This window comes from Lineus longissimus, chromosome 12 (assembly GCF_910592395.1).
Source record: "Lineus longissimus chromosome 12, tnLinLong1.2, whole genome shotgun sequence".
NCBI classification, from domain to species: Eukaryota; Metazoa; Nemertea; class Pilidiophora; order Heteronemertea; family Lineidae; genus Lineus; species Lineus longissimus.
The window spans coordinates 2,610,635-2,682,321 of record NC_088319.1 but is presented as its reverse complement, the minus strand read 5'-3'; the positions used below and the strand labels follow the sequence as shown (position 1 = coordinate 2,682,321).

At 42.9% G+C, this 71,687-nt stretch overlaps 5 protein-coding genes across 7 annotated transcripts; 2 read left to right on the top strand and 3 right to left on the bottom strand.

Annotated features, from left to right (window-relative positions):
* The first annotated feature begins 24,653 nt into the window (after positions 1–24,653).
* On the top strand, positions 24,654–26,314 carry LOC135496835 (uncharacterized). Its single transcript, XM_064786377.1, has 4 exons — positions 24,654–24,731; positions 24,975–25,104; positions 25,623–25,697; positions 26,033–26,314. The coding sequence occupies exons 1-4, from the start codon at positions 24,695–24,697 to the stop codon at positions 26,253–26,255; spliced, it is 465 nt and encodes a 154-aa protein (XP_064642447.1). The 5' UTR covers positions 24,654–24,694; the 3' UTR covers positions 26,256–26,314.
* Positions 26,315–26,346: 32 nt separating this feature from the next.
* LOC135496834 (uncharacterized) lies at positions 26,347–32,259 on the bottom strand. Its single transcript, XM_064786376.1, has 3 exons — positions 32,090–32,259; positions 27,821–29,756; positions 26,347–27,313 (listed from the first exon to the last, which is right to left on the bottom strand). Exons 2-3 carry the CDS (start codon positions 29,702–29,704, stop codon positions 27,113–27,115), a joined length of 2,085 nt encoding a protein of 694 aa, XP_064642446.1. The 5' UTR covers positions 29,705–29,756; positions 32,090–32,259; the 3' UTR covers positions 26,347–27,112.
* Positions 32,260–35,448: 3,189 nt separating this feature from the next.
* On the bottom strand, positions 35,449–40,236 carry LOC135496939 (uncharacterized). The gene is made up of 9 exons (XM_064786538.1): positions 40,045–40,236; positions 39,100–39,263; positions 38,736–38,913; positions 38,239–38,393; positions 37,790–37,974; positions 37,407–37,578; positions 36,702–37,121; positions 36,375–36,536; positions 35,449–36,037 (listed from the first exon to the last, which is right to left on the bottom strand). The coding sequence occupies exons 2-9, from the start codon at positions 39,251–39,253 to the stop codon at positions 35,916–35,918; spliced, it is 1,548 nt and encodes a 515-aa protein (XP_064642608.1). The 5' UTR covers positions 39,254–39,263; positions 40,045–40,236; the 3' UTR covers positions 35,449–35,915.
* A 1,334-nt stretch (positions 40,237–41,570) lies between these two features.
* Positions 41,571–48,610, bottom strand: LOC135497280 (ciliogenesis and planar polarity effector 2-like). 3 transcript variants are annotated; one of them, XR_010448790.1, is made up of 7 exons: positions 48,371–48,425; positions 48,064–48,187; positions 47,297–47,449; positions 46,711–46,835; positions 46,328–46,464; positions 43,676–44,815; positions 41,571–43,607 (listed from the first exon to the last, which is right to left on the bottom strand). XR_010448790.1 is itself a non-coding variant. In XM_064787053.1 (6 exons), exons 2-6 carry the CDS (start codon positions 48,173–48,175, stop codon positions 44,569–44,571), a joined length of 774 nt encoding a protein of 257 aa, XP_064643123.1. In that variant the 5' UTR covers positions 48,176–48,187; positions 48,536–48,610; the 3' UTR covers positions 41,571–44,568. The 3 variants fall into 3 exon arrangements, 2 of the variants coding, with proteins under 2 accessions (XP_064643123.1, XP_064643122.1); XM_064787053.1 differs by lacking the exon at positions 48,371–48,425 and adding an exon at positions 48,536–48,610 and having other exon boundaries at positions 41,571–44,815; XM_064787052.1 differs by having other exon boundaries at positions 41,571–44,815.
* A 721-nt stretch (positions 48,611–49,331) lies between these two features.
* Positions 49,332–59,594, top strand: LOC135496864 (lysosomal amino acid transporter 1-like). Its single transcript, XM_064786423.1, has 11 exons — positions 49,332–49,432; positions 51,132–51,343; positions 52,581–52,713; positions 53,024–53,129; positions 53,585–53,817; positions 54,334–54,423; positions 55,392–55,562; positions 55,954–56,033; positions 56,468–56,615; positions 57,650–57,718; positions 58,609–59,594. The coding sequence occupies exons 2-11, from the start codon at positions 51,132–51,134 to the stop codon at positions 58,939–58,941; spliced, it is 1,575 nt and encodes a 524-aa protein (XP_064642493.1). The 5' UTR covers positions 49,332–49,432; the 3' UTR covers positions 58,942–59,594.
* The last annotated feature ends 12,093 nt before the right edge of the window (positions 59,595–71,687 follow it).

Here is a 71,687-nt window from a genome sequence, read left to right as displayed (position 1 = left end):
CAAACAATGGCCTCCTGGTTATGTCAAAATGCAGCATTTTGCATGGCACGTGCGTACATGAATATCTCGAATGCATTTGTGTTCAAATTAAATACGCTAAGACTGCAGTCAGCGCTGACCCCAAACATTCGTCGGTAAAATGCCAGACACATCTGCTGAAACCGAGGACGTTTTATACAGGATGGCCCAAAAATTATTTTCCTTCACACAATGGATACACAATAGAATTCTATTGTCCAAAGGAAAATAATTCAGGGCCAGCCTGTAGAGCGTACACGTGATTCATAACAACATATATCAAAGGTAAAAACACACATTTACCATGCGAAAAGAATTATTTGGCATATCCGGCTTTGTTTGGTCAATAGCTTGCCAAAAGTAAATCAATTTCAAACAAGATGACATTGTAAATGTCTGATGGTTCCCGATGTGCTGAATGTTGAAATAAAGTTCTGTTGACACTAGTTTTAATTCGAATTGAATTTAAACCTTAATTCGTATTAAGTGTTCACACTGAAAATGGTGTGGCACGATGCGGAACCGGTTAATCTCATGTTCAGCATCTCTGTAAGCCAGAGACTAAGGATTTCGTTTTATTTTGATCTGGTAGCATGGAGTATCGAAAATATGCTACGCTCTCGTCATTCTGTGACGTCATCATACACATTTCTTGTAAAGCACCTCCAAAACATGTTCAAATATCACAAGAAATACACTCAAAAATAGCAACAGTTTTATGTTTCAAGGTGATCAGATCTTGACCTCAAACCTTCAAAGTCACTGCATAATCTAAACTGCCACCTATCATAGGCATAGGTTAAGGCTCCACAACTCAACCCCTTCGACAGACCGAGATAGGAGAGGATGCCTGCTTCATAACTTTCGACCTTGCCCTTGACGTTTGACCTTCAAAGCATCACAGAAGTTATAGATTGGCATGTTGTTCCCGTGTCATAGACTAAACAGTTGAAATATCAGTGGTTTCATTGGCAGGTGATTTGACCTTGACCTTGACCTCTGACCTTCAAGGTCATTGCATAACCTGAATGGGCAACTTCAATAACCTGGGCATAGGTGAAGGTTCCATGACTCTACTCCTCCCACAGACCGAGATAGTTCAAATTATCAAAATTGATATATGAAAATCTCATGATATCTTAATGATCCAAATGCCTGACACTGTACATTTTCATGTCATTTAACTCTTTGGTAACTACACATTACCTAGACTTGGTTGCACATTGCTAACTTACTCAGATGTCAAGATATCTCAAAATATCAAATTCGATATATCAATATCACCATGACCCTGATAACTGAGATTGAATTTGATGCACTCATTGAAATCAGGCACATCAATAACCTAGGGTAGACCTTGTTTCCAAACTTCTAACTTGAATAGGGACAGAGATATTCGCATCTGAAAAGTGTGACAGACAAAATCTCACATCTCAAAATGTCAATTTCACCATGATCCCCGTGTCGTAAGTTGACAATGATGGGCTCATTAGATTGCTAGTGTCCACAAACCTAGGGGTAGGAACTGTTTCTAGACCTCTAACCCTCATTTTAACTGAGCTGTGACAGTCATAAGACTGGACAGACACACACACACACAGACACACAGACACACAGACACACACACACACAGACAGACACCATGACCAAACACAATATGGTTCCTGTTCTGAAAGAACCAGGAACCATAAATACTCTAGTCTCGGCTTTTTATGGTGGGTTTGCAATATGCAGGCCATTCCCCTTCACAAACTACGTAGAGCATGGTTACTCACCGCTTTTGTGATAAAATGGCCAATCAGATGGCGGAGCAATGCCGAAGTGTGCTGTGGTCGATTTCGCGGTTATGCTAAACACTCGGGCAGTTTGTTGAATCGCTCCTATGAAATAGATCTGACCTATGAGCAGTTCCGAAGTTCCAGTGTCAATGGTATTTCCAAAATTGGGTCCGGGGTGGTTTTTTGAATTGTTTGTTATGGAAACGAGTGACTTTTAATAAATCAGTTGGTAATTGGTTTATTTTAATCACACAAAATTTAGGGATGGTTCAACATTTTCAACATTAACACACGAGTACAAAGATTACACTAGGAAAATGTTGAGTTAGAAATCCACATTTTTCAGAGTACCCGTTTCTTCAGGAGGGAGGGGGTCAGAGAAAAGATTAATCTCTGTACACTTGTGAAAATGTTGAACCATCCGTTACCGTTTTCCATACTTGCAACACCGTGTATTGTGAGGCTATGTCTGATTGAACTTCCCCAGGCATTATGCCTACGCCTAGGCCCTATGTTGTATAATCGGGGACGTTATAAACTGGGCCAAGTGTCCGTACTGTACGTGCTGCCATTCGTGCGAAATCGCAATGGATGAACCCATCCCAATAAGAAGACGAAGCTACTCCGTTTCGGAAAAGATCAGGTACCTGGGACAACTTGAAACTGCCGTAATGAATGGAATTGTGGCTAACATGACAGAATTTGCTAATCACTATCACATATCCATCCACACCTTTAGTAAGTGGGACTTAGCAAGTTTAGAACGAATGGAGCAAGAACATCAGGGTGAAAGCAGAAGAGTGAAGCCAAAGAATACGGGTGCCTGGCCAGAAGTCGAGGAGCAGCTGCACGAATGGTTCCGGCAGCAACATGAGCTACGCTTCCCCGTCGCCGTACAGGACCTGAAGGAAAAAGGTTTAGACATTTTCCAAGCTTGGTGGAGAAACCTCGCTGATGCACGGCGAGATGAAATTATTGGCACTAGACCCACACTCCACGATTTCCGTGCGTCAGATGGATGGGTGGACGGTTTCATGGACAGGAAACATGTTTCATTACGCAAAGTTAATAAAAACTCAACTACCCTGCCTCAAGACGCCGCAAATCGAGTGGAGGAATTTAGGAACGATGTCACCGGGAATATAGAACATTTCGAGATCGCCATGATGTTCATATTCAATATGGATGAAACCTTCATGCTATTAGACTTTCGTCCTATGCACACTTGTAATGAAACGGGGTCATCTTCAGTAGACGTCCGGACGTCAAGATCCAATGTGAAACTTGGCTGTACTGTTACTCTCTGTGTCACAGCCGACGGCAACATGACGACAGCCCACATCACGTTTCCCCGTCGTGGATTTGTTCGTCAGCTAGCCCTCCTGGAAGGACGCCAAGATCTACCACCTAACGTCATCGTGGCCCTTCTCTGCGACTGGATGGGTGAGGGAGGAGACCTTAGGACACTGGATGGAAAATGTCTTCGAGCCCTACCTGGAGAGGCATGGAGTAGAACAGTTCCTTCTGATGGTTGACCGTTACCGAGTACATCAAACGGAAGACTTCGGTATGAGAGTCACAGAATTAGGAGGACTTTTAAATTTCATACCTGCAGGATGTACCTACATCTCTGGTGCAACCTCTAGACGTATCGGTAATGAAATCCTTTAAATCTCACGCCAGAAAAGAGTGGACATTGTGGAAAAAGCGCAATACGAATGCGGAAGGACAGTGTGACCGAATCCAGCTGAATGACGTTGTCAACATTGTGAGCAATGCCTGTGGTGCCGTGAGTCCCCAGGTTATCGAAAATGGATTCGAGGCAGCTTTACGCCAAGGCCAGGTCGAGGCTGGACCACTTCCACAACTTGACAAAGAACATGCAGATGGAATTGAGTTCATGGCCATGCTAGATGATGAAGTGGATCAGGCCTAGTGCTCTGCAGGATGCGAGAGAACACGGACTGTGTCTTTGTACTGTCTGTGTCAATATTAGTTGTCCACCATAAATCACCTTCGTGGCACTTATTTACCCAACAAATCTCTAAAAACTTCCCCAAAATAATCTCTGATTTTTAAACCTGCATTCAGTGGTATTTCAACAGAACTACCATGTTTTGCTGCAATGAAATGCAGAAAAATACTACTGAATGCAGGTTTCCCAAATCTGAATTTGATTTTGTGGAAGTTTTTAGATAAGTATTTGATGGGTAAATAAGCGCCATGAAGCCGATTTATGGTGGGCAACTAATTTTGACCCAGACAGAAGCCTGAATATCTAAGCAGATCCATGACGTCGACTAATACGTCATGACGTCAGTCACATTGGCAAGAGGAAAAACCATTGTTGTTTTCGGCCGTTATACAACATTTCGTCGCTGCATGTGCTTACTGTGTACATTACCGAGTGACGTACTGCACATCTTAGCAATCTATGGGTAATACGGTTCACGTTGGTGCATAAAAGTAGCGGTTTGGCTTTTGTCCTTAGCGACGTTTGACGTGTTTAGAAAAAGATGGCCTGTGTTGAAACGTGTAAACAGGTTCCCCAATCATCCCCCTGGATCTATCTATCTATCTATCTCATTTCTTGTTTACCTCGATGTGAAAAGTTCAATTCTGAATTGAGACTGTAGTCATTTCTTATGTTTAGAGAAAAATGCACCAAACGTTGCAATTTTAAAGAAAATTTAGACCCCCAGGCAGTTTATGGTTCATACTCAGAATGTAAAATTCGCGCATTTCTTTTGCGACACCCTGCATTATAGCATTAATTTTATTTATCGTAATAGCAGTGTGAAGTAAAACTTTCAATATTACAAACTGTATCAATTTCGGTCATACATTGAACATTAAAAGATTGGCTGTAATGAACCATAACTTTCCCTGTGGCTCAATCAATTTCACAAGGACCGCGTCCCATGCTAGCAGTCACACGATCCAAATGTGAATGACAGACGTTCAGCCATTCATATGGTGGAGGCGGTCTCACATCACATTACTGGCTGTGTAGGCGGTAGGCCGTGGAGATAATGAACCCACCATAAAAAGCCGAGACTGGAGTATATTAATCTCACAAATTTTGAATACTGAAAAAAAGGTAATTTAGATTTGAAAACCAGCGCAGGTTTCGACGAAATTTTAGCAACAAGGTAAATGGTATTGGTATCTCAATATAGACCCTAAGCCTCGGATCCTATTCCGAAGCACAATTAGCCTCTTTAATTCCTGATCAGCGCCTCTATAGAGTCGGAGCTGCTGTGTTGGCTCTGTTGTCGGGGAAAACAGTCGACATGATGACGGAAAGAAATATTTTTCCCCACATCATCAGACTGGCTCCGCTACAACACTGATCAGGAAAAAGGCCGAAAATAGCATGCTTAGTCACCTCCTAGTTCTGCTGCAACAGACACAATCGATGCAATAGATCCTCATGACACGATAACTGTGGCTTTAACAAGACAACGTTTAATGAATAACAACACAACCAGCGTCAATAATTGCATTTGATTAAATTGAATTATCAAAGAAAACCTTTATATTTTGACGTCGAGTGCTTTGAAAATCGATATCGCAGATTAGAATCAGACCCCATGCGCATTTTGATATACAAAATGTAGTTACGTAGCTATTACGTAGCTTGCGTATCCAGATCATTGAAACTAAAGCAGACTAGTGCTTTTTGTCACTACGACCGGTGATCATGACTGCATGTGACAAAACTCACACATTAACCATGTTTACGGTGGTCATCGCAGGTAACTGCATGCGACAGGAATCAATTATAGAGGCTCTCACGGGCCAAAATCGAGATAAGTTATGTATGAGATCGTTAAGATCTTATTCAGTTTTGTGAACAAGTATATATTATCTCTATCGTTTTATCAGTCGTTTAATCGGGTATAGCATAAACGTCTAAACATCTGCTTCCTACTTTTAAAATCCTGTTTGCATTCCAGCAGGGGTTATGTTTTATGAGATGCCCAATTAAGACTTTAAAGCGGGTTGGCATTAAAAGACCATTGGCATTATTAAGGGCAATATTATTCAGCTGTCGGCTGCCCAGTCACTTCTTTTTAATCTATATATTAAGTAGTTTCCATCAACAAATTGCACAAAAAGAGGAAATTTCAAAATCTGACTGAATTATCACCCTTTTTCGATTTTGACTCCGATTTGACCCGAGTTAGCTCTCCGTGCGTCGACCATTTCCACGTGGAACGATGCACTAGTAAGGCGTTTCCTGGAGCCATGGATCTACCCTGTGACCTCTTGGTGCTGATCTCGAATTTCTGTCGTCACGCTGATGGCGCTTGGTTACCCCGCAAGTGCGAAGATAAATGGAAATGACGTTGCGTCTTGATAGCGGGGTTCATATGTGAACTCGAATATCAGCGTGCACTCACGTGGCGGGAAAAGTCTTTCGCGCCAAGACGTGTACGTACCAGAAATAACGAATGACGCATTTTTCTACTATCTAAGAGCTGAAATAAAAATTGGAAAAGCATCAAACTCGTTGAGAAAAATAGTTTACTCATTATGAACCAGAGGAAAAAAAAACAAACTGCAATAAAAAGCCGCCAATTCCTTTAAGCATTTAACATTTGAAATTCCGCCATATGAGCAGAAATATCAGTCTCTCACTGTCACACGTTATTCAAGGTCATTTAGCATAATACAGTATCTCAAAGGGACAACTCGGGCGTGGATTGTAGCTTGCCATGAGGATAGTAAAAGCGCCATTGGGTTGAGGATAGGCTCATGGTCAAATCCAACATCTGCTCCTGGATAGGTCCTGGTCTTAGCCATGTTGATGCTGCTCATGAACCTTTTCGTAACCATAAGGTAGTCGATCTTGTTGTGTGTATTACCACTAGGTGAATGCCAGGTTGTCTTTCGACTGAGTTTTTGAGGCTGGAAGGTGTTGGCTATATGGCGAGTTCGTGGAATCTAGCAAATTCAGTTAGCCGGAGGCCCCTCTCGATGTTACTCCTGAGGAAAATCTCCCGACGTTGCCTTTCAATAAGTCTGAGGCGTCAGTGCCGATTATTGCGTTACAGCCCCCGACTACCAGAATAATGTCCTGCTTTGAGAGAGACTGCATAGTAGCCATGAAATCGTCGTAAAAGCCATTCATCCTGTCCTCGGATCCATAGCTTGTTGGAGCGTAGATCTGGACAACTGACAGGTTGAATGGTTTTGCGCTGATCCTCACAGTCATCATACGGTTGGAGACTGGTCAGTACTCTTTTTAAAATTAAATAGTAAAAGTAACTAATTGTAGCTATGTTTTACTACTCTGGTACATGAAGTTGCTATTGCACTGACTGTGAAATTAGTTGTTTTAACTATCAAAATGGTAATTCTTAACCATTTTAATGGTAGTTTTACCTCCCTTTTTTTTGGAACAACTGAATACTGGTTAGTTTTTAGTGATTTCACAGTTGGTGCAATAGGGGCTACCAATTAGTTGCTTTCAGAACTGCTGGAGCGGTGTCCTTATGAACCAAACCTGTCGATCCATGCCCACGCTAGGAATGTTGACCACTCAAGAAGAGTCTGGAGTCCGGTATGGATTTCGTTGTTTCCTTGCCATGTTGATTCACGGGCTGGGTAACTCCTTGTGGAGCCCATCTCCACTACAGGAGTCGATAGATGGCCAAGGGCTGGACAATGAGCTCATCAGCTCTGAAGATGGAGATTGGTTTTAGTTCCATCTGGGTGTCTGGCCACCCTCCACACCAAAGTCAAAGACTGTGGTTGGGGTACCGGTTTAGTCGCCGATTGTCGGACTCTGAGCAGGTTGCACTGGTCTGCAGGTTTGCCAGTGGCAAACTGGTCTCCACTGGCCGGACCTGACAGAATCGCAAGCCATACAATTTAAAAAAGTCCAATGAGTAGAGTTGAGCTAAACGATGCAATTCCATGGGACCCTCAATCGGGAATGGAGTGATGACATGAGATAGCAGACGCTAGCTGACCTGACCATATATACATGAATGAACGCGGACGTCGGAAGGTTTAGATCGAATCTAAATCACACTTCAACTTACTGGCAAATGTCTTCTATCTCACCAATTATTCATGCTCATCAAGTGATCCCAGGACGCTTGTAAGCCTCGCGATTAAATGATGACCAGAACCACAGGATTAATGATAACATTACAGCAAATCATGCATCTAGCCAACATTGAGAAGTAGTCTAAAATAGACATAAAAAATACAAACACAACGATCAAAAGATTTGCATGAACTCCGACTCGGTGACGATAATCAACCTGAGATCGTTGAAACGTGGTCAAAAGCTCCGACTCGGTGACTGCACTCGACCAGCGATCGTTGAAACACGAACGTGAGCATGAACTCCAACTCGGTGACGACGGCGACCAGACATCTTTGAAATGAGGACGTAAACTCCGATTCGATGAAGATGATCGACCAGATATCTTTGCAACGCGATGGTGAACTCAATTGATCGATGACAAAATTGAACTGGGTCACACAATCCAGTGTAGAAGTGGAAAATGTCCCCCTGGAAAAGGTCTCCGGCCGTATTGTATTCTGATGGATTGTATTATATGGTCCATAGAGGCCATGACCGTCAATAAAAGAAGATGCAAGCTGAAACCTCCGAATAACGCTTTCTTTCACTTTCAATTTCAAACTATTGCGTTGTATTGCAATAACAGTTTAGTGTTCGAACTGACTCTTTCCAGACTCTCATTTGAAAGATGATCTTTCAAATACGGCGACCGTCATTCAAATGAGAGTCATCGACTTGCTCATAGTGTTTTCATATCGTTCTGACCAATGGCACGAGTTGAACTCCGGAATGTGACCACATCACATTTATTAAAAGATAGTGGTGTTGCTCAGAACAAGATTACTTAGTATCCTTGGGATTTGCCTGACCAGAGTCTTTCAACCAGTCTGAGAGTCTTTCAAATTTTTTATTTAAAGACTCTTGCCTAACCAATGCTCCTAAACCTGGTCAACTATAATATGACACCGGCTGCCCAAGGCTGTGTTTCATTACTATAATATATAGTAGATATAAGAATTTTGACAAAGATTCTAGTGTGCAAATTCCGAAAAGATAACGTAGTGAATTATTAGACATAGTAGCAGTCAGAAATATTGCATCCATAGCTGTGCCGTATCCGTCTCATCTTAGTTTCTTAATCAGCTACTGTGAGATTTGTTCGTGCAGCTCAGCTTTATAAACAATATAAGTCCACCCGAGTACTTTGTTACAGAGTAAATACCTTTGCGGTCATTTGCTTACCAGTAGCGAATTTGGGCCAGGCAAATAATCTTTCATTCGCACCGACTATTAACCAATGGTTGGAGACAAAAGGGTCACGTAAGGTCATCAATAACGTATTCTTAGCTTCCACCTCGGATTCATCCAGGCATGGCCCCAATTGCAACCTAAACAGAAATTGAGCGTGATTCTTAGGATTCAGCCTAAAGCTCTCCTTAGGACGCTTACTTAAAAATATGGTAACGAACTTCGCCCGATGAACCTCAACGACGACATTATATGATCCTAACAAAGACAGAATTGCAGAGTCTCCCAATTTTCTGAAAAAATCATCACGTAAGATAATCGACGTGGATTTATTATACTCGTACGGTTTTTCTAAGATGGTGATGGAGTGTGTTCTAGCTGATGATTTATAGAGATAACCATTCAAATCACATCGGATATCCTCTAACATGATGTTATCCACATCAGATAATAAAGCACTTTCGGCTTCAGGCACAAGAGAGTAATTTATCTCTTTTAGGCTTTTAACATACCGAAGTTTAAGAACAAACCCTATGTTTACTATTTTATACCAATTTAACCAAGACATAAACAGGTCTTTTCCCCTGTTTTTGTGCTGCTGAAATTTGCATCGAAAGGTCAACTCCAAGAAAACATTCTCACCACATGAAACCATTTTGAAATATTTGAACGTCGAATTCTTTGGACCGAGGCTTTTCTCAAGTTCACCATACGGTAGAATCAACTCTCGGCAATTGCTACTTTCAATCAAATCGAATTGAAATGCTCGCAACTTTTCAGCGACAGATTTCCGTCCACGACGAGTGCTAACACCTATGACATCATTGTCATATTCGCCAGCAATGTATGTGAGCTCGTTAAAATGAAAATGATACGTCAGTTTAAAATCTCCGCTGATATCATCTTGGCTGTAGACGTAGACGTTACGATAAGGACTCAAGGAGTAATGAAAACGAGCCATTGTGACTATGACACTTAGCCCTGTGTGGTAAAATACTGATGCCGCCCACGGTGGGAACTGGCCATAGATCCTTACATCACGGTACGACCGATAGGTGCCCCTCTGCTAGTTCGGCGTGGCGGTTAAAAGTTAAGATATGACAGCTTTAAATGAAGTGGATGAAATTGTTGAAATTAGGTTTTAATACATTACATTGTGGGAGAGATGGAAGGCTGTCTCTCTCTGTTGATTAGACAATCTTCATAAGTAATGCGCTCATCCTGTTTATAAAAACCCATTATTTACGTATAGGTGGATACATCCTTTTTGGTATACCCTGTATATATTATAGACAGGTTGGCAACAATGAGCGCCACTCTGAAAATCATCCTGACGGCCAGGGCAATTAAGCGGAATCTACGAAAACTGCGGAAAACTGGGAAATATGGTAAAATTGAGCGGAAACACCCAAAAACAATGCACATGAAAAGATCGCTATAGAATATGTATATGATAATTATTTGTAAAAATTGCTACGTTTGGCCTTCTCCCCACCACAGCCGATGTGGAAATGGTCCGAGAAGAATAATGCAGATCATTTTGTCATGCATGTTGGTTGTTTTTTTTCCGAAGTCGATAAATATATGGGTTTCAGCAAATTGATACTAATAGAACTTTTCAAATGTTTATTGCAGATTCCGCTAAATCTGAGCCTTGGCCCGTTCCGAGTCCCACTCCGAGTCCCTCTCCGACCTCATCTCGATATTGAATTACGTACGGTTATCTAATATTCAGTAAATCGACGAACGTTTTCATTATGCCATTCCATCTGGATTTTTACAGTAATGTTTATAATATCAAATTGGATCAGTGTATAAGATAACTACAATGAAGTGGTTATCCAAATTGCAGTGCACGACTTAAATACGACTTCATTATAGACAGGTACGCCTAAAGCAGAGGTCGGTCTGAATTTGAAAGTAGTATTGTGCAGTTTCACGTAATTTATCATATATTTGTGAAAAATGTTTACCAGTTCAGTTGAATCGAAGTAATCATCAGACGACCATAATTTACCCTCAAAGTTGAAGTGTAGGTGTACACCTTATTCCTCAGTTGACTATACGCCATGCATTCGCACGAGAATTAGGTTTTTGTTTCAACAGCTGCATAAAGTTGCATATTCCAGTCTCGGGCGACCAGTTAACGTCGTTGAAGAAAATTTGAGTTTTAACAATTATGGGCGCAATGCGCGGATGATGGAGATCGTTCCATAGAACGAGTAATTCATACTAGCTGTAAATAAACCCAACACACTAAATATACTAAATATGGCTTCTTCAGCCCTGGTAGGCAACCAGTCTAGGACTAACGAAATTCCGATATCACACAGTCCAGTGCGAGCTTGTCAGTAGGGCAAGCAGCGCCGTCCTAGTGTCTGACCGGTTGCGCACGCAACAACAGCAAATTATGTCTTTATTGCAAAATAGGTTGCGAATATAAAAACCAAAATATTGGCTACCTGCTTTTTCCAAAGCCGATGCCCTGTTTTCCCGTCTCTGCAAGTCCAGTCCTTGGTAGCAGCATCCATGTGAAGATGGCAGGTTTCCGTTTGATCATGGCGGTCATGGCCGTTCTGGGGGGTGGTGAAAAAGGCAACGCACATCTGAATATTCGAGCATGCCATACCACATCGAAGAATTGACTGAACTCGTAAGATTGCGAAAGTTAAATTGCTATCAGTTCCGTTAATGTCCATTGCCATGAATTGAAATGAGGAAAACACTAAACTTGCTAGAGCTCTGTCAATGTTGGTCAGGACCAGCAATAACTCCCATATAGTCATGAATTGCATTTACACGCAATATAATTCTTGATTGGATTACCTGCTTTCTCGAGATATTGATGGTGTCATTGCAAACTTATACCACAGACAAAATCCTCCGGAGCAAATATTTAAAGAAAATGGCCAAAAATGGCCAAAAAAGGCTATATAAAATCTATACCGGTATAGCACCTGTATAGGGTTTGTAAAGGACAACCTATAAACTATAAGATCCCATGTGAAAAAAAATCTATATAGTATATACAGTGTAGTCTATGTATTTTATAAACATAGAAACTCTATATAACTAAAATAACTTTTTAAATCATACATGAAAAACCTATATAGCACCTATCAAAATCCGTTTAGAATACTGTAAAGGTAATGGGTTTCTCAACAGATTTTCTTCAGAAATTTTTTTGCATGTGATTGTTTCTTTCATTTTTGAATACACGATATAACTAAAACAAATTAACTAGTGTCACCTACATCTACATGTAGGTGTCTATCCTTCACAATATTTCAGTCGACCTAACACATGCAATACAGTCAGTGTCGTCGAAAGGGCAAATGTCGTCATGGGTGCACCTTAGGTGTACCAAGGACCAAGCTGGGTGTACCTTAACAGCACCGCACCCAGGATGCTCCTGGGTGCTGCTTTAAAAGGATCATTATGTGCAAACAGATTGAAATACGCGCCGATTAAAAAACCTGTGTCCGATGTGGGGTACGCGTGCTTTTGCTCTACATCCGTAATTTTGCTGAACACTAACTGTAAACGAGGTGTCAAAATGTCAGTTCGACATCAGTGGCAGGATCTAGGGGTCATTGCGCACACGTGTGCTATGAACGGATGTATGTATGGATGGGGGAATCATCTCATACAGCATACCTAATGACATAGTAAATAGTATTATGTTCTTAAAAATACTTTTTCTTTATTTCTTACCACCATCTGTCATACATGTACATGTATACACTTTTTAAGCGAAAAATAGAGCAAATGTTCGACACGAGATGTTCTGATTTGCTACAAGACAAACATACCATTTTCAACCTTGGACACAGGTTTTTAATCGGCGCGAATTTCACACTGGGTGCACATACGGATCTTTAAGTGAAGTTAAGGTACACCAAGATTGGTCCTGGGTGCACTTAAGGTGCACACAGGACCAACGATTGTTGGGCGCTATTCAAGACATGTGGAATTTGTGGTTATTAGGAGTCATTACGATACGTGCTAATTTCGAAGGGCACACTGTAAACGCAGTCTCTTTAAACACCTCGATCGCAATAAGGCCTGTAGCTGGATGCAATGCCAACAATGACATGGAATTCTTGCCAGAAAGGAAAGGATTTTCGCGGCAGAATGCTTTCGCGATCATGACCTACTCGCCAAATTTGTGAAAACCTCCTAAACGCGAAATTTTCTGTTAAAACAAGCATATTTCGACAATGGATCAATGACGATTTGATTATCGAAGGGACATTCTGAAATACATTGCTATCACAAGTCATAGTTAGCCTCTTTCTGTTTGCGGAACTGAGAGTTTTTGGAAACTCAACCAACAGCCTCCTGGGATATGTTAAAATGCAGAATTTTGCATGGCACGAGCGTACATGTATATCTCAAATGCATTTGTGTACAAATAACGTACTTTAACACTGCTGTCAGCGCTGACCCCAAACATTCGTCGGTCAAATGCCAGACACATCAACTGAAACCAAGGACGTTTAATAGAGCGTACACGTAATTCACAACAACACATCAAAGGTAAAAGCACACATTTACCATGCGGAAATAATAATTAGGCATATCAAGCTTCGTTTGGTCAATAGTTCGCCAAAAGTAAATCTCTTAAGTAAGTGAGGAGGTAAGTGAGGACGTCAGCGTCTACGTCTCTGAGCTCCGCTACAAGAGGCGCTGATCAGGAAATGGTGAATTTCGAAAATAGCATGTTAAGTCACCTCTCTGATCTTGTGTCCATAGTTCTGCTGCGACAGACACAACCGATGCAATAGAGCCTGATATTAGCAAGATAACTGTGGCTTTAACAAGACAACGTTTAATCAATAACAACACAACCAGCGTCAATAACTGTATTTGTTAAAATTGATTCAAAGAAAACAGTGGATAAACTTATTTTGCTTTGAAAATGGATATCGTGGAATAGAATCTGACCCCATACGCATGTTCACATATAAAAATGTAGTTACGTAACTATTTGTGATCCGGATCCTTGAACCTAAATAAGACTTATGCTTTTTGTCACTACGACCTGTGATCATGATTGCATGCAACAAAAATCGCTCGTTTACCATGTTTACGGTGGTCATCGTAGGTCCTTGCATGGGGGACAGGAATCGATTATCGCGGCTCTGATCTCCCCGGCCAAAATCAAGAATTAAGATTTGTATAAGATTTTAAAGATATTATTCAGTTTTGTGAACGGGTGCATGTACATTTCGTTGCAAGATTTCTTAGTTTAGATCTTAACTATATTAGGAATCTGGCAAGAATCCTCTTACGAATGTACAGTCTACCTCGTAATAAAGGACGGTACAATACTACTATATTATCTCTATCGTCTTATCAGTTGTTTAATCGGGAATAGCATAGAAACTTCTTAACCTGTTTCCTACTTTTATCATCCTGTTTGCATTCCTGACTTGCTGGACTAGTATGGGTTATATTTTATGAGATGCCTATAATCAAGTTGTTCACTGACATGATAATTATGATTAAACGTAAAAAGAATTTAGAGCGGGTTGGCATTTATTAAGCAATTAACATTTGAAATTCAGCCTTTGGAGCAGAAATATCAGTCTCAAGGGACAACTTAGATTGTAGCCTGGATTGTAGCTTGTAACCTGGATTATGGCTTGTCATGAGGTGAGTAAAAGCGCTATTGGGGTAAGGACAGGGTCATGGTCAATTCCAACATCTGCTCCTGGATAGGTCCTGGTCTCAGCCATGCTGATGCTGCTCACGAAAACTTTCGTAACCGTAATATACTCGATCATGTTGTGTGTGTTACCAATAGGAGAATGCCAAGTTGCCTTTCGACTGAGTTTTTGAGGAAATTCAATTATCCGGAGGCCCCTCTTGTTTGTTACTCCTGAGCAAAATCTCCCGACGTTGCCTTTCCATTGGTCCTAGGCATCGGTGCCGATTTTTGCGTCACAGCCCCCTACTACCATAATAATGTCCTGCTTTGGGAGAGACTGCATAGTAGCCATGATGTCTTCGTAAAATCCATTCATCCTGTCCTCGGATCCAAAGCTTGTTGGAGCGTAGATCTGGACAACTGACAGGTTGAATGGTTTTGCCCTGATCCTCACAGTCATCATACGGTTGGAGACTGGTCAATACTCTTTTTAAAATTAAATAGTGAAAGTAACTAATTATTGTTATGTTTTACTACTCTGGTACATGTAGTTGCTATTGCACTGACTGTGGAATTATTTGTTTTAACTATCAACATGGTAATTCTTGACCATTTTAATGGTAGTTTTACTACCTATTTTAGTTGGAACCACTAATTAATGGTTAGTTTTTACTAATTTCACAGTTGGTGCACTAGGGACTACCAATAGGTTGCTTTTAGAACTGCTGGTGCCGTGTCCTTATGAATCATGGCTGCCATCCCATATCCACGCTTGGAATGTTTACCACTAAAGAAGAGTCTGTGTCCATCGGCTGTTGTCATCTCACCTGTACCAGTGAGCCTTGCCTCAGCCAGACCAACACTGTTCGACCTATATCGCCTAACTTCATACTCGAGCTGTTCGATCTTGCCCGCATTGGAATGGAGTAATAAAATTAGATAGCAGAGGCTAGCTCACCTGAACACTCATACTTGAACGCGTACGTCAGGGAGAACAAGGCACAAAGAAAAATGCAGCCGAAACTATGACCCTCAAAAATAAGAAACGGCGGGCATGTTATTACTCAATTCCTGATTTTAAGGTTTCGATCGGATCTCAATCACACTTCAACTGACTGGTAAGTGTCTTCTATTATAACTATTAATCATGCTCATCAAATGATCCCAAGAGGCTTGAAAGCCTCGTGTCTGAATGATGACCAGAACCACAGGTTTAATGATAACATAACAGCAAGCCATGCATCTAGCCAGCATTGAGAAGTAGTCTAAAATAGACATATAAAATAGAAACACAACGATCCAAAGATTTTCATGAACTCCGACTCGGAGACGATTTTCAACCTGAGATCGTTGAAACGTGGTCGTAAGCTCCGACTCGGTGACTGCACTCGACCAGCGATCGTTGGAACACGAACGTGAGCATGAACTCCAACTCGGTGACGACGGCGACCAGACATCTTTGAAACGAGGACGTAAGCTCCGATTCGATGAAGATAATCGTCCAGATATCTTGGCAACGCGATGGTGAACTCAATTATTCAATGACAAAATTGAACTGGGTCACAAAATCCAGTACAGCGTAGAAGTGGAAAATGTCCCCCTGGAAAAAGTCTCCGTCCGTTTTGAATTCTGATGGATTGTATTATATGGTGCATAGAGGCCATGACCGTCAATAAAAGAAGATGCAAGCTGAAACCTCCGAATATCGCTTTCTTTCACTTTCAATTTACAACTATTGCGTTGTATTGCAATAACAGTTTAGTGGTCGAACTGACTCTTTCCATACTCTCATTTGAAAGATGATCTCCCAAATACGGCGATCGTCATTCAAATAACAGTCTGTCTTCGACTTGCTCATAGTGTTTTTCATCTCGTCTGGCCGAGGGCACTTAGTTGAACTAAGGTATGTGACCACATCACATTTATTAAAAGATAGTGGTGTTGCTCAGAACAAGATTACTTAGTATCCTTGGGATTTGCCTGACCAGAGTCTTTCAACCAGTCTGAAAGTCTTTCAATTTTTTTATTTAAAGACTCTTGCCTAACCAATGCTCCTTTATGGTGTCAACTAAACCTGGTCAACTATGACACCGGCTGCCCAAGGCTGTGTTTCATTACTATAATATTGGTGATCACACTATTACAATGCAGTGACAAGAGAAGAGCCAAGTAAATATGGCCAGATCTAAAGTAATCCGAAATACACTTATACTGCATGTGTAATTTCCCTCAATATACTTATTGCGACAATCATATCTCCCGGAATATCAATGAATTTATTTATGCAACACGGAAATTCCTTACGGTAGAGGGTGGAATGCTATGATGTCTGTTTCGATTTCGCGTAGATATAAGGATTTAGACAAAGATTCTAGTGTGCAAATTCCGAAAAATTAACGTAGTGAATTATTAGACATAGTAGCAGTCAGAAATATTGCATCCATAGCTGTGCCGTATCCGTCTCATCTTAGTTTCTTAATCAGCTACTGTGAGATTTGTTCGTGCAGCTCAGCTTTATAAACAATATAAGTCCACCCGAGTACTTTGTTACAGAGTAAATACCTTTGCGGTCATTTGCTTACCAGTAGCGAATTGGGGCCAGGCAAATAATCTTCCATTCGCACCGACTATTAACCAATGGTTGGAGACAAAAGGGTCACGTAAGGTCATCAATAACGTATTCTTAGCTTCCACCTCGGATTCATCCAGGCATGGCCCCAATTGCAACCTAAACAGAAATTGAGCGTGATTCTTAGGATTCAGCCTAAAGCTCTCCTTAGGACGCTTACTTAAAAATATGGTAACGAACTTCGCCCGATGAACCTCAACGACGACATTATATGATCCTAACAAAGACAGAATTGCGGAGTCTCCCAATTTTCTGAAAAAATCATCACGTAAGATAATCGACGTGGATTTATTATACTCGTACGGTTTTTCTAAGATGGTGATGGAGTGTGTTCTAGCTGATGATTTATAGAGATAACTATTCAAATCACATCGGATATCCTCTAACATGATGTTATCCATATCAAATGATAAAGCACTTTCGGCTTCAGGCACAAGAGAGTAGTTTATCTCTTTTAGGCTTTTAACAAACCGAAGTTTAAGAACAAACCCTATGTTTACTATTTTATACCAATTTAACCAAGACATAAACAGGTCTTTTTCCCTGTTTTTGTGCTGCTGAAATTTGCATCGAAAGGTCAACTCCAAGAAAACATTCTCACCACATGAAACCATTTTGAAATATTTGAACCTCGAATTCTTTGGACCGACGCTTTTTTTCTCAAGTTCACCATACGGTAGAATCAACTCTCGGCAATTGCTACTTCCAATCAAATCGAATTGAAATGCTCGCAACTTTTCAGTGACAGATTGCCGTCCCTGACGAGTGCGAACACCTATGACATCATTGCCATATTCGCCAGCAATGTATGTGAGCTCGTTAAAATGAAAATGATACGTCAGTTTAAAATCTCCGCTTATATCATCTTGGCTGTAGACGTAGACGTTACGATAAGTACTCAAGGAGTAATGAAAAAGAGCCACTGTGACTATGACACTTAGCCCTGTGTGGTAAAATACCGATGCCGCCCATGCTGGGAACTGGCCATTGATCCTTACATCACGGTACGACCGATAGGTGCCCCTCTGCTAGTTCGGCGTGGCGGTTAAAAGTTAAGATATGACATCTTTAAATGAAGTGGATGAAATTGTTGAAATTAGGTTTTAATACATTACATTGTGTGAGAGATGGAAGGCTGTCTCTCTCTGTTGATTAGAAAATCTTCATAAGTAATGCGCTCATCTTGTTTATACAAACCCATTATTAACGTATAGGCGGAGACAGCCTTTTTGGTATACCCTGTATATATTATAGACAGGTTGGCAACAATGAGCGCCACTCTGAAAATTATCCTGACGGCCAGGGCAATTAAGCGGAATCTACGAAAACTGCGGAAAACTGGGAAAACTGGAAAATTATGGTAAAATTGAGCGGGAACACCCAAAAACAATGCACATGAAAAGATCGCTATAGAATATGTATATGATAATTATTTGTAAAAATTGCTACGTTTGGCCTTCTCCCCCACCACAGCCGATGTGGAAATGGTCCGAGAAGAATAATGCAGATCATTTTGTCATGCATGTTGGTTATTTTTTTTCCTAAGTCGATAAATATATGGGTTTCAGCAAATTGATACTAAAAAGAACTTTTCAAATGGTTATTGCAGATTCCGCTAAATCTGATCCTTGGCCCGTTCCGAGTCCCACTCCGAGTCCCACTCCGACCTCATCTCCGATATTGAATTACGTACAGTTATCTAATATTCAGTTAATCGACGAACGTTTTCATTATGCCATTCCATCTGGATTTTTACAGTAATGTTTATGATATCAAATTGGATCAGTGTATAAGATGGCTACAACGAAGTGGTTATCCAAATTGCAGTGCACGACTTAAAATACGACTTCATTATAGACAGGTACGCCTAAAGCAGAGGTCGGTCTGAATTTGAAAGTAGTATTGTGCAGTTTCACGTAATTTATCATATATTGTGAAAAATGTTTACCAGTTCAGTTGAATCGAAGTAATCATCAGACGACCATAATTTACCCTCAAAGTTGAAGTGTAGGTGTACACCTTATTCCTCAGTTGACTGTACGCCATGCATTCCCACGAGAATTAGGTTTTTGTTTCAACCGCTGCATAAAGTTTCATATTCCAGTCTCGGGCGCTCCGGTTAACGTCGTTGAAGAAAATTTGAGTTCTAACAATTATGGGCGCAATGCGCGGATGATGGAGATCGTTCCATAGAACGAGTAATTCATACTAACTGTAATTAAACCCAACACACTAAATATACTAAATATGGCTTCTTTAGCCCTGGCAGGCAACCAGTCTAGGACTAACGAAATTCCGATATCAAACAATCCAATGCGAGCTTGTCAGTAGGGCAAGCAACGCCGTCCTAGTGTCTAACCGGTTGCGCACGCAACAACAGCAAATTATGTCTTTATTGCAAAATAGGTTGCGAATATAAAAACCGAAATATTGGCTACCTGCTTTTTCCAAAGCCGATGCCCTGTTTTCCCGCCTCTACAAGTCCAGTCCTTGGTAGCAGCATTCTTGTGAAGACTGCAGGTTTCCGTTTGATCATGGCCGTCATGGCCGTTCTTGGGGGTGGTGAAAAAGGCAACGCACTTCTGAATATTCGAGCATGCCATACCACATCGAAGAATTGACTGAACTCGTAAGATTGCGAAAGTTAAATTGCTATCAGTTCCGTTAATGTCCATTGCCATGAATTGAAATGAGGAAAACACTAAACTTGCTAGAGCTCTGTCAATGTTGGTCAGGACCAGCAATAACTCCCATATAGTCATGAATTGCATTTACACGGAATATAATTCTTGATTGGATTACCTGCTTTCTCGAGATATTGATGGTGTCATTGCAAACTTATACCACAGACAAAATCCTCCGGAGCAAATCTTTAAAGAAAATGGCCAAAAATGGCCAAAAAAGGCTATATAAAATCTATACCGGTATAGCACCTGTATAGGGTTTGTAAAGGACAACCTATAAACTATAAGATCCCATGTGAAAAAAAATCTATATAGTATATACAGTATAGAGTATGTATTTTATAAACATAGAAATTCTATATAACTAAAATAACTTTTTAAATCATACATGAAAAACCTATATAGCACCTATTAAAATCCGTTTAGAATACTGTAAAGGTAAAGGGTTTTTCAACAGATTTTCTTCAGAAATTTTTTTGCATGTGATTGTTTCTTTCATTTTTGAATACACGATATAGCTAAAACAAATTAACTAGTGTCACCTACATCTACATGTAGGTGTCTATCCTTCACAATATTTCAGTCGACCTAACACATGCAATACAGTCAGTGTCGTCAAAAGGGTAAATGTCGTCATGGGTGCACCTTAGGTGTACCAAGGACCAAGCTGGGTGTACCTTAACAGCACCGCACCCAGGATGCTCCTGGGTGCTGCTTTAAAAGGATCATTATGTGCAAACAGATTGAAATACGCGCCGATTAAAAAACCGATGTGGGGTACGCGTGCTTTTGCTCTACATCCGTAATTTTGCTGAACACTAACTGTAAACGAGGTGTCAAAATGTCAGTTCGACATCAGTGGCAGGATCTAGGGGTCATTGCGCACACGTGTGCTATGAACGGATGTATGTATGGATGGGGGAATCATCTCATACAGCATGCTTAATGACATAGTAAATAGTATTATGTTCTTAAAAATACTTTTTCTTTATTTCTCACCACCATCTGTCATACATGTATATTTATACACTTTTTAAGCGAAAAATAGAGCAAATGTTCGACACGAGATTTTGTGATTTGCTACAAGACAAACATACCATTTTCAACCTTAGACACAGGTTTTTAATCGACGCGAATTTCACACTGGGTGCACATACGGATATTTAAGTGAAGTTAAGGTACACCAAGATTGGTCCTGGGTGGGCACTATTCAAGACATGTGGAATTTGTGGTTATTAGGAGTCATTACGATACGTGCTAATTTCGAAGGGCACACTGTAAACGCAGTCTCTTTAAACACCTCGATTGCAATAAGGCCTGTAGCTGGATGCAATGCCAACAATGACATGGAATTCTTGCCGAAAAGGAAAGGATTTTCGCGGCAGAATGCTTTCGCGATCATGACCTACTCGCCAAATTTGTGAAAACCTCCTAAACGCGAAATTTTCTGTTAAAACAAGCATATTTCGACAATGGATCAATGACGCTTTGATTGTCGAAGGGACATTCTGAAATACATTGCTATCACAAATCATAGTTAGCCTCTTTCTGTTTGCGGAACTGAGAGTTTTTGGAAACTCAACCAACAGCCTCCTGGGATATGTTAAAATGCAGAATTTTGCATGGCACGAGCGTACATGTATATCTCAAATGCATTTGTGTACAAATAACATACTTTAACACTGCTGTCAGCGCTGACCCCAAACATTCGTCGGTCAAATGCCAGACACATCAACTGAAACCAAGGACGTTTAATAGAGCGTTCACGTAATTCACAACAACACATCAAAGGTAAAATCACACAATTACCATGCGACAAGAATAATTAGGCATATCAAGCTTCGCTTGGTCAATAGTTCGCCAAAAGTAAATCTCTTAAGTAAGTGAGGACGTAAGTGAGGACGTCAGCGCCTACGTCTCTGAGCTCCGCTACAAGAGGCGCTGATCAGGAAATGGTGAATTTCGAAAATAGCATGTTAAGTCACCTCTCTGATCTTGTGTCCATAGTTCTGCTGCGACAGACACAACCGATGCAATAGACCCTGATATCAGCAAGATAACTGTGGCTTTAACAAGACAACGTTTAATCAATAAAACCACAACCAGCGTCAATAACTGTATTTGTGAAAATTGATTCAAAGAAAACAGTGCATCAACTTATTTTGACATCGATTGCTTTGAAAATGGATATCGTGGAATAGAATCCGACCCCATACGCATGTTCACATATAAAAATGTTGTTACGTAGCTATTTCTGATCCTGATCCTTGAAGCTAAAGTAGACTGATGCTTTTTGTCACTACGACCTGTGATCATGATTGCATGCAACAAAAATTGCTCGTTTACCATGATAACGGTGGTCATCGTAGGTCCTTGCATGGGGGACAGGAATCGATTATCGCGGCTCTGATCTCCCCGGCCAAAATCCAGAATTAAGATTTGTATAAGATTTTAAAGATATTATTCAGTTTTGTGAACGGGTGCATGTACATTTCGTTGCAAGATTTCTTAGTTTAGATCTTAACTTTATTAGGAATCTGGCAAGAATCCTCTTACGAATGTACAGTCTAGCTCGTAATAAAGGACGGTACAATACTAGTATATTATCTCTATCATTTTATCAGTTGTTTAATCGGGAATAGTATAGAAACTTCTTAACCTGTTTCCTACTTTTATCATCCTGTTTGCATTCCTGACTTGCTGGACTAGTATGGGTTATATTTTATGAGATGCCTATAATCAAGTTGTTCACTGACATGATAATTATGATTAAACGTAAACACTAGGAATGTTGACCACTCAAGAAGAGTATGTGTCTATCAGCTTTTGTCATCTCACCTGTACCAGTGAGCCTGGCCACAGCCAGACCAACAATATTCCACCTGTACCGCTGAAGTTCATACTCGAGCTGTTCGACCTTGTCCGCAGCATTCAGGGTTCGCACATGCCATTTTCCGATAACGATGTTCTGTCGCCGAAGACAGATTATGGGTGTCAGGGTGCCAGTTGCACATTTATCACCTCCACTCTGGTTTGTGGTAGGCGCGAACGTTCATAACCCGGGACGCATCCGATCCGGTATGAATTTCGTTGTTTTCCTTGCCATGTTAATTCACGGGCTGGGTAACTCCTTACAGAGCCCATCTCCACTCCAGGAGTCGATAGGTGGCCAAGGGCTCGACAATGAGCTCATCAGCTCTTAAGATGGAGATTGGTTTTAGTTCCATCTTGGTGTCTGGCCACCCTCCACACCAAAGTCAAAGACTCTGGTTGGTGTACGGGTTTAGTCGCCGATGGTCCGATCCTGAGCAGGTTGCACTGGTCTACAGGTTTGCCAGTGGCAGGTCATTGGCCGGACCTGACACAATCGCAAGCCATACAATTTTTAAAAGTACAATGAGCAGAGTGGAGCTAAATGTTGTGATTCCATGGGACCCTCAATCGGGAATGGAGTAATTGCATGAGATAACAGACAATAGCTGACCTGACCATATATACATGAATCAACGCGAACGTCGGAAGGCTTCGATCGAATCTAAATCACACTTCAACTTACTTGCAAATGTCTTCTATCTCACCGATTAATCATGCTCATCAAGTGATCCCAGGAGGCTAGAAAGCCTAGCGATTAAATGATGATCAGAACCACAGGATTAATGATAATATTACTGTGATTTTTCAAGCTGAACTACAAGTGTACTTCATACTACAAGTTTGACCCTGTCCCTTCATTGAAAGGGTCAGATATTTGCCCTGCTTATTTCCCAAACAGAACTTCATGATAAAGGAGTGGTTCCACTGGATCGTTTCCCGCTTTGACCGCCCCGCGGCAGGACACTTAACTCATTCCAGCGGTCATTCAGTACCTAACATCATTACCTGCTCATCGAATGCGGGTTGGCGTCTTTTGATGACACTCCTGCTCCCATCTACTGGCGGGTTGAATTCCCAAATACCCACTGAAGCCAAGTGTTGTATTGCTGGAGCGGCGGCCATGAAGCGGAACATTGCCCAAGTGGTTTTAGTTTTTCACGCGGACAGCAAGTTCTGCTCTCAATCGCAGTACAACTGCACGGGGAAGACTGATCTCCTTGGCCTTGGTAGGCAACCAGTCTATAGGAGAGCAAACACCTAAATCAGCCCGGGTAGTCTGGGCCTGTCGGCTGGGTACGTAATGACAACACGACTGCAGAAGAAACTCCGAAATAAACCTGACCAAGGACGGAGCGCATCGGCCGTATAGACTGGTGTCGAACCGAGTGCGCATGGACAACAACGGCCGCGGCTGGTATGGTTACTCGACATACACAACTGCTTTTTGCGACGTCCTTCATAAAAAATGAGTATTGCAGATGTCAAAAATGCATACTCTATTTTGCCTGGTGTATATCGAGACACAACTCACATTTTATATACATTTGTATTCGAATCTGTTTGTGGAGGCCGACGGTACATCAGCTGAGCAAACTATTTTTGAAAACTGATCTGTGACGTCACTGGAGGTATATGGCGACGAGATAGATGAGGTAATGGAACATGTACCTGCCTAGTATCTTTGTCAGTTCAAACAGATAGTATATAAACGTGACGAACGCATCATTGACATTTGATAAGTGGGACTCGGAGAAGGAAGAGGTCAAGATGATTGCACTCAAGGTTCTCGTTGTGATGGCTTTAGGTAAGACATATTTTCATTCACCTGTAACCATTAGTTTGCTTTTACCCTCGTAACAACATCTTTGATTTCCAGGGTATCACATCGTTGATACCTTGGGTACCGCATCGTTGATATTGTACCCACGACCTCACATCTTTATTACCCTGGGTATAGGACCTTTGATACTTTGGGTAGCATATTTTGATACCCTTGGGCTTACCTCTTCATCCGTCCTACAACACATTGTTTCACGTCTTCCTTCAGGCTTTGCTCTTTCTCACGCACAAGATAATCTGACGAATTACGGAAAATGGTGCGGGAAGGCAAGAACTGGTATCTGGCCCTGGGTGAAACCAGGGTACTGTAAATGTGATGACCCGAAGGAAACATGCAGGTAAGCTGTCTTTTTCTTTTCATGTAAAATATAATCCATGGTGGACCACGCATTATTCATGTTATTCGTCATTTTTGCACGCACAGGACCTGGATCGGAAAACGCAACGTTTACGACGCCCGAGTGCACCCGAGGTCGAACTCTTACGTCACCCCTCTGTCACTTCAGTGATCATCGCTCAATTCGGGAGGCAGTCTTGAACATGGCTTGCTTCCGGTAAGCGTGCGATTGCGTTCCGTTCTCGTGTACTGCGTACTGGGGTTTTCGATGACCACATCTGGAGAAGACACCACGGTGCTGCTGGAAGTCAGTTTGTGAGAAATCCAACATGTCTCACTCCCAGGCCAGCTTGTCCTTTTAAAATCGTGTCGTTAAAGCTGACGGGTCAGATATACATTCCCAAGTGCTCGGCTTCAGCCTTACTCGGGAATGTTGATCTGATCCGTCTGCTTTATGGTCACGTGATACCTTATAAAGAAAACAACGACCACGCGCGGATTTTTAAATCCTCATTTCAGAAAGAAGTACCCCCCAAGGGACGACCTGGACTCGGCTTGCTTAGATCACGATTACTGCGCACAATGCGATAACACGTAAGTCCGTCTCTCGACTCTGAACATCTCTCCTCACATGTTCCGCCTCGGTTTTGGTCTACATTTTAGTTCCGCCCTCGCGGTCTTGGTGAGATAACCAATAAGGTGTCAATTCCCCAAACTTACAATGCGTAGTCATGAGTGAATCGCACACACATTACATCATGCCGATCTATACCGTTGTTGTTCGTATTATCCATTCTTCAAATGAGGAGACTTTAGGATTGATGTTCACCGCAGGTTAACCAACATGACATCTCGTTGGTTTTGCTACCCTTCCAATCTCCCCAAACTTACAGTTGACTTACAATCATTTTGATGTCTTTATCTTCCAGACACAACTTCTTCCGATTCTGTCACTGCGAGAAGGGGCTGGTTGAAAATACTACGGCGGCGAAGTGCGTGACCGACCAATGTAGGGGGTTCCGGGACCGACTCCTTGCAATGTTCCATGAGATACCGTGTTACTGCAAGCCACGGGGCAAGATCTGCAAGACGTGGTGGTTTGTCGGAGATAACGATTATTGCTTGGTGAAAAACTATAGGCAGTGCAAATAGAAGTAAATGTCACTTGACATTAGGGGACTATAGGCTGACTGGGCTGCGGGGCTGCGGGGCTGCGGGGCTGCGGGGCTGCGGGGCTGCGGGGCTAGGGGTCCAGCCCGCTGGGTCCGGTCTGCAGGTTGCTCAACATGTTGAGTAACAAACTTTATGACCGGTAGGTAGCAGTAGCCGTTAGTGATCTGACACACAGTACATTTCCAGCCAATGTCAAACCCGTGTCAATTTCACCCACAAGAGGTTCTGTATTGCATTGGTCCGCTAACTACTGCTGCCACCTTTTGGCATTAAAAGGCCCTCTTGGTTCTGGTTGACATCGCCATAGAAACTGGTAGGCTGGATAAGTGCTGATGTATGTGAGACAGTGGAGACGCCTATTGGTGATTTAAAAAAACTGGGCCTCCACCGAACACTATACAAAACTCTTTATGCTGTTTCACTAAGCTATCTTTGTTGAATTTCAAGAATATCAGTAATATACTTTCTATAAACTTATCCACAATTGTCTTTTTTCCTCTTTGTCCGTGTTTTTGACACTAAGGTTGATCCAAGTTTGTCCCCAACAGACTTGCCGGTCCGACCATCTCCTCTCTTCGTGTACTCTGCCACCATGGGCGGCATTCTTGATATTCCTCCCTCCTAGCAGGTAATCAGCCAGGGACATGGTACAGTGGACGTGGTGGGACCGTGACACCAGGTTGTAGAATAAAGATTACAGTGCCGTGATAAACAAATGTCCCGTTAGTGCCCTTGTACCGTCCAGTGTCCTAGCCTTCAGAAATGTTCTCAGTAGGGACATGGCGCAGTTGAATTTTGAGGCCAGCGCACAGAAAACATACTATAATGTCGTATATTTAATAATAAGCAAATGTTGCGAGGAAGTCCTCTCTCCGCGTGCCCAGCTGCCCAGCGTTCTTGACTTCCCGTCTCCACAGCATGAGCTTTGCCAATGACATGGTGCAGTGGAATCGATAGTAAATGACGAACGGATACAACACGTAGACTACTACCTTCCAGGTCGCATCGTCATAGTACAGCACTTGCGAGAAGTTGACCTGCAAGAAAGAAATAGCAAGGTCAAGGTCACGATGAAGGTCAAGGTCGGTGATATCAAGGGCGAGGCCGATACACTGCGTTCGGAGTGTAACTTAGGGATGCTTCGGGGGAACCGTGATAGCAAGTTCGGGACACTTTAAAAGTGCCGCTGCGCAAACGAGCGAACATGCGATTATGATCACATGCAACAAAAAACCTCTCGTTTGAGCGGGTCATCGCTGGCCGGTGTTGTGTGCCTGCGACAAGAATCGGTGATCGGGTGATTTACAATTAGGATTCGATTAGGATTAAACCCAGCGATTACCAGTTCACAAGCAGACGAGCTATCTTTTTATCGTTTATCGCAACGATAATTGTTGCAGGTTGCAGCATTAAAAATTGCTTGTTTGCGGGGCGCTTTAGTGATCGATGGAGCCCTTTGAGTTAAACACTCCGCCTAATAGTAATATCAGAGACTTACAGTTAGGGGGGATTACGAAAACTCCAATTAATGAAAGCTGACCTACCTTGGGGTACTTCATCTCCACCACAGTCCCGAGGAGCCACTGGGAGAAGTTCGCGGCCATCAGGAATGTGGTAAACTGCATTGCGGTCGAAGAGGCAATGACGTCATCGGGCCAGTTCCGTTTCATAATCCAGTGGATTCTCAAAACGAGGTTTGTCTGAATGGCGGCTTGCGCAATGTAGAGCAATGCATTGAAGAAATCGAGGATATTTTGAACCTCGAGGGTGAACTCATGATCGGCAATGAAACGTGCGTCCATTTTAGTTGAATTCGGTGCCAGTATCAAAAGGTCGAGCGCAGCGACCCCTTCAAGAACTCGATATAAGAATATTATGAAAGCCGATATGATGAGAACGATTGATCCGACCGACAGAGTCTGCTTAACTTTTGGACCCGTCTGAAGCTTCCTGCGGCTAATCTCTGCTAGGAAGACGGACGTGATTAGCATGAGAGACATTTTGGCGGTGCTAATGACGTAGAGGGGTGTAAACAACTTCCTCCGCGTGTCTCTTGACTGTAGCAACAGAGACATGACGGTCTCCACGCAGAGAAGGGCGAGACTGGCGAATGCAATGAAACCACATCCGTTGTCCGGGCCGTAAATTTGCCGCGGTCTTGGATCAAGGCATCCCCGACACTGATCGCGGCAACACGGGAATGAACACCCGGCTTCCTGGCTATCGGAGGCAGGCCCCCGCGGACTCGTGTGATTCCCGTCCATTGACCCGTAGCCTTCGGATTCGCCCACTTGATCGTGTCTCGAGGTCGTTGATACCGCAATATCTGGAGAATCCGCTTCGTTGTCCCGACCGAATGATGCGATTCTTTCGAAAGTTCTATCAGTCGTTAGACTGATATCAAAATCCGACTCATTTTCTTCAATTTCATTTTCAAACGCAGTCTCTTCATTTTCTAACAGACGCCTCCTCTCTAATGACGTCATATCATTCCCGTCAGGGGGAGCCTCCGATAAATTCGATGCGGACATGATAGAGACATGTGGATGAATTCGTTGCGATCTTATTCGGCGTCTTCTGCGACATTCCTTTGTAGATGTTGCGTCATTCTTCAACTTATCATTTGAGAACAGTTTCCAAAGAATGAGATTGAGGGTGGTCGCCATTGTGCAGAATTCAGAATGAAACGGGTGGAGATATGGCCCGACTTTTATTGCCGCTTTGTCCATGTGGGTTCGGTCGTTGATGCAGTCGTACTGGTGTTGGAAGCTGGCTTTCTCCGCCGTCGAGGCATTCGCGGGTAACGACGGACTCACACAGTACACGCCATGTACACCTTTATTGGCCGATTTTACTTCTTGCAAGGCGTTGAAAATCACGAACGTGAAATTCATAATTGAGTTCACAATATAGACGTTCCGGCTGGTGTTCGATCGGCCATATTTGACATACATCTCGCTCTCAGATATTAGGAACGTGGCCTGGATGCCCATGAAGAGCATTTTTGCTATCTTATTGATTACAGTCACCATTCTTTCCTTTTGGTAACAGTTATCAGCTAGGAACACGTCCATGCAACTCACAAGCCCAATTGTGGAAACACAGTCAAACATAATGGCACCTATGAGAAAAATTACCAACCCGCATTTCGCAATACAGGAAATGACAGCTCGGTTTTTTCGATGCGCATGCGTAGATTGTCTTGCTTCCTGTTGTATTTCCCAGCTACTGGTCTGGCGTGGGATGAGATAACGGAGCATGCAAATGACACAAATGAAAAGAAGAAGTGTCATGTACAGAACTAGGCTGAAGTCTGACGTCAGGTACCGATTTCGCTTTGAATTGATCCAGTAGGAGAAGACGTACGCGACTGAGAAGGCCAGCAGCACGGCGGAAGTGATGAAGTAGGTGGAACGTTCCACCGCCATTTTGGTCAATATGTTGATGCGGTGCAGGGTCGTTAGGCGATTGGCGTTGAATCTGAAAAGACGAAATCTAATCGACATAAGTTATTAAAGGGAGTAGCCTACCAGAGTCCAACCTGACTCTGATGCGTTTGCGTCACCCGTATTGGATCCAGGAGTGACTTGAAGATCTCAAAACATTGCGGCCGGATTGAGATGACCAGACTGACTCGCATGCGCTTGCGTCATCACTATTCGATCTAGGAGTACTGTGACTTAGCGATCTCAAACATTGCGGGTCAAGATGGCAGAGTCTTAAGGGTCAATGCCGGACTTAGCCGAACCAGCCTTCGTTGTGACGTACACGCTAAGCGCTTGTCTCAAGGTGCTGCCAGGCAGTGCTATTCCGTGCACATCGACCATATCAGTGAGCGCACGCACGTGTCATTGGGATTCCCCGGCCTCTTTTGCTACATAAATATATGGGAACTGGAGGTACAATAATGCTTCGTAGGCCATGGGACGAGTGGCAAAAATGTGTCTAGAAAAAGGATTCCGTTTGACAAATTAGCGGGCAAATTGAAAACAGTCGTTTTGGGGTAATAGGGGGGGGGGGGGGGTGCTGATTTCAAAAATCAATTTTTCTCCCGCGTAAAGTTGCACATTAGGTCAGAAATGAGACCCTTAATAGGGCCTAATGGTCCCAAAGTAGGGGTCAAAAAGTTGATGTCATCGAAACATGTCAACGTGGGTATCAAAATGAAGGTCTATGGGGGTACTTTAACATTGCATAGTTTTTTGCCCCCTTAACGAACCGTGGGACCCCCCAGGGAGGGTCAAAAAGGGCAAAAGTGGTAACTTTGACCCTGTCCCACGATCTTCATAGGGACTATAAATGGATAAAAACTGTTTTATTTGACAGTAATCGTATAGACCTTCAAAATGATACCCATGACAACACTCTCGGGGTAAGGGTTGCCGAGATAGTAATTTTGACCCCTTTTTAGGCTCCAAATTTAAGATCTCGAAAACCTTTTGCCCAAGGGTGTCGTCATGGGTATCTATGAAAAGGTCTATGTGAGTACTGTCGAATAAATCAGTTTTTATCCACATGCGGTGCCCATGAAGCTCATGGGAGGCGGTCAAAGTTTCCACTTATGCCCTTTTGACCCTCCCTGGGGGGTCCCACGGTTCGTTAAGGGGGCCAAAAACTATGCAATGTTAAAGTACCCCCATAGACCTTCAATTTGATACCCATGTTGACATGTTTCGATGATATCAACTTTTTGACCCCTACTTTGGGACCATTAGGCCCTATTAAGGGTCTCATTTCTGACTTAATGTGCAACTTTACGCGGGAGAAAAATTGATTTTTGAAATCAGCACCCCCATATTAATACCCAAAACCGACGTTTTTCAATTTGCCCGCTAATTTGTCAAACGGAACTTCACATTTTTCACACTCGTCCCGTGGCCTATCGTGGCCATACTTGATGAGACACAGAACTAATTGTATTCTTTACTTCTGATTGAATGAGCTCAAAAACTCATCTTACTTTTGAGTTTTTGATACTAGTTCCATGATATATTTTATCGTAAATACCTCAGAGCGGGCTGATTACTCTAAGTACAATGGAACCTTCCTGAGTGGATACCTCTCTATTAAGGACACCCTCTCTATCACTACCAAATTGGTATTTTACAATGTATACATAAAATTTTACCTCTGTAATGAGGACATCTCTCAATTAAGGACACCATTGGTCAGAGTGTCCCTAATAGAAAGGTCCCACTGTAAATGCAGCGGTTGCGCTTTATTCACGAGTCCCACTCTGACTTTAACTTTGATTTCAGAGTGAAATACATTCGTTCATAATGACAACTCAACTGAACTGACGCTCACTTTCACATTGATAAACATTTTCACATTTGATGCATTTGATTTAGCTAGTTTACTTATTAGTTCATTGATGTTCAGCTTTAGTATTGCCTGTATCATGTATGTATATTATACTATTATACTCTATAAGTCGTGTAACTATGTAAAATACATTTTTATATCGTTACCATCAAGTCAATTTGAATTTGAATTTGAATTAAACATTGATAAACGGTGCGTGTTAAGTATACCTGGACAATTTACATGTATTGGTCACCAGGGCCCGGTTGTTTAAAGCTACGCTATCAGGTTTGGCGGCCGCTAAACCACCGTTATCTTAGCTAGCGTGCCGCCAAGTTTACTATTGCCGCTTTGTCACCGTTAAATTAGCGGAACCTCAAGGACTTCATATTAGAGGAACCCCAAGGGTTCCGCTAAGTTTAGTGGCGGTCGCTAAACTCGCCAGGCTTTGAACAACCGGGCCGCCTTCTACGGTTGGAAAAGAGACCTACGCTTACATGTGTACATACCTCGTGCTTGTCTTCTCATGAAATCATGCGTACATGTTCACATATATTTGTCCTCTTCAGCGGCGGCGACACGAAGCGTATTAAATCTTTGTGAACAGTCCGAAAGAATGGCGATCCCAAAATTTCGGACGACTACAAAATCGTTTTTTCCAACTGTCTTCGATCCAGTATGGCTGTACGCTTGGTCAGTTTGGGCAAACAAGTCCACGGTTTATCTGGCACAATATTTCAAGTCAAGCGTAACGTTCTCCTCGTAAACAGCTTCTCACAGTTCACGTCTACGATAATGCCCGATTAATTAGTTATAATTTCTAAAAATAACGCCGTTCTTTTCGAAAACGGGATTTCCCTGAAATGTATGTAGGCCTATCAATTGCTTTGGACGAGGTTACTGTGTAAAGTGCACACCATGGCCAATCCTGGGGACGATTTCTTTCTCCGATGTTGTAAACAAACCAGGAAGACTGGTATAAGTTAGTTCTTTCCATCACGCATATAATCACACAAGCAGGAAATGTTCGATATATCATTCATGATCTTGGGAAGATGCATGACTGCATGGGGAGATTTTCCGGTCAGCTGGTGCGAGTATACGAATTGAGGTCTATTTTGTGACCAGTTCTCGAGATTCATAGGGTTGGGTCGATGTCTAGATGACGTTGCATATAAATAATTAGCTAAGATGTTATTGGCAGATCAATGACAGGGGCGTCAGGACGTTTTCACTGTTTTCTTCATCCTGAGGAAATCAGGGTTAATGTTCGCTTCTCCGACCCTGCACACAAAATGCACCATGTTTGTGTGCAGGGCCGGAGAAACGAACATGAACTCCCTATTTCCTCCGGATGTGCTTCCTCATAATTATGCACGTGACAGCTTGGAGGTTAATGAACTGTTTTAGGAAGAAGGCACTCATATTTGTTGTCATGGATTTTGCGGCGGACTGATCATATTACGGCATCATCAAGGTTTCCCATGGCTACAGGGGCATTTTGTGTGAAACTGAGGCCTCTAACTGTAATCTTTTTCTAACAGTATTTCAACCAGACAACTTTCACAATGCTGTACAACGCAAAACGTGAAAAGCGGAAAGCTGAACGTAGGTGGCAGAGGACCAAGCTCGTTGTTCACAAAGAGATCTTCTGCAGTGCAAAGAGCCGTTATATTCAGTTAGTCAAAGACACTAAGGCAAAACACTTCACTGACAAACTCTGTGAAGCCGGCACGGACAGTAAGGCTGTACAGCGTGTGTTCAATGAGATCCTTCTCAAAGATAAGGAAGTGAAACTCCCGCAGCACGACGACACAAAGGACCTAGCTGACAGGTTCGCAGACTTTTTCTCTGACAAGGTGGAGAAAATCCGTGCCAGTTTGCCCAACATCACCGCTGCATCTGATGATAACCCCTTGCCCTGCGTCTCTCTTACCTCCTTTGATCCGCCCACGGAAAACGAAATCCGAGTGATAATCGGTAAATCACCATCCAAATCTTGTGATTTGGATCCCATGCCCACCTGGCTCTTGAAAGCATCGATGTCGTCCGTCGTGCCCTTCATAAGGACAATCATCAATCGTTCTCTATCGGAAGGATGTGTCCCGGACAGCCTTAAACGCGCCCTTGTGTCACCGCTTCTAAAAAAGCCCATGCTAGATTGTGAAAGTCTGAAGAACTATAGGCCGGTCAGTAACCTCTCCTTCATATCAAAGGTTCTCGAGAGGGTTGTGGCAGTACGACTGAATGCTTACATGACGGCCCATTCTCTCCAGGATACATTTCAATCAGCCTACAAGGCAGGACACTCAACTGAGACCGCAGTGCTCAAGGTTCAGACCGATATTAGAATGATGGTTGATAATCACGGAGCTGCCATTCTTGTGCTATTAGACTTAAGTGCCGCTTTCGATACGGTGGATCATTCCATCTTGCTCGGTAGGCTCCAGAAAGTCCTAGGTGTGTCTGGATCAGCCCTTGACTGGTTTAGTTCCTACCTATCTTCGCGCACACAGCAGGTAGTGATAAATGGGGCAAAATCTGACGTGAAACGACTCGATTGTGGCGTCCCTCAAGGGTCTGTTTTGGGACCACTGTTGTTCCTGATTTACATTCTTCCACTTGGTGACATCCTGAAGGATTGTACCATAATCCGCCATGGCTATGCTGATGACACTCAGGTTTACACGGCACTCCCATATCAGGTTGTGGATGCAGTACCCACCAAATGTACAGAGCTTGAACGGAAACTGAACAGCATTCAGGACTGGTTGACGGTGAATAAGTTAAAGGGTAACCCCGACAAGACTGAGGTCATGCTCTTTGGCACTCAGTACGCACTGCAATCATTTGAGTTACCTTCAGTCAACATTGCCGGCACAGCCGCTCAGGTGTCGAAAGTTCCGGTTCGGAACCTCGGTGTTCTGTTTGATTCTAACTTGTCTATGGATGCACATGTGTCAAGCGTTGTGCGTTCTGCCTCTTACCACCTGCGGAATATAGGTCTGGTCAGGAGGCAGCTGACAGTTGATGCCACCAAGAATCTTGCTCAAGCCCTCGTGCTGTCCAGACTTGATTATTGCAACAGCAGCCTGGCTGGAATTTCGGAACAATCGCTACGCACGCTCCAGCTAGTGCAAAACCGTGCAGCACGCCTTGTTACTAGAACCAATCGTCGGGCACACATCACTCCAGTTCTTGCCGAGCTGCACTGGCTGCCTGTGCGCGAGCGCATACAGTTCAAGTTAATTCTTCTCACTTATAAAGTATACCATCATTTGGCACCCAATTACCTCAACGATCTCCTCGAACATTACACACCCCCTCGCTCCCTTCGCTCTGGATCTATGGACCTTCTAAAGGAAAACAAATACAGACCAAAAACTTTCGGAGGACGATCCTTTTCCATTCTTGCGCCTCAGGTGTGGAACTCACTACCGTCCACCCTGAGAGCTGCACAGGACGTCAATACTTTCCGCAGAGACTTAAAAACATATTTGTTTGTGCAAGCTTATGAGCGCCTGTGAACATTGTTCCAGTGATACGGGCGCTATATAAATGACAATTTCATTCATTCAATGCTGTCCCAGAATCTTAAAGAAATAAGATCAAAGTGGATGAAATAATAACGCGCATAAATTTTACAAACGCTAACGTATAATGTTTTTTGTTTATTTCGTATATCGGAATACAACTTTTATGTATACATGTATACAGAGAATAGGACGCATATTGACAAAATATTAGAAAACATACAAAGTGGAGATGTATCTCAAAGCGTGATATTCCAGAGTTTTGTATGGAGTCTATGCTCAGCATGTCAATTATAGCAGATACTTCCTCGCGAGAAAATAACACGGTCCCAAAGTCCCCCATTGATAAAAGTTCCGTAGTTAATACTACCAGATATCCATTACTACTAATGTACTACAGCATGGGAGAAAAAAACATTATGATTGTATTTGTAAACATATGGGGCCAAATTCATAAAGGGCGTTTAGCTTAAAACAGCGTTTAACTACTGAATAGACAGATTCTGGCCCTTGATGTGAATCTTCACAGAATATGAATAGGCCCTGAAACTGATTAGAGAGAAGTTGTACATGTCTAACCCTTAAACGCCCTTTATGAATTTGGGCCATATGATTTTTAAATCATATGTTCACTAACGTTTTTCATATATACATTACTAAAGTCTTCATATATACATAGTCGGTTTCAGAAGTAAATGACCACGTCTTTTTGGGCCGATGTGCAAGAACTACCGGTCCGATTTCGTCAAGGATTCACGTGAGATGACATCACGTCACCTCCGCCGATGTCAGTGATCCCATCTCATCGGTGTCGTAATCGTTGCGTGGCCCTTGAGCGGAGTACACGGCCTTTTAGGAATACTCCCAGCAGGGCTAACAGGGCAAACGGCAGAAGGAGGAGGCCGACAATGCTAGCTCCAAACACTGAAAAAACATTAAGCAGAGTTAGGGATGGAACGCTGTAAAGTACAAGGCAGGTTTTGCAATCAGGAATTAACGACGATGTACAAAGATCCCAAAATTATCGTACTCAAAATCGAATGTGAGGCAGGTTCTTAAATCCAAATCAACGTATATTTTCAAAACAATGTATATGTTTTTAAGTTCTTGAGGAAGAAATTGTGCTTTCGTTGGCCTTTTGAAATCAAAAACATTATTTCGAACTACTGCCAAGTTTTTTGAGTCGACCTCTAACAGGTTTAAGCGGAAGCTTTGCGTAATGTGATCTATTTTACCGGTAATACTGTAATTCCATTTTTACCTTTTGCCCCAAACCAAAGTTTACTGCCGAAACGGGAACAGCATGACCTGGGCGTTCTAGTTGTGCCATGGATGGCCTCGATGTAAAAGTCGAACTGTTTACACGCGAACTCGTCTGTCGTGAACGGGTATTCTGCCCCGAGTCGGTGAGCTACTGTCAGACCTGGAGTTAAGAACGGAACCATCAAACAAGTGTCGAGAGGACTTCAGATTATCGAAAATAAGAGGAGGCCACTAAACGTATCTATATCTAAATCGGTATTTTGTAATCAGTGGACTTCGATGGTCCTTTCGTTTGCGCAAAACGTAAAAGAAAACAGGACTATACCTGAGATAGTTGCCACTTCGTGCGTGTTTGCCAACGTCCACGACCCACAGTACCACGTATGTTTCGTCCCCTGTATAAACCGCACCAAGGGCGGAACGGACGCAAAATGGCGCCAAGTATGGGTCATTTGCCGCCACCACTTCTCACAGAGAATCTTGTCCTTTGAGATGTCCTGCTCCGTCCAAATAGCCCGGTCCCGCTTGTCCAGGAATATCGTCTGAAATATATTCCTGTCATTCGGTTTATGTTTTAGCTGTGGCTGATAGTTCGAGAGGTTGAATGACATTTCGATTTTTTTCCGATCCTGCGGGTCGGTCCTGACGAAGTATTGGTCAGTGTTGATGTCGACGTCATAGTATTTATGCATGTAGTCACGGTCTTCGTGAGTGAAGGTGACGTCATCATAGTACTCAACATTGCCTGAAAATAAAGTCAAGTACCGCATTTGAAGGGGCAAGTTGGGCGTGAGTTATGTTTTTTTTTTTGTACGAAAATGGCCTCCAGCCTTGCCGCGACTACTCGAAACAGATGAATGAAATATGAAGGTAGTAAAGGGACGAGTTAGGCATGGATGTTGGGTTGTCATGCAAAAATGGCTCCGAGCAGAACCGCGACTTATAAACAGGATCATCACATTAAGAAAGTTGCTTCTCCCCTACAACGATCAAAACTTGAAGTCATTGCTTAGCTGGATAGCTTCCTTACCCAAACATTTCCTCTCCCAATATGTGGGCTTCTCTAGGATTCTGAGGCTGGTCTCAGCGTCGCAGGCAAGGATAATTTCGTCATATTCTGTCGGATTCTCCGAGCCCTCCTCGTAAACGTAGACTAGATCACTTGACCGCACCACCCTACTGACTGTCTTATTACACAGAACCTAAAAATGGATAGACAATAGAATACGACACTTCAGAAATTCGGCCCCGGATGTGACGATGGTACGATTTGCGTTTAACTGACATGACTTCTAACGATATCTCCTTCAAGGAAGACAATGCGTCGTGCTCAACTGCAAATCATGCCTAATCGGGTAAAAAGCTACAGTTCGAGGTCAAAGAAAGTGCCCAACCAATAAACTACTGTCGTACCTTAACGTTGTCGCCACAACTCTTTGCCATCTTAGAATAAACCTCCTCTAAATTGTCGAACGCAAACATCCTTGGCTTCATATTCAGCAACCTCTCGGGACAATAATGGAACAACCGCAAGTCGGGGTCTAAGAAAACTCTAGCGACAACCGCCGAGGAGATGCGTGGTGTTTGGTTACCTGTCCCTAAAACACAAGCAAAATATACCGAGTCAAATCGCAGAGGCATTTCCATTCGCCGTCCCATGAAGTCTACTCTTAGAAATACCCGTAAATATTTTTGAGCTTCAAAAACACCTTTAATCGTTTTTTCGGCCAACAAAATTATAGGCGGGTTTTTCTTTTGTGAAACGAAATACCTCAAATGATTTTCAGTTGTGTGAAAAACCTCCAAGCGAACGCTGAAGAAGAAAATGCACAGGATATACATGTATACTACTGTGGGCTTACCAAAAAACAGGGCTACCAGTGGGTATACCATGAGGTCGCCGAACTCTTCCGGGAATCCCGTCACATTCAAGACGAGGCTGATGGGCCAAAGGACGGAAAGAGGCTCCATTCTTTGTATCCATTTGAGGACATCTCCAAACCGCTTGATCTCAGGTCTGTACAATTAAATGTGTTGGAAATAGCACGGGATTATTTCTCGAACCAACTGATGACCACTTGTATACAAGGTGTCAAATAAAGAACGGAGCACTGCCCCTCCGACGTCTCTGAAATACGTGGTTTTCAGAGAGATTTGGCACCTTTTGAGCGAGCAGTGATGTTTTCCCCCCGAACCTACTACCCCCAGGACGAAAAGTTAAATACGACCCTGCTACCTTGCTCCTGCCTAAAGAACCTCATTAAGATTTATTACAATACATTGTCATGTAGTCTTTTAAACACTGAGGCCACGATAGGTGGAGTAGTCACGGCATGAATGGAATTCAATAGTTTCGTACCTGAGTCTCGCCACCAAGTCTCTCTCCCTCCAATTATTCCAACACGTCTCATCCTTCCCGAAAGAGACTGTGAACTCGACAGGGGTGTGCGTGATTCCAAGAGACTTATGGATGTTGACCACATTTCGGTAGGTCGGGGTGTAGCCCTGGACTCCGTCGTTGATGAACATGCCACCCCCTAAAATAGAAACGATCGTAGAGGGGAGTGTGATGACGTCGATCGACCCAAACTGGCGCCGAAGGGGTTATTGTCGTCCTTCAGCCAAACTGGCAAGGGTAATGGTAGCACAAGGTCCCACTTTCGGGGCTCTATGCTTCAGGCTCCAGCAATCAAGTTCATGTGCCCGCCAGCCTGCCAACTTACCGACATCAATACTAGTGGCGACTCCCCCGGGAACAGAGGCCTTTTCCCACATCTCGACCTCAAACTGGTCTCCGTGCTGCCCCATGCTCCAGGCAGCAGCCATTCCAGCCGCACCACCCCCGACAATACATACGCGCTTTCGTGCCAACCTCATTGCGACGTCGCTGGAACCAAAAATGAAATACAAAATGTATCTTTACGAAAATGTTTCACGACGCTTATTATATCCGGCGCAAGTAGATTGTGAGCAACGTGGTTTACGTTGATAGGAACGCTTATGTGAGGATAGGCCTTTAGAGACTCAGTATATATACTCCCGGACCCGCACGACGATTGCAGTAGCTTTGATTTTTCTTTCTATGATTTTTTCAAACTACCGTTGACATCACTTGTCCCACTAACAATTAAGTTTGTAGCGGGTGAATTTTTTCATAGGATGCAAATAATGTTTTTCACAAAGGTTCGGCAGAAGATCCAAATGCACATTTGACCCGTCAGCTTTCGAGCGCCCCAATAACAGAGTTGACTACCAATAATGACGGAAAGTTGTTGCGAAGCAATTGAGACTTAAATAGTACCTCCATATTGAGACACAAGACGTTGACCAGAAGGCCTATCCTATATAAAGTGCTATAGATTAAAATTCATGCAGATACAGAATATGTGTCGGACCATGTGCAAATATGGCGTTTAATGACATAAAATGTCGTGTTGGCTTACGACAGGCAAACACAACAACTAACCTATACTTTAGGCCTACCAATACATCCCGTGATGTGTTTGGGAGGACCATCATGACCATTCTTATTGTAAAGTAGGCCAATTGAGTGTTTCTCCGAGGTGCATTCCAGACGGTTTATTTGACCCGTCAGCTTTAAACTGGAATAAGAGAGAGATCCTGAACTTCTGACCCCGCGTTAATTTGCTCTTTTCATGAGAACCTACCTTACACAACTCAGGGCTCCAACATCATGTCATATCCTGTCAAGAGACCTTCGACCGATCTGAGATGACATGCAAAAGAAGGTTATGCTGCTAGAATGTCAGAAACACGCCAATGCAATGCTCGTATATCCGGATCTTATTCATTACGCGGGGGTTTACGTTTTATAACACGGGCTATTTATAGCTATCGATCTGAACCTGGCTCGACCGCTACATCCGGGGTCTTTTTCATACCCATTAAAAACGGCTGAATAGACCCTGGAAACATTATACGTCATCGCCGGAATTTCAAGTGAATTGAGGCGCGCAATGACCCCTGGAAAAGTTTAACCTGACTTTTTGTTTAGCCCCATGATTTACAGTTCTATTTCAGCCAGATAGTGACAGTCTTCAGTTAGGCCCCATGATTCAGTCAAGTCTATTGTAGCCAAGGTATAGGCCACGCGGTCTTCAGTTTAGTCCGGCCCATGATTCAGTTCCATCTTAGCGAGGTAGAGACACAGACTTCAGTTGATCTCATGACTCTGTTCTGTTTTAGCCAGCAGGTAGTGACACGATCTTCAGTTTGGTTCCACGATTCTGTTCTATTTTTATCCAGATAGTGACACTATCTTCAGTTTGGTTCCACGATTCTGTTCTATTTTTATCCAGATAGTGACACTATCTTCAGTTTGGTTCCACGATTCTGTTCTATTTTTAGCCAGATAGTGACACTATCTTCAGTTTGGTTCCACGATTCTGTTCTATTTTTAGCCAGATAGTGACACTATCTTCAGTTTGGTTCCACGATTCTGTTCTATTTTTAGCCAGATAGTGACACTATCTTCAGTTTGGTTCCACGATTCTGTTCCATTTTTAGCCAGATAGTGACACTATCTTCAGTTTGGTTCCACGATTCTGTTCTATTTTTATCCAGATAGTGACACTATCTTCAGTTTGGTTCCACGATTCTGTTCTATTTTTATCCAGATAGTGACACTATCTTCAGTTTGGTTCCACGATTCTGTTCCATTTTTATCCAGATAGTGACACTATCTTCAGTTTGGTTCCACGATTCTGTTCTATTTTTATCCAGATAGTGACACTATCTTCAGTTTGGTTCCACGATTCTGTTCTATTTTTATCCAGATAGTGACACTATCTTCAGTTTGGTTCCACGATTCTGTTCTATTTTTATCCAGATAGTGACACTATCTTCAGTTTGGTTCCACGATTCTGTTCTATTTTTATCCAGATAGTGACACTATCTTCAGTTTGGTCCCACGATTCTGTTCCATTTTTATCCAGATAGTGACACTATCTTCAGTTTGGTTCCACGATTCTGTTCTATTTTCAGCCAGATAGTGACACTATCTTCATTTAGATGTCATGATCCATTCTATTTTAGCCAGGTAGCAACATTGTCATTTGAGGACACCCAATGTTTGTCACATTGCTGCTTTACATATCTCAGTGGTGCAAAAGGTCACTATCCATAAAAGAAGGAATAAATAGCACATAAATTAATTTAGCACACTAGGTTTTATTACAATGAAACGGCCAGGGGCCATTGTGCTCACCGTATAGATATTTGGTGCTTTGTAATTCATCCAGATTAAGAAACATTGTACATGTATAGTATATAGGTCAAACCAAAGTCGGTATGACATGTGATGTATCGTTGCTTGGAGTAAGTACCATAAGAATATCATCAAAAACAAGTCAATAATAAACGAGATATTGCACTTTTTACCTATTTTAGTTTTGGCCTCCTGGTGGCCGAGTTGAGTACCAGATCAGATCGAAATTCGGTGTCCGAGGTTACATGACGTAGGGAGTCATGTGTATCAAATTTCAAGTTCAAAGCTTTAGTGGTTAAGAAACGTGCCATAGTTACAATCAAACGACAAATTTACGCCATTTGACCTCTGTGACCTTGAAAAGCAGGTCAGATCAAAAACTCATATGATATGTGATGTATCCTTGCTAGGAGAACCTACCATAAAAATGTTATTGAAAACGAATCACTAAAAATAAGCAAGATATTGCACTTCTTACTTTTTCCATTATGGCCCCCTGGTGGCCGAATAAAGAATCAGATCGAGCCAAAATTTGGCATCAGAGGTTATCTGATGTAGGGGGTTATATGCACCAAGTTTCAAGTTCATAGCTTTACTGGTTAAGAAACGTGCCATAGTTTACACTCTAACGGCCAATTTACGCCATATGACCTCTGTGACCTTGAAAAGTAGGTCAAATTGAAAACCCGTAAGATATGTGATGTATTCTTCCTAAGGGTACCTACCATAAAAATTTTATCGAAAACAAGACACTAATAAGCGAGATATCACACTTTTTAGATTTCCACTTATGGCCCCCTGGTGGCAAAGTTGAGAATCAGATCAAACTGAAATTCAGCACCAGAGGCTATGTGATATAGGGGGTTATATGTACCAAGTTTCAAGTTCATAGCTTTAGTGGTTAAGAAACGTGCCATAGTTTACACTCTAACGGCCAATTTACGCCATATGACCTCTGTGACCTTGAAAAGTAGGTCAAATTGAAAACCCGTAAGATATGTAATGTATCCTTCCTAAGGGTACCTACCATAAAAATTTTATCGAAAACAAGTCACTAATAAGCGAGATATCACACTTTTTAGATTTCCACTTTTGGCCCCCTGGTGGCAAAGTTGAGAATCAGATCAAACTGAAATTCAGCACCAGAGGCTATGTGATATAGGGGGTTATATGTACCAAGTTTCAAGTTCATAGCTTTAGTGGTTAAGAAACGTGCCATAGTTTACACTCTAACGGCCAATTTACGCCATATGACCTCTGTGACCTTGAAAAGTAGGTCAAATTAAAAACCCGTATGATATAAGATGTATATTTGCTATGAGTACCTACAACAAAAGTTTCATCGAAAACAAGTCACTAATAAGCGAGATATCACACTTTTTAGATATCCACATTTGGCCCCCTGGTGGCCAAGTAGAGAATCAGATCGGACAGAAATTTAGTGTCACGGGTCATCTGACCTAGGGGGTCATGTGTACAAAGTTTTAAGTTCATAGGCCTAGCGGTTAAGAAACGTGCCACTGTTTTTGAACTAGGATACGACGGACGACGACGACGACGACGACGACGACGACGACGACGACGACGGACGACGACGGACGACGGACACTGCGGTATTGTATAGACTCCCCTACGGTGAGCCAAAAAGTATAAACAATTCGTCCAGAATCTGCAAGGGTTGACCCAAGGATACCTCCATGGTTGGCCATAGGCACCAGCCACCATTTTTGCAAGTAGGCCTACTTGAAATCCTGAAGCTATTGGAACTCTTTTAAAATGAAGTAAGTGCCAATTCGAAGGGTGGGTGTAAGTTTTTTGTTTTCCAAAGAACAGATGCCCACCCTTGAAATTGGCTCTCACTTTGTTTTGAAGGACTTTCATATTGCTTTAGGATTTCAAGTTCTAGCCAAAATGGACTGGAGGTGCCTGTGGTCAACCCTTCAGCATTTCGTAAGATTCAATGTGCATAAAAGGAAGTACAGTGGAACCTCCCTTAGTGGAGACCTCTCTGTTAAGGACACCTCTCTATTAAGGACAGCTCTCTATTAAGGACAGCTCTCAATTAAGGACACCTCTCTATTAAGGACACCTCTCTATTAAGGACACCCTTTCTATTACATACACCCTCTCTATTAAGGACACTAGTTTTGGTCCAAAAGTGATTGTTTCCATTCAATCTGACCTCTCTAATCAGGACAGTTTTGGTCCAAAAGTGATTGTTTCCATTCAATTTGACCTCTCTAATCAGGACACCTCTCTATTCAGGACAGCACTTGTGAGTTCCGAGGGTGTCCCTAATAGAGAAGGTCCACTGTACATGAAGTTACCAGGAACCGGGGCTTGAAATTATCAAAGGCATCGCGGGTAGTTGTCTCTGATGCCTTCCTCCTCCACATTGCCTTGGTACAATGCAACAGTTCTGATCCTTATCTGGTCGCTAACTATACATATGCATCTAACCGATGCAAACAAAACAGAATAAATTAACTCACTATTAATAATTAGGACGGTACCATAAGTCGTACTTCCACCTTTCAAATCCCCGTGTCTTTTGCGCTTACACCTATGAATTGCCGTGTCTCAATAGACCCGTGTGTCAAATCCCCGTGTCTATTAGCCCCATCGAGCTCGATGGGGCTAATCGGGGGCTAATTTAGACCCGTGTTCAACACGGGTTTTTTGATAGGTGGAATCTGAATAGACACGGCAATAGCAAGTTCTAAGATCCGGCGACAGATGGCGCGGTGTAGTTGCCTCGGTATTGCGCCCCTCCAACGGAAAAGAAACACAGGAGAGCTCCCTACCTACAGCGCACCTGTCGCCGGGGCTATTAACCATTATCTAACACAACTGATAGGTGTAAGTGCGCCCCGGGTTTTTTGACACACGGCGAAGACACGGGTCTTGAAAAAACACGGGGTTTTATGATAGGTGGAACTACGACTATAATGAAAAGACGCTGTCCTCAGACATAAGACATTTGTTGGCCATCTTCCTGAAAGTTTGTTAGTTTTCCAGCCAACATTAAGTCTCTTTGCCACAAACATTCACAAATCATATTCAGAATTGGCGCAACTTCAGATATTTCTGATCGACTCTCACTGGGATGGTAGAGTGGAATGTTCTTTATCCGTAGGATAGGCAAATGGTACAGAGATTCGAATTCCCGAATATCACGCAGCGTAATTTCACTTTGAGCGTGGAGGTCAAATCTGATTGCGAATTAAGGAAAATACAGATAAGACAATTACACATTCTTGCATAATTGGATACAATACAACCATTCAAACATTCTTATCAAACTCTCAGGAAACCTCGCGCTCAGAGGCAGCGGTTCTTCAGTTTCAAATAATATTACCTTTTTATCTCAAGCTCTCAATATACCCAGGGACACACTTCATCTCAATCCTTGTGCCATTCATAATATATACATGCCTGACGAAGACCTTCGTCGGCGGGCGCGTGCCATACGCGAGTTCGCCGAGTACAGGGATGCTAACCCAGCAGAAAGAGAACAAGTCAATAATATACTTCACTTCTTGTGTTTATAATAATATCATTATTTCTCACCTGATTTCTCCTGTGTGCGGTATAGGTTTTTATGTCGTGTGTTTTGTTGTTTTTTGTTTGCACCATTCTTTGCTTATGTTCACACCAATTATAATTGTCCTGTGTACTTATCTGTGACATGTTACGAATAAAGCATCTATCTATCTAATTACCAGCAGTCACATAGAAAAGTCATTATGGGATATTCCACAGGTTTACGGAATAATTCTCTTACATGCAATTGATCTGAGTCGGGGCAATTTTCGGAAACTGGAAAAGTTGCAGGGTTCCCTGATCAAAAGATGCTTTGGTTTATTGAAATTTTATCATCATAGCCCTCTATTAAGGGCATTAGATATTGACAACCCGCGGAAAGTAATCGAACAAAAGCAAATTGGACTTTTAAGAAGGATTCTCTCCATCGATTGTAAAGCACGAGACGTCGTCATTGGCACAAGAAAAATTAAGGGAACCCTGTGTAACCGAGTGTTTAGTTCATCGGGCCTCTCTGCCGCCAATGTCCTGTTTGTAAATCCAACATGTAGGCCTAGACGTATCACCAGGGAGGAAAATGGAATTGTCGATTCGGTAAAAACCTTATGTGCCAATCTAAACCGGAAAAGCCATAAACTATTGAAGCTTTTACTTTCACTCTTTTGATCGCTTTTTTATTCGTTCTCTGTGTATGATTTTTATTGCATATTTGTGTTGTCTGCTCCTTATTTGGAGGTTTTTTACAATAAATTATTATTATTATTATTATTGGTGAGTAAACGTGTCACCACTGTAATTGACAGACAGACGATGGATGGACGGACGGACGGAAGATGACAAGGACAGAACCTGACGACATAAGTTCATCCATGTGAGCTGAAAATAACAAGACTGTGACTGGTGTAGGTACAATGAGAAAACTGCATGAAGGGCAGATCCGAGTCATAAGAACGCCCGAGATGATTTTCTCCAGCCTGAAAGCTCAAGAATGCTGTATTGTACGCGGCGGTCACCGATCCAAAAGTTGACCGCGCCCAACGTTGCTTAACTTCCACTCTGGGGCCAACGCACCAACCACTGGGCCATAAAGGAATTCCCTCATGGCCGGCGGGTTAAGCCGTGCCATATACCTGGGGATACTATACAAATGCAACCCCATCAGTTTCTTTTGAAAAGGATACTTAGTACCGAGCACCAATTTACAAAGGTTATCATCCGAATCCTGTATCTTGGACATATACTGTGGTAGATCTTGGAAGCTGGACTTGTCTGTGCAGGAGAAGAGGAAGAGAATGCCATCAGCTTTCTCTTTCAATGCCTGAAAATGAAAAACATTGGAAACATTTTAAATTGGGACAACATGCATTGGCCTTTAAATACTGATAACGGTTAATGACCTGTCTGTGTCATCACTGTTCCATAGCATCACGCGGCAAGGTGCACTTTTGTCCCAGGTTTTTACCATTTGTTCTGGTGGATTAAGGTGGATTACTGTTTGAAGAAACTTTCTGTAGTCTTACTTGTAGCTAGTCTCAGCAATCAAATAAAACCATTTAGAACTTACAGGTAAAATATGGTCAAATTTCTTCATAGAATTTTCACCAGCGTCCCATATTTCTAGTTCGAACATGACAACCTTGTTGTATTCGACAACTTTTGCCGGCCAGTAGATCTCCGTCACTTGTATTCCTGCGAAGAAAGCAACACAATTTGAAAAGAAAGTTCAGATCCACATTTTAGAGTGACTGAGGAGTCTCTCTCGCCGGGGCAACCCAGGTTTCAAAATCTGTAAAAACGATACCGACATTTGATGTCATATTATTCCTGATATTCGGGAGCGAATCCTTAGAACATATATCTGTGCAACTATTTTTGCAGGAACTTTGATCTTATGTGAAGTAAGCACTGCTCAGGGTTTCCGCCAGGATTAAATTTGAGGGGGAGCAAAAAAATGTATTTAAAAAAAAAAAAAAAAATTCTAAAATTTTTTTTTTCTTAAAAAGGATATATGACCCCTCCTGAGACGTTTTTTGGCTGCACCTTACTTATTTATCATGACAAGCGCATTTTACTCTGCTTCCGAAATGTTGTCACAAATTCAAAACCCCATGGCCCATACCAACTAAGAGCAAGTTCAGTAGTAAACTGACCTGGTGTTTCGCAGTGAGAACTTGGAATGTCATTTCCAGATAGTTTGGCAACAGTGCTCGTCTTGCCGACACCAGTCTTCCCATAGATTAGAATCTTGTATTTATACTCCTCAAGACTGCTTGCCAGTGGCACACTTGGCTTCTCTAGAAGACCTGAAACATGTGAAGTTTTCTGACCTGAATTTATAGTACCCTTTATTTTCTATCTATATTGAGTTCAGAGCACATGAACTTCAAGCTAATCATTGGCTATTCAGACAATATTTGGGCATTTTTTTCTGTAGGAGGAAACCTACGCTGTTATAGAGCGTCACCCTCACAATAAAGTTAAAAGTTAACGTTTTGGGTTTATAGTCTGATATCAACTACGATATAGGTTGTCATCCGACTTGACACTTTAACCCCAGTCTGTCCTGAAACCTTTCAGTAGACCTCAGATGAGCTGCTCAACCAGCACTACAATCTGAGCATTTCTGACTGGTACCCATTTATACATCTGGGTGCAGAGAGGCAAGTAAGACAGAGAGACCTGCCTACAGTCTCACGCCGACAGTGCGGATCGAACCCGGGACCTCTTGACCGCTAGTCGCGAGTCCAAGCTACTACACCACTGCGGTTCCTTGTCAGTAAAATCTATCCGAGTAGACCGATGACTGGCCAAGAATTGAACCAGAGACCTTAGACTAGAGAAGACAGACACAGTTGTTTTCACTTAGTTCCTGATCAGCACCAAAAAAACAAATTTCATTGGCCTTACGAATACGCACCAAAAACCTTTCGCTTCTGCAAGTTTCTATGACTGATGCAGGAGATGATATCTCTGGCTTCAGTACTCCGGTACCACTGAAGGTCTATGAACGTCCCTGGACGGAGCATCATCTTCGGATAATCCTAAAAATGTATGAAGTGATATGTAGGTATGGTTGACATTGCCCCATTGTCCTGTTGAATTAGAAGATTACATAGAAATACCAAGATTAATGTCAGCAGCCTACACAAAGTAACTATGATCTTTGCGAAATACAAATAGCCGAAATTGTGTGGCAATTTTTTGGGACACACTGAGTGACTGACCATCCTGGCAGCCATGAATTTGATGAAAAGATCGAAGAAACTCAAAGAAGAAATTGAAAAACTTCTGCAACACGACAAACTCTGCAAATCTGTATGTTGTTCTGCCGTGGAAACGAATCTATACATGAGATTCCTAAAGACCACATTGTATTCAAACGAGTATACCTTTATTTACATAACACAGAAAATGGCATATCTTGGGGTGAAATGACAAAATCGCGATTTGGTGAATTCCGAAAAACACGCAATGAAGGAGGTTTACTCATTTGCATAATTAATGCATAAACTTCGGAACCTAGAAGCGCCTCTATCGGTGCTGATACAAACTAGGCTGGTGGGCGAGAAATTACGTTTTTGGTAGCCTAATACCATTAGGCCCCACGGGTGGTGCTGAAGTGGCGGCAGAGTGGTTGAGTTTTTGATACAAATATCGAGAGGCGGGAGTGTATATTGAAATGAGCATATGGCAGTACGGAGGTCATGGCTCCAGGATGCATCCCAATGTACTCAAATAATTCTCCTGCTGGAATACAGATGACCAGGAATGCGCATGTTTTAAAAAATGACTGGTCAAAGGAGACACCTTCACTATACCTCAGCCTAGACTGACCAACAGCCATTCGTCAAGTGGAATTAACTTAAAGCATAACGAAAATAATAACGAAACATCACAGTATCAAGGTTAAATCCATCATCACCCAAATGTGTTCTTTTTTGTAAGATGCCTGGGCTGTTAAACACTTATGGGGCCCATCATTCCAAGGGGCCCGTCATGCCCCTCAAGTTTTACCGTCCCAACCATCTGCCTCCACTCCCATTCAAAAGATACACAAATACTTCGATCTCATTGTTAAGAGTCTACCAGATGTGGCAGCCAGACCCGGCAGGGCAATAAACCGGGATCGATTTGATAAAATCATTTAACATTATATACATACATGATAATGTAATGCAGGGGTAAACAGCTTGGTTTACTTCGGAATAAGACTCTATCGGCAACAGAGGTTGGCATGGGTACCAGAACAACAGAATCGTAGCAGAGAAAAGGAAAGTGCCGATAAGGTAAGGTTATGAATCGATCTCTCTGTTTATTTCAATCTTTTTCTTCCGTTACTATAAAACACAGGGTAACAGTCCTATATCAATCCAATAGGACTGTTGGCAGGAGCAAGGGGGTCGAATTGGAGGTCTTCATGATCAGGCGTCTGATATACATGTACATGTTATGCACAGTTCGGGAACTGGGTGGTGTTTGATTCGTAGTTATAATATGATATCCCTTGTATACAAATGTGAATTGTTTCGATACTATGAGAGAGGAGAGGATCTACTGCAGGCGACTTCGTTTAGCTTAATCTGGCCCGTCTATGGATCCAGCCTATAGCGTCCCTTTAAAGTTGGCCTAACGAACACGTAGCTAACTCAAAAGCTAGGAAAAGACAAGCAGCGGTTAATGTACAAAGGCTGGTAATTGAAAACCTTTGGTTATTTACGGTGTAATGCAAATCATTTTTGATCAGGCTTTATGCATTTCACACACAGATCTCACATGGTACCAGATGTGATAATATTAATAATACAGCGGATTAATTGATGATTAATCTATATCAATAAGCATATGCCAATAATCTAATCAGCATATCATGCAAGTTTTGTCAAAATGTGATGTTTTACTTGGTAACAGTGTCTCGGCGAAGCGAATGGGCAGGGACGCTGTATAAACCTACAGCCTCAAAATGTGACTTGCAAATGGTTGATTTATGTGATTATTGTGAATTTTATAGCGTAAAGTCCGATAGGAGGTCGAGGGTCTTTCATACTCATGGTACTCGGGACCATGACCACCATATTAGGGGTCGCCCCGGGGGTCACCTCGGCCTAAAATGTCCAACAAACGAAACCATGCTTTATCCTAGGCCTTTTTACAATTATAATCACTGTTGATACATTCGTCAAAATAAGCGTGTTCTAACCGTACGGGCTTAATATGGGCATGTGTAATTACCTCTCGATATGGCCATACATATACATGTGGGTACCACAACATACCCAGCTGTGTACGCATTGGAATGATTGTCGTATGTGTTTTGGCCATGTGTAGTACAGGACCTACTCTTTAACAAATGGATACATCGTTCGAACGATTTTTTTGCAGTGCCTAAACTTGTGATGGTAACTATACGAGAGAGGTGGTGACTAGGCTTAGATTGTTGCTGTCCCTTTAAAAATATCAGGTTGGGACTGTGCCACTGGACCTTAAGGTAGGCACTGCACTTTCTTCGAATTGATAACTATTAGGGCAACGTTGACTATATAAGCAACCACTTTTACAGTCAGTGACTAGTTATGTCTCCACATAGTCTTTCATATTTATTTGAAAGACTCGGGTCTCCACAAGGAGGTTTCGCCACACAATCTTGTGCACTTTTTAAACGTGGGATAGTTGTGGATGAAGATGACTTTTCCAAGGAGGTCATTAAAACTGCAACACCGGCACCCATCGCTTCATTCGTAGATATTGAGTAGACACGTGATAAAGGAAGTTTTATGCATAACTTCCTTGATATTAACAAGTATTGTAACAGGGGCCAAACCCATGGCACAATCTAGTTCTTTAAAACGGTTGACGTCATACGTTTTGTAGAACTAGTTAGCAAATATCTGACGCTAGGAGGCGTCGTCGTAGCTTTTCGAATTAACACGAGGGAGCGGATTTAGTTACTTACTGCAAATGTCATCATGAACAACATTCTTCTTTCAGATGCCAGCACTTCGCAAATTACTCCACGCCGGCCACGATGACGATGACGAGGCATTCGAGCCCAGCCATTATGACCTCACAGCGCCGGGTTGTACAGGTGGCGACCCCTGGATATGGCAACATTTGCAACAGTGCGTGGAAGGACCGCAGCAGTTGCTAGGATTTATCATGGGCATGCTTGCGATAGCTGTATGGATTGTGATACATGTTATGTAAGTCAATTAAGTTCTCTTGATACCAGTTCTCGATCCTCATCAGGTTCGCTATTCAATGATACATCGAGGAATTCACAGAATCTTGGGTACAAATTAAAAGAGATCGTCGATAGGCTAAGTCAGGGGAGGTGTATCCTCGAAAAACCAGAGCCAGTCGTATCCTCCTAAGCCCAGTCCCCACCTCACACGTTACAAAAGCTCGGTCGTTAGTACCGAGTAGCCTGAAGTTCAGGATAGGGGAGGTTTTGCTATGTACGTCCAGGTTAATGGTGACGGGGACCACTCCGATGCTAACAGAAAATGGGACAACATTGTTAAGTCACGTGTGATTCCGACTCTTGACGTCATCCTATGACAAGGTTCGACGAAAGTGAAACCTATGTTTTCTTCTACTTGGAACTAATTTGTGAAGTAAAAGCACTGTTAATTAATAGGAAGTGACTATTTGGCAAGCCCGGCTCACCAAACAGCGCCTTTTTTCTGCCCTAGATGGAGAGCCGAACCCATGCATATTCAACCATCCAGGAGCTCATTATCATTCGTGGCAACACGGTCAGCAACACTGGAGTTACAGTGAAACGCCTTTAGAAATGCACACTAATGCATTTAACATGCTTATCAGTTAAATCACGTTTATGACTTTTTTTGTAAATCCATACAGTCATGTACATGTACATGCTTCTTCATGGATTATTGACCAAAACCCGAGTTTAGTAACTGAAATTGAATCGAGAGCAGGAAGTCGGCCATTGTTAAATATGCGCATATAAATTCGAATATGACATCACTGCTCTCTGATTGGCCAACATGTTGTAACCTCTCCGGCTCGCCAAAGAGGGTAGTATTTTTGCCCTGTTTGGCAAGCCTGGTTTGCCGAACAGGGTGGCTTTTTAGTGCTGTTTGGCAAGCGGCTCTCCAAACAGGACAAAAAAGATGCCTGTTCGGCGAGCGGCTTGCCAAATAGACCCGGCCTTAAATAACATCATAAGTATATTAAATTTATTGGCTGGTGATATTTGGCAAGCCGCTCGCCGAATAAATAGATCGGGTACATTGGTTATAAGGTCCTTCGCTATACATCCAGTAGTGTTGTTGACCGCGTTGCCATGTATGTTAATGAGCTCCTGGAGTGCTAAGTATAAATGAGTTCGACTCTCCATCCTGGGTAACATGGTGTTGTTTGGTAGGTCGGGCTTGCCAAATAGTCACGTTCTTATTATTTTCGTCTCTTCAGACTTTTACGCCTCCGCCATGAGCAATACACATCCAAGAAGGCGTGGTTCTCCGCCCTCGTCCTCCTTCACTTCACAGCGCCTGACTGCCTCAGCTTGCTCGGAGCTATCCTCGCCAAACAACTCTCTAGCCAAGTAGGTACACGTGTCGCCGTCGCCGCCCAGTATGCGATCATCCACCATCCGCGAAAATCCAGTGTCAGTCGTATCCTCATATAAGCTCGGTCTTTAGTGCCGAGTTTTGGTCTGAGGTTCAGCGATGCCAGGCACGTGTTACAATTGCGATATTACCCGCGCACCCTGTTCCAATATGCACCCCTGCCAGACACCCACCGTACACTGCTATGTCGCGGAGACCATTGTTTCCATATACACGAGATGAACATTAACACAATACTTCAGACATGTTGTCATCACTTTACCAACTCTCTGCCCTTTTTTCCAGATCATACTTGCCAGCTATTTGGTGCTTGCCGACATTGCTTTCTGGATTTACTTTGCCCTGGTCAAAATTTACCAAAATGGGGGATGGTGCTTTCAGAGATGTAAAGGTATTTATATATACTATGATTTTGGCTAAGCTAGATTGTCGTTTTCGGCATTCTGAAGTATTGAACTACACAAGACCATGAAGCTAAAAGGTCAATTGGTACTTTGGGAAAATCCACTGATGACGTCTCTGAACGACATAAACCTCACACGATGTCACTCGGACACCCTTCTGACAGCATTTCGCTGATGTCTGAATGACATCTACAATCCAAACGTGGACCGGCCTCGTCCCGTCGCATGAGAAGAGACGATCAGGATGGTGAAATAGACTTCCCCTGGAGTCTAGATGACATTATGAAGTACTAATGTCCAGATGACATAATTTGATATTCCGTGTGTGGGCCTCACTTATGATAGAATAATATTTTGGACAGACGGCTCATTTATCGAGTTGCTCATCAGTTATGATCACGTGATTGGTCGTCATCACCTTATCTCCTTTCTTTCTTTCCAGGCAATAAATATAACTATTTCGAAAAAGACCGCAATATGAACAATCTAGTATTTGTGACGCCGTTCGTGATATCCTTCATGTACTTAGGATCTTGGTTCCACTGGAGTAAACAATGGACGCCATTGGGGTCATCTAAAATAGGGACCGGCCTCCCCATGATGACGCACCGGACCCGGGTTCTATTGCATGCTGACCATGGCGGCCCCGACATTGAGATCGAGGTTGACTTTATGGTGAGTTTCTCCACCCTTTATTATTATTTAAAAAAATTTTTTTATTATTATAATAAAACATTTCTATAGCGCCCTATTCATAAAAGCAATGCTCTAAGGTGCTTTACATTTAAAATGTTCATTCATCACAGACTTGACATATGAAATATAAAAACACAGCTCCGAAAGTTAAGAAATACAATAATGTTGTCTTTAATCAAAGGTCTGGGCCCGGTTGCTCAAATCGACTGTTGTCACTAACGCTGGCGTTATCTTAACTCGGTGTTAGCTCAAATGGGCTTAACTGAAGGAGATAACGGCAAGTTAAAGTTAATGCCAGCGTTCGTGACAAAACTTGTTTTGACAACCAGGCCCTGCTCGACCACACCATGTTATTTTCTGGCTTTGTCTTTTAGAGGACCTATTTTTTGTTAGGCATGTTACTTTAAGATGACACCAATGATTTTGTTCTCCTTGCCATTTCTACATACTCCGTCACGAATATGACAGCTGATGCCTTTGCTCTTCCAATTACAGAGAGAATTGTTGCCAAAAATAGGTTACGGACTGGGCGTGGCGGCCATCTTGTTCACGTGGTCTGCGCTGCTCCACCAATCACAGTGGGTTGTAAGTATTAATGTGGTTCCGCATTGCTTACGTGTTCCGATTGACGAAGACGAATTCTTTGTAATCGTTGCAAGAAATCTGTTACATTACAAAGAATTCGTATAAAGCGTATTTAGTTCTTGAGCGATGCGGAAGATACGAATTTCTGAATAATATAATGGCCGGGTCTATTTGGCAAGCCGCTCGCCGAACAGGCATCTTTTTTTGTCCTGTTTGGAGAGCCGCTTGCCAAACAGCACTAAAAAGCCACTCTGTTCAAGCCGGGCTTGCCAAACAGGGCAAAAATACTACCCTCTTTGGCGAGCCGGAGAGGTTACAACATGTTGGCCAATCAGAGAGCAGTGACGTCATATTCGAATTTATATGCGCATATTTAACAATGGCCGACTTCCCGCTCTCGATTCAATTTCTGTTACTAAACTCGGGTTTTGGTCAATAATCCATGAAGAAGCACGTACATGTACATGACTGTATGGATTTACAAAAAAAGTCATAAACATGATTTAACTGATAAGCATGTTAAATGCATTAGTGTGCATTTAAGGCGTTTCACTGTAACTTCAGTGTTGCTGACCGTGTTGCCACGAATGATAATGAGCTCCTGGATGGTTGAATATGCATGAGTTCGGCTCTTCATCTAGGGCAAAAAAAGGCGCTGTTTGGTGAGCCGGGCTTGCCAAATAGTCACTTCCTAATATAATATGGAGAATTGGATTCTTATCAGTATATTAGGAAGCGTTACGCAACCGCTCGAACGACGAAATACGATTAACTCCGACTGTCTGTCGCAACAGAAAGTAATATGCTAATTTCTTTTAAGCGACACTCTCAAATTCAATTACGAATTGCATGTATTTTTTTAATAGAAGGTGTAGGCCTTTAAGAAAACGTCATTTTATCAAACCATCTGTCTTCTTTGGCAAAATTACACTGCAGCAATCAACTTAAGTCGGTTCTTCTCGTTGCAGTTTCAGGAAAAGAAGGTTCCAAAGGCACATATCGTCATTAATATGCTAATGATACTTGCTGACGTACTATACCTCATTAGCATATTCATGCAGAGTGTGGAAACTGGATTTATTCTTCAAACGCTACCGTGGACCATGACGCGGATGGGTACCATTGGGTTGAATGTAGGCGTATCCTTTTACCAAGTCCGCTTTCTCACCCTGCATATGAAGGAAATATCTTGCCCTGTGAATTCAGTCTCAGATCCCTACGAGAAGAACTATGCTTGGGCCGAACTGCCCGGCATCCATTACACACCACAAACCACCCATCCAAAAACAACTGGTCGTCCATTCGCTCCGGACGCAGTGGACCGGCCTCGTCCCTCACCATGACAGTTAGAATGGGATGACGACATGGACTGCACCGGGATTCTAGTCGCCCAGATCATCGGACGCCATGACAGCCTGCTATCCTTTGCGATGAGAAAACTGAAGACATCGCAGTTAGTAAGAGTAATTGGGTCCCTCTCATTTACGCAGGAACTCAGATGAACATTCGCCTCCTTGACAAATTGATCAGATTTTATTCCAAGCCTATTTAAACATCACCCAGAGATTAGCGGGCCACGAGATAAACAACGATGTAGCCATGATTCTAAGGTAGGGAATCATCAATAGAAATTAATAAGATATGGCTCAATCTGCTTTTTGAACGTTTTCTTATTTCTGTGGAGTAAACATCATCACAGCTGGCAACCATCACGGATTTATAGCAACCATCATCCCGGGAAACTTCAATCTTCATCGAAGAATCTTATGTAATCTGTTCTTCTTTTTGAGATATCTTGTGGGACTTGTATTTTTCTGGTACGCAATTAGATATTGCTGCCATCTGTTATGAGAACCATGAATTAATAGTGTACGATGTCCTTTGTGCTCCGAGCCCTTGCACTATCAATAATGCATAGTTTTTGCGATAGGTGGCGACACTGTGTATCTGTTCTTGTCACCATTTTTTTTCTTCAAAATTTTACACATGTTCTGAAGCCCTTCATTTACTAGGGTCTTGATTTTTCAACATCATGCTTTTGAAGGAGCAACGAAATGGAGGATATGGTCGAGACAGAAGAAGACGAAGGAAGCGGTGAGGACTGCCCTCTATTGGAGGTGCCAAAGAAAAACAAATATATCCGAAAGATGAGACGAATGGCCCGGCAAATGGAGAAGCAGGAAAAAGGACAGGTACGAATGCTTTAAATGAGTGAGCAAGTTTTCCTATCAGTGGATTTGTTCTTTTCCTGTTTCAATAGTAAAATAGTTTTCTGAAAGTGCTTGAAGTTTTTTCTTGAGAGCAGATTTACCAGACGGTTTCGATCCCGCCAGGAGAATCGGTCACGGTTATGACGATGGTACGGTTTGTGCATGACTGACCAATCAGCTAACAGAGAACTGCACACCTCATTATGCATGATTTACGTCATTTGCTGGCACTGTTAGCTGATTGGTCAGTTTTGCGCAAACAGTACCATCGGCATATCCGGGATCTAAAGGCCGGTTTACACATGCAACTTTTTAGGAGAAACACATAGAAACTAAGAGAAACTTGACTGACAGGCTATGTAATTTGTTTCTTCATGTTGCATGTGTGAACTGGTCAAGAAACATGAAGAAACATGATGAAACCTTGTGAAACTAGGAGAAACATGAAACAATTTACGAACATGCTCGTAAATTCTGGACAGGTTTCATCAAGTTTCTACAAGTGTCGATTACATTTCAACTCTGTGGCCAATCAGACTGTGATAAAAAGTCATGTGATTTTTACTCCATATCCAAAATGGCAAAATGGCTAAAAGTGACAAGTCAAATGCATATGAGTGTTTCATAGTGTTTCACTGTGTAAACGTCCAAGGTAAGGTTTCTCGATGTTTCATGTTTCTCAATGTTTCTCCATGTTTCATTGGAAAAAGTTGCATGTGTAAAGCGGCCTTAAGTTCTTAAAGGTCGTATTTGTTTGTTGTCACGACTGGGCGCTCATTTGCTTTCAGCTACGCCTTTCTGTAAGCCTGTTTACCATACTATGAAATGCCAAGTTTCTGTGATTTTGCATGCATTATAACTGAACTCCGGCAAGGTTTCTTCATATTTACCTCAGCCACAAGAAAATACAATGAACGCGAATAATGATGTAGGCTAATAAAACTTCATTCTTGACGCTTGTCGGTTGCCTACCTGCCCGGTTGAAACACATTGTGATTATCGTTCCTTCCTTGCAGTCCTCTGAAGATGAATTATTTTCTGACGATGAAAACAAAAAGACTGTGATTCCCCATTCAGACATCGAGGTAAAATAAAGCTCCGCGCAAACGAGCGAGTTCTGTCGCTGCGACCTGCGATTGTAACTACTGCTTTGTACGTCAAAAAACCCTTCTGCGGGTAAATCCGGTAATCGTTGGGTTATATATACAACACAGGTTGATGCGATTACCGATTCTTGTCGTAGCCACCAGCGATGACCAGACGATCATGCGCGCAGGTCGGACTGTTAACGCTCCTCAAAACGCTCTATTTAGTTTCGGGGTATCCTTGGATCGGCGAGTACGATCAGCCTGACCGTACACAATTTGAAAAAATTGTTTCTTGTTTAAACTCTAAATATTCACAGTCCTTGCCTAAAAATTCCCCAAAGTTCCCTGCTTCGACCAAGAACATTTTGCAGTGGTCTATATTCAGTATCACGACGGCGGATGCCTGTGAGGTCCAGCGTTGTGTGATCGAGTCACAAATTCCAAAATACCGGGATTTAGAACGAACCGCACTTTACAGTGTAAATGCACTATGTGCAATTGAAGCCTCGTTTTGAATTCAGCGGTAATGGTTAGGCAACCATAACCGCTTGGGTTGTTGCAAAATGTGGAAGCTATCAGAAGCATATAAACTCACATTTTCGTTGTGTTAATATGAGATATTTCAGAATAGAAATTGACGCCTCACTGTCGGTATTGATTGTCTCAACAAAACCGCTCGGGTGGAGCTGAAATATTGGCCAAAACCTTGGCTCTGCCTGGGTTTTGGTCCAAATTTTAGCTCCACCCCGCGGTTTTCGTAATACAACCAATACCTCCAGTTCGGTGTCAATTCCTTAAATTTAAAAACAACAATACAACAGGCCGAGAGACAAAAACAACGTCTATACATTATACTTGTTTAAAAAATATTCCTCCTTTATTTTCAGCTAGAATTAGACTTAACCGATGAAACACTTCAGTATGAACTCTCGAACGAAGAAGTTTACAACATCTTAGCAGCAGAGGATAGACAAGAAACGACACTCCCTGGACAACATTCGACACACGCCGTGTTACCAATAGGGTCACCTGGCGAAGATTCGAATGAAGAAAACGAAACCGTTATATATTTTCATGAAAAGACAGAAACGCTAGCGAGAGCGGATGATGAAGCCAGTGATAGTTTAGTGAAAACTGGTTCTAAGGATTACCACCAGACGGTGTTCCTTACAGACGAAAGCCTCCTGAATTCACCTGGGTATGCGGTTCCGGAAAAGTGAGCTCTTCCGAGGATAAAAGGGCGTGGATACCAAATTCACGGGCGCATTGTCCTTATAGACTTCTCTTTCCTGAATTGAGGTACTGTTGTGTAAATACCCAACAAGTCACAAGGAAACGATTATGATAGGTCTAGTTTTTAACTGACGGCGTTTTGAAAAGAATCGTTTTGACATCGCGTGATAAAGTCATAGCCGTACAGGTGATCAAGAGCGCAACGAAGTCCAAAGCTAAGCGGAAACTATGGTACCATAAGCGCTATCTTATCAACAGTTCTGTTACATTTTAGGCAGAATGTTGGACCCGCAGTGGGAAAGCCATCCGCGCTCAGAATACTCCCAGGAATGGCTTGAACAGAGCGTACAATAGTTCTCCGGCGGCGGCCGCAGCACGGAGAGAATGCCAGGGCGACCCACGGGAGTCGAAACCACCATCTCATCAGGGTAGACTCCCGAGGTAGCTCATTCTCCATTCTAAACGTTGTCTTCTTCTTATGAAGGCGGGAGGACTGAGGCCGTCAACACTGCGTCAGGAGTGTACACTAGAGAGGAAAAAAGCGGTTGTTTTGGTCAAATTTGCTCAACGTGCCTCTGTAAGAATACCAAGTCATTGATGGACTTGATGGCCAGTTTCGAATAAATCATCTTTTTATACAAAAGCCGACTTCTATCTTTCTTTGGTTTAAAGCTGTCCACCTGAAGTCCTAGGGCGCGACGTTTCCCGCTTCTGACGCCGCCGCGCGTAAACTACGACGCTATGCCCCATTGGGAAATAGCACTGCTAGCGCCATTGGTGGGAAGCGAATGAGTATGATCAAAAGAACTGACGCCAATTTTTTAACTACCAATGAAAATAACCGCTGGGGCTAAGCGTTGTTTTCACACCATGATGTGAGAAAACGTCTGCATCAGATTTACACGGTCACCAATATTTTTGCCTTCACTGTACACTATATTTCCATCCAGTATGACTTTGTACGTGTGGCGTACAGTACACGAAGAAATAATTTTCACAGGACAAAGTAGGCCTATAAAACCGTGTCAAATTCCTAGACATTGGACAGACGAAGGGAACGCGGAAATCCCCAGGGCCTAAGATAATTGAACTAATTTGCGGTATGTGACCGCATATTGCACTCACTTAAGAACAAACGGAAGTTAGTTCAAAACTTTGTAGGAGGTACGAACATTTTTCTCATTTTTGAAATATGTCTAACATGTTTCGTCTGTGCCCGTTGGCTTTGCGAGTGTCCGACATGAGAAGAAACATCCCAATTGATAGTCATTGAAGTTGATATTTCACACGGTCGTTGCATCTCGAGGCACTGCATATAAAATGGCGTGAACGATAATTATAGTGATGGCGTCTTTCTAAAAACTATGCTCGGCACCACCTGTTGATTAGTGCCAATGAAGAGAGGCAGCGCCTTAGAAAATTTAAATATGTGATTTTCGGGCACCTCTAGGTTAAAAATAGAAGTCGTTTCATGTTTCTCGCATAAACGCGAATTCGACGATGTGTCATCCCCTAAATCTCCCACCTTCCTGGTATGGGCGAACTTGGTATCTCTAACTGCAGTATGACCCATCCCAAGCTTACAACCGTCACGGCAAGACCTTGTTTTTACACTACCAACAAACCCACATACAATACAAGTGCATTTCGTGGCGAGACGGGGGCGAATAGCACGCCGGCTCAAGCATCCTTCAATGACGTCATCGCATGGGGTACTGACGTCACAGTAAACATGGAAGAAACGACGTAGCGTTGTCATGACGTTGTATCATAGCAACGTCGCAACGAAAAGAGACTAGAAGATCTTGTCGAGGCATTTTTGTTTCGAAAGGAGAGGTAAATATGCTTGAGACGCATTCTGTGCTGGACGGCCGTTTTCGGTAACTTGAACAAAGTCATCTAGTGTCCTAGAGAGTTCCACCGCAGAGCTCCAGAGCTTTATGGTCACGGTGGTGTCCCTTAGTTTGGCCAGAGTTCCTCTCTATTCTCCGAACACGTTAATAATCTTGGAAAAACACCGAAGGTCAAGTGCCTGGACTTATGCATCTTGACTCTATTTGCGTCACCACCATCGGTCTCCACTATTCGGCGAGTGACTTTAGCAGCGATCTCAAATCATTGCGGGGTCAAGATGGCGCTCATGTGGGCAGTTAAACAAACTGGCAGAGGGGTTAACATCTTCACAAACTCACAAAAAAGGCTTCAGAATAATATTTCTGACGGGAAAAGAATACTTTGATACTTTACTCATTTCAGAACTCGAAAGGTAAATTTTGCCATGGCGGAGTCAGATTGCGCGCCACTTATGGAACCTGACAACAACATCAAGATATCTCAGCTCCAAGGGATAAATTTAGAGCTCGGCAAGTACACGCAGATGCTGGAGGAAATTATCTTTAAAGTGCTGCAACGCTGCAACGACGGTGATGCTGCCCCCTACGAGCGGATACGGAAAATGACCTGCGGGAACGCGATGGCAACACGGCGGAAACGCCTCGCTGTTCGGCGGGAGATATTTTCTGGCCGGGCACTACGTCGACTCTGTAAAATACTAGACGAAGCAAACAGACCGACTATTCGGACCCCGGAAGGTCGTCAGCCAGTTAATCCTACTGTTAAAGTCAAACGCTTGTTTGGTGTGCTTGCGAGCGCCGTAGCAAGAAAATCCGTCAGCCATGTGCAGGGTGTTCCGGTTGCACAGGAACCACCATCGGCATCGCAGGAATCAGAGTTTATGGACAGCATCAACAACGAGCGCAAGGGGTCGTTTACGATCTTTGCCGAAATTGCTTCCACGGATGGCATGGTGAGGGAGGCAGACAGCGATTCCAATCTGATCGACGAGGCCGCCCTGGCCCAGGTCGAGAAAGAACTATTAGAAGAAGAAACGGCGAGGGAACGCGTGCCTGAAAATACGCCTGTCGAAGACTTGAAGCAAATTGAAAAGTTCAAAATTGCCAAAAATGACGACTCACCTCTTGAACTTGATTCAAAATGTGATGCTTCTATTGCCAGTTCAAACTTGATTCAAAATGATTCGATACACGAGAACGTTCCCAAGAATTTGCGACCCGGGAAGATAATTTTCACCGCGGCCCCTAGGTGGCGTATCCGTGGCAAGGCCATGTCGGAAAGAGCTCGGACCAGAAAGTATCATAGTTGTTTTGTGCAGACTGCAGCTGTCCCGTCCCAAACCAAGATTCCTAAACCAGTACCATGGCCGAATACGAGTACCAGTGGACCACGCATTGCGTTTAAAGAAACGGCGAAAAGTAATGATGGTAAAAACGTAATGAAAACTGCGGAATATGATGACGGCAAAAACGTAATGATGACCAAGATTCCAGTCAGCGCGGCGGCGACGTCGTTTCGGGCCACAAATCAGGCGAAGTCGGTCAGGTAGCACAGAGCGATGAATTATAGTGATACTAGTGGCCGGCTTCGAAGTATTTCACCACGTGGAGATTTTTAGAGATGTAATTCGCGAAGACGACACACACATTTTCAAAATCTTTAGTTTTTCATCGAGGAAGGAAACACTTCACGCAATAAAAATTGTTAAAGTATTAAGTAAAAGTATAGGACACGTTCAATAAAACATGTATTTGATAGATACTGTCTTGTATAAGTCTTTTAAGATGGGTACGATGAGAAGACCTGGCCCAGGTCGAGAAAGAACTATTAGAAGAAGACACGGCGAAGGAATGCGTGCCTGAAAATACGCCTGTCGAAAACCTGAAGCAAATTGAAAAGTTCAAAATTGCCAAAGGATTCACCTCTTGAACTTGATTCAAAATGTGATGCAACTATTGCTAGTTCAAACTTGATTCAAAATCTTTCCTGGCCACTATTTCATTCGCATTGGGGTGTAAACCCGTGCCTTTGATTGTCAATAACGCACTAGCCAGTTCTATACCACTTTTGAGATCTGCCAAACTGAAAATAAACAGTAAACAACCCCATAAATTATTTCTAATTCAAAGACGTCATGGAATGACGTCACGCCCACACGACCGTAACGAGGCTGTGTTGTCATGGCGCTTTATGACATCACGTCAGAGCATGCCGCAACGAGGCTTGGTTGTCAAGACCTCGCAGCATAGCAACGTTCCAAGGGAGGGGCGAAAACGACGCGCAGTTCTTTTCAAGCTTTGCAGACGTGTTTATGCACTGAAGAGAGAGAGGTAAATATGTTACAGATAATGACCGATAAAACAGTCACTTGTCTTCGGAAAAAACGTAATCGTTCGATTTAATATTGATCGAAAGCCGCAGCGTGGTCATCAATTTTTGTCCCTCCGTTGACCGCAGCAAACGAGAGATTTTCGTCGCATGCCGCGATAATGATCGCAGGTCGCAGCGACAAAAGTGCTCATTTGTAGATCGCTATAAAGACCCACCGCGCGCACAGACACGATCATCTCATTTCTGCCAACATTTCAAATTCTTTCATCTCCGTTCCTCCATTTACTTTATAACTCTGACATTTATTTTGAGATTCCGAGCTCACATCTATGCATACACATCACTATACGAAGACATTTCTTTACAGTGATTTATCAAGAACACACCATATATTTGTATGATGGGATGAACATACATGTCTATCAGCCAAATGCAATTCGCGGGTTAAAAGCACTAATTTGGAGACATACATTTGGGAACATGTACATGTATTTCACTTTATCACGGACGTAATTATGAATACACGTCCGTTGACTTCATTCTGTAGCTAACAGTAAACACAGTTGCTATTTTACAGTTTCAGAACCCAGAGCTGCCATGGCTGGTCAACAGGATTTTCCACGAGTGGTCCAATCGGACAGCTTTGTAGAGGTGCACAGGTCTATAGCTGTCCGATCGTCTGCCTCATACACAATCAGTAATTCGCCTGATGTGGAAGCGAAAAAGCACGGATCAGAACCGAACGCCATTTCGGAGGACGCATGGCCCGAAATTAGATTGAACAGGCTTGCGACGGAAGAATCGTACTCCAAAGTATGGCCCGAGATTGAAGCAACTACTCTGGGACTGGACGAGGACCAGGGGTGGCATGATTGCATTGAGGACGACGCCGCAATAGAGTGGCCTGAGATTGGGGAAACGGATGCAATCCCTAACTCGGTGGCAATTCCACAGCATTTATGGCCCGAGATACAAGTGCACAAGTCTATTCCTTGTGCAGACGCCGTGACGGATATTACCGTAATTACCAAATCATCAGACGTCATTTCTTTTTGGGAAATGACCGGAACGCCTAACTATACAGACGCCAGTAAGGAGCTGTCAGAGGACGAAGCAGACAGCCCCGGTCTATTTGGATCTTCTGCTATCTTCAATGGGTCGGAGATTGAAGAAAAGACGCCCGAAAATGCAGACGACATCACTAAGTTGCCTAGGTATGGAGCATCCTACACCATCTTGGGGAGGCCCGGGATTGGCGCAGGAACGCCTGAAAAAGAAAACTCCATTGGGGAGATGCCCGGGAAGGGAGTCAACAATGTTGGGCTCACTGAATCGTATACAGTCTTTGATGGACCCGAGACTGGAGAGAAAACGCCCGAGACTGAATCAAACAATTCCGGATTTCGGGAACCTGCAATCAATGCGAAGACCCCAGAGGAATTGGCGATCAGATTTGAGCAGAATAAGTACATGCTGATGCTGGAGGAGATCTTGTTTACTGTTCTGCAGCGCTGCAACAAGGGAATTTCGACGCCATTTGACCGGTTGCGAGACCTGAGCTTCCGCGACGTCGAGCAAGCTAAACGTAAACGCCTGACGACCCGGATTGAGATTTTCACATCGAGCGCACTGCGCAGACTCTGTATGATTTTGGACGTGGCGGGCCGCCATTACATCGAAGATTGCACCCCCTTGTTTGGTGAGATATCCTACGCTGTATCCGACAGAGCCATCAGTCAGGCCTTCTATCTCCGAGGTGGAACCAAATTGTGGTCTCGTGATCGAGAAATCCGGTCCGAGTCCGAAAGCATGGCGGAAATGCACGAACACACTACGTCATTTACCAACGTTGGCACAACCCGCTCCAAACGTCGTGTCTCTTGGTCTGTATCCAAGCCTGGAGTATCCAAATCCGGGATCTCGAAGCCCAAGATCGCCAGTTTGAGAAAAGCTGAAAGCGGAGCACATGTGAACAGAATTCGAAAAGCAGCGACCGCCCGAGCAGAAGCCAAACTTCAGAAGGAAAAAAGTAGCATTGTGGAAAAGAGGAAAAAAGTCAAACCCTACGAATATCAATATCCTCTTTGCGTCGTCGGCCCGACAATTCCTGCCACGAATCCAAGGAGTTTAGTTTCAGGCGAGGGCGCCAGATGTCTCACCAGTTGCCGCACGGCCAAGAAATCGTCAGCCCTCGTGCTACCGTTTGCAACCAGGATCCCGAAGCCACGCAATAGAGCAAAAATTGTGGAAAAGGAAACGGGTGAGGGCAGCGGTAAGGATGTCATGAAGACTAAGATTCCGATCCGCGAAAAGACCAAAACATGCAAGGGTGTGTCAGTCAAGCCAGTCAAGCCGTACGGACTCAATGAGCAGAGTTACAGCAGATGGTTATTGTCCAAGTCCTTTGGCGCCCAATAGACCGATAAATAAGCGAACAAAACGAACAAAAGACAATATGATTTGATATTTAGCAAGAAACCACGAACAAAATATCTTACTTTCATATATATTCAAGAATAAAACAGTCAATTGTCTGAAAATCTCATAGGCAAGTTTCAGATCTGTTTGTTTTTAGTTCACTGTTCAATTGTGACAAGTCATGTGGGTCCAGGTTATTGTCAGTTTTAGTTTATTTTGGGTCAGTGATAATGAAAACCAGCTCGCGGCAAAATGCGTGGGAGTGTATAAAATACGGCACGGTTTGTGTGGCGGCAAGGTCACTTTCAGTGTGAAGATGCGTCGCACGTCTATTCATAATGATGGACCACCCTAAACCCGTCTACTTCTGAATCAATGTGCAAATAAATAAATTTGAAGGTGTCTGAGTGATTGTTTCTTCGCGACGCCCGAGCTGCCAAGTGGCGCGGGCTGCGCTTTATGTCATGCCGCTGCTCCGGTCCGCGGAAGCTACTGACAGAACAAAGCTTGTTTTTAGATCGACCCATCCTGTGCTTGATTCATCAGTGCTCACTATTGCGGTACCAGTGACACAACGGAAAGCCATTATAATTACTCGCTGACAAATTTGCGGTTGAAGCGGACCGTACCGCTGTGCGCGTTGAACTCTCTCACACCTACACTCGAAGTGATGGGCGTCGAGTGATTACGTATTGCGTAATCTAAAATTGAGGAGAATCGTTGAGCATTTGAATTAACAATAACTTGCAATTTCCTTGTTATGTTTAATAGAAGATGACCCGCTTTTGCGTCCGAATTATCATTGTCGTAATCTTTTTGATTTTTCTCGCTTCATTCAAACGGCGACTGAGCAATCTGGCCTGAGACCAACGCTCTAACGGCTAAAATATACTACGATGCATTTTTAAATAATTATATTGTCAATATTTAAGTATCGACTACGAAACGCGGGCACATGACGTCTGGCACGTCACGACCAATAACGACACCTGTGACGTCACGCAACTCTCGATTTGTCAAGTTTTCCGGAAGTTCATACCATCAGAAAACGCGAATTTTCGGCACTGCGAGTGCAATTTTTGGGCCTTGAACGAATGCAGCAATCCCGCATCTCCAAGGCTAGCATCTGCGGGGAACATTGCGGTATCTCCACGCTGATACCGGTACCTTTTGTTTACCTTTTCTGTCGAATCGAGACCGATACTCGATTGTCTGAAGTGCATGATTCAGCCAAACCGGACTCACACAGTAGGCCCGCGACCACAAATTATAATATTTCACACGGTTAGTCTACCCTTTAGACAAACCGACTCGGAAATACTTGACAAATTGTCTGCTAAGCAGACGAGAAATTATTTATTTTAAACCAATTAACACAATGAGGATCTCTCTCAGACATGATCTACCTAGGTGCAAAGTCAGACAGCAAAAGAAACCGCACTGGCGCGTCAACGGAAGTCACTCAACAATCAAATAACAATTTGCGGCGGCACGTTCACTTGGAGCTGAGTGGGAAGTCATTCAACAATCATCGGCCAATTTGCGGCGCGTATGACTGACAACAACTGACAACATTTCCGTATATCCTTCCAATAATACTTGTAAACTTGTAAATAATGTTCCAAATGCAAACACTTTCTGGTCAGAGTGGCGGTTGTACCTGGTTGAACGTGGTCAAGTGTCTGTGTGGGTTATGGTCTGCAGGTAGGTCAATGAGCCAGCGTCCTCGGTCTGCAGCCGACCCGGAACGATGCGTCACCGTTTCTCTTTTTTAAACGATGGTTGCTCATCTATTATCGTGATTAGGCCTACATGTGAAAAAAGTCAATAGAGCATTTACCAAAAATAATGATTGGTTCAGTTTGCAAGGTTAATTTCGGGGTTTCGCTACTTGATTACGTGAAATAGTGTCCTCTTGCCCTGCTGACCCCTCGAACAGTTAGGACACCATAAAAATAGCAGTGGACAATTTACCACAAAAACAACCCTGTTCTTTTTTCGTCCAATTAGACAGTCATCTATTTACGCACGGAATTGCGTGATATTTGTTCCGCGTGTGGCATCCAAGGCTTTTCAGTCGGCGTGACGGAAGTAGGCGGGACAAACGTGGGTGACGCGAAATTACTCCAATCTGTTGCCGCGTCGCCGAATCGGTTACCTTCCTGGGCGGCCGCGCACAAGTCGGAAATTCAATTATCATGAATGGATTGTATTCCCTTCTTCAATTACATTAAATTATCAGTTCTTCTCTCACACAATGAAAACATTTGTCAAATAGGTTTTTGCGACTCTCATTTTAGCTATTTTTGACCTCATGACTGAGGCCGTGGCCCCAGGCCAAAAGGAGTGACCACTGTCCAAACTCGTCATTGAGGTAAAATGAGACAACACGGTTGCAGCCTCTATTCAATCTGATTTAGTGTGTGGACAATATTTGCGACATCTGTGTGGGGGAGGGGGGCTATTTTTACGGCCATCAAATTCAGTTAAAGAAAGGTGCGGCAAATAGGTTGTCTTTTTGAGTGGTGGTCATCTGGATGGAGATTTAGTGCCACACGCCTTAACAGTGGTCTGCGCGCCCAAGTATTTATAACCACTGTTACCAGCGTAATAGTTTTAAACGTTGGCTGGACTTGGACTTACATAGGAATCGTGCAGCAAAAATATCCCTGTTTCAATAAACAACCGTTATTTATCAAAAATTAAGAATGATTGACACCAGGTTGTCAGATTTTCAAAATTTTCGGAGAATTGGAATTCTAGCCCGAGCCATTGCAATTGGCTAGAGAGAGGGCCGCATATTTGTAACTGGTGCTGGTCTGAAGTGTCAATTGTGATCTTAGTTCTGATCGCATTTGGTGAAGTGTTCTAGATTTGTGAGTTCTGTTTAGAGTTAAGAATATTATAGCCCGAGTACAATCATGGCCCTTACAGTGTAGAAAACAGCTGGCAGAACACTATATGATGCTAACAGAGTCTTTAATTGTACTGAGGGTATAATTGTACCGCCTTTCCTTACATCAATAGTAATTGGGACTGGTTCTGATTTTGGTGGTCACCGTATCTGTTCATGGGGTCAGGTCACAGTTTAAGGTCATAAGGTCATTATTTTGCCCCCTTTAAATCAAGCCGCGTAACATTATTATACGCGCCTTTTACTCTGTAATCATGGCGGTGATGTAATAGTTTTGACACCGGGATCGTCCTATTTTACGGAACATGAATAGCCGCCGAATGTTGTCTTTCTTCTTTTTATCTGAAGAGTTGACGGTCTTTGGTTACACCCGTGTTTTAATGAGATACTTGGCGGTCAGTGGGTGCGATGTGCTTGGATGCCACTGGCCACTTAGGGCTGCGCTGTGCACGCTGAACAGTAACAGACACGATAGATCAAAGCAAATCCCATTCTCCACAAAAAAGAGGTAAGAATACAGTTGACAAACGAGCGAGCAAGATTTGGCCCCATTTACGCCGACCCGGACACCGCTTACATAAATTGGTCACACCAAACCTTGACGAAGGTATACACAGCATATAATAATGACAATCGGCTATTTTGCACTCATAGAGAACCGTTGCTCGCCAGGTGGTTGGTCGCTCGCTCAGTCTGACAATCTCGGCCAATGTAGCCTGAGCGTCTGTGTGTCTCCTTCTGCGGCTAAACTTATATCCCACGAAAATTACAAGTCATGTGACGTTTACACTCATTAAAAACACAAAATGTTATTTTCAAATTTTTAACACAGTGGATTCTTTCGGTTAGGAAACATAGGAACCACAGAAGAAAAGTAAGAAACCCAGACTATAATATTTGGAATAGTTGACCTTAAGGAACGCTCCGAGGAAAAAATAACTGGTCTTAGAATATCCTGATGTTTCCTTAATCTTTCCGTATACTTTCAGCAACACAAAGGTGCCACGGCATGATTTTATAAGACTTCTCAAACCACAAAGACTTCACCAACAGCTAGGAGAAAACAGGAAATAATTATTGAAAAATTGACGTCGGTGAGTATCGTCGTAATGCCACCGTTTGTATTACAATTACAAGGGCATGTCCTAGGCAAACAGTGGGCATAGAAAAGGAGGAAATGTTATGCCTGGTCCAAGTGGCAAGGAAATCTATCATTAGCCAACACTTCCGAAGCCGATCAGTGCGCTTTTCGTGTGGGGCCGCTTTCCATTCTTCGTTTCACCCACGTGTTTGTGTTTTGGACGCAACCAAAACAAACTCTCGTGTGCTGTTGTTTCAGTCACTCCGGCGACACCGTGTGAAGTCGACACTTTAATTGCTTCAAGGGCCAGGATTCGACGGCGACACTTCTTCGAGATCTGATCGATCTCGAAGAAGACCACTGTCACTGATCATGCCCACAATGTTTTGTTTTTTGACCCAAGACTTCACCTGACAAAATCGAATCAAGTGAACGATCGCAACTCTCAAGGGCAGGCGTCATTTTGAAAATGACTAATGCGATATTTGGGGATAATTTTCACGAAGGTCACCAAAACTTCCGCCGCGGCGCGTTTTCGTTAAGTACAAATCTTTGTGATAACATTCAATTGATTGTATACCCCGCTGACATGAGGAAGTACACTTCCGCCAAATGACCCAATAATAATTTAAATCAACACTTCGGTTTTGTGAACAGCCAATTTTACTTGCTTAGGCGCATTGGCGGTCGAAACAGGCATGAAATTAGCTTCGATTTGTATATATTCTCAGTCATAACAAGTTTGACCAAGATTAGACAGTAGAGAGGTTTAGATTTTGAGCGAGATCGAGGACAAGGTGGCCTTTTGAGAATGGATAGTAGCGTTGCCTGTTGTCTCGAAATGCAATGAAAAAGTGTGTCCTTACCGTCTGGGATGGCTAGAAACAGTAGGGAATTTTCGCAAAACCCCAAAACACCGACGTGAACGCCTACCCATATTCGTTCTCCCGATAACTGTCCAACGTCCACCAGAAAAAAATATTTTCGTTCTCTTTCTCGTATTAAAATCTTGACCTCTCTAATGTTAGGTCGTTGCCGAAGTTATGGCGTAATGCTTTACCATCAAACGAATAAGTTACGATTTTGAATTGCCATCTCGGGGGGCGAAGATTTAACGCCCACGTTCGACCCTTTATAAATCAATTCTCAAAAGAGACATGTGAGTCTACTGATGGGTCCTTTTCATGTCGTGAATCGTTTTACCGCGGGGTATCAATGATTTTATTAGGACATTCCTCGTCGGCTGGAGTTACATGGGATTCACGTCGTCACTTGTCATGAAACACTTGTCACGCGTTAGCTGACTTAGGCTTGAAAAAACGACGTGAATGAAAGCGACACCGTGAATTGTTTAGCCCGCTCTTTGGAGATGACTTGTTCGTTCTTCATGTCACTCTTTAGAAGTAAAGCGTGACGCGTTACATGTGATAACATGTAAACATTATCACGTCGTTGTCGCGCCACTATACTCAGGTTATCCTCGTTAGACTGATCCAGGCAGTGTCTTCGAAAGTACACTAATTGTCACGAGTCACTGTCAAAAGCAACAACCTCTTTAACATACCGGCATGGTTATTTTTAAATGTACCCATGACATGAACCTCAATCAGGTCGATGACACTGTGATATTATTTTATCATGGGAAGTATTTCTATTAAGGGGAGTTCACCGTTCGTAATTGCTGGTGGCGATGCAGTTGTACACAATGCTCTAGTGCAGTTATTATGCATACGAATTTTCTGAAACTTGGCATAAATAGTAATTGTTTATCTGACTACACTAAGTCAATGTTGAAATTCATATGCAGTTGGTATTTACGCAATTGGAAATATCAAATTCAATTATAAATGTCAAATTTTTAACGAACAGATGTTCGGGAAGTACAATGAAGAGTAGGGCATATACCACGAGAGTATAAACAATGACACATAGCTCACTGCGTGGTATCAAACCCTAAAGTAGGCCCTGTTATTTTACATTGTACTTGACTTGAAGAGAGATGAGAAATAGGAAAACCAAATTCCTATGGGGAAGTCCGAAATTGATCATTGTCATTGATGTGTTGTTTACATAACGCATATTACCGGTGGCCTGCCACGTGTGGAGGGTACTTTGACTGAGATGATTAGGTCACA

Coding starts and splice junctions, on each gene's coding strand:
- LOC135496939 (XM_064786538.1), bottom strand. CDS start 39,253: ATGAGGTTGGCACGAAAGCGCGTATGTATTGTCGGGGGTGGTGCGGCT. Junction 38,394..38,735: donor GACTTGGTGGCGAGACTCAG/GTACGAAACTAT, acceptor TTAATTGTACAG/ACCTGAGATCAAGCGGTTTG. Junction 36,537..36,701: donor CGAAGTGGCAACTATCTCAG/GTATAGTCCTGT, acceptor TCTTAACTCCAG/GTCTGACAGTAGCTCACCGA.
- LOC135497280 (XM_064787052.1), bottom strand. Junction 47,450..48,063: donor GCAGAAGCGAAAGGTTTTTG/GTGCGTATTCGT, acceptor CACATGTTTCAG/GTCTTCTAGAGAAGCCAAGT. Junction 46,836..47,296: donor TTCTCACTGCGAAACACCAG/GTCAGTTTACTA, acceptor CTTTCTTCGCAG/GAATACAAGTGACGGAGATC.
- LOC135496834 (XM_064786376.1), bottom strand. CDS start 29,704: ATGGCGGTGGAACGTTCCACCTACTTCATCACTTCCGCCGTGCTGCTG. Junction 27,314..27,820: donor TGGAGATGAAGTACCCCAAG/GTAGGTCAGCTT, acceptor TCTTTCTTGCAG/GTCAACTTCTCGCAAGTGCT.
- LOC135496835 (XM_064786377.1), top strand. CDS start 24,695: ATGATTGCACTCAAGGTTCTCGTTGTGATGGCTTTAG. Junction 24,732..24,974: donor TCTCGTTGTGATGGCTTTAG/GTAAGACATATT, acceptor GTCTTCCTTCAG/GCTTTGCTCTTTCTCACGCA. Junction 25,698..26,032: donor TGCGCACAATGCGATAACAC/GTAAGTCCGTCT, acceptor TTTATCTTCCAG/ACACAACTTCTTCCGATTCT.
- LOC135496864 (XM_064786423.1), top strand. CDS start 51,132: ATGCCAGCACTTCGCAAATTACTCCACGCCGGCCACGATGACGATGAC. Junction 55,563..55,953: donor CCATTGGGTTGAATGTAGGC/GTATCCTTTTAC, acceptor CAAATTGATCAG/ATTTTATTCCAAGCCTATTT. Junction 57,719..58,608: donor TTCCCCATTCAGACATCGAG/GTAAAATAAAGC, acceptor CTTTATTTTCAG/CTAGAATTAGACTTAACCGA.